Source organism: Arachis ipaensis, chromosome B8, assembly GCF_059453495.1.
Source record: "Arachis ipaensis isolate K30076 ecotype BB chromosome B8, ASM5945349v1, whole genome shotgun sequence".
Classification (NCBI taxonomy): Eukaryota; Viridiplantae; Streptophyta; class Magnoliopsida; order Fabales; family Fabaceae; genus Arachis; species Arachis ipaensis.
Window position 1 is genome coordinate 27,107,167 of NC_142443.1, and position 72,089 is coordinate 27,179,255.

Here is a 72,089-nt window from a genome sequence, read left to right on the forward strand (position 1 = left end):
TGTATCACATTTTGTACTGACCCCAATGGAAAGAGATCAGGCACATCATCATGTGCTAGTCAATTGCGAGGCCGTTGCTCCATTTATTGAGTAAGTATGCACATGTAATCATTAAGCACGATTATAACCAATTTCAAACACTCAGTCGTTGGACTAATTTCTTGTTATGTCATAAAGTACATTTAGGTTAGAAACCAAGCGAAAATTACGGGATCAAACAAGGTCGCAATCTAAGATAGACCGTGTTGTGCATGCAGAATTTTCTTGCCGGTTCAAGCGTGAGATTCGTAGAAATTTAACCTGACCAACTTATTTGTGCCCTAGAATTATAAATTATGAATTCCAATTTTTTATACAAACAAACTCTAATTTATGGTGCTAGGATCCAATGGATAGTACTGTACATTCGAAAGAAATGAAGTTGCTGGCATGTGGTCCCATACTTCAGGCAAGACGTTTTGGGGCATACAACGTCAATGGGTACAAGTTTAGAACTATCACAAAGAGACGGGCTGAAAACCCAAAATAATGGAGTTTATGTCTCATCCAATACAAGAAGTTATGCCAGCATGCGTGACAACAGAGTGGCTGTTGGTAGTGTTCCATATTATGGAAAAATTGTGGACATAATCGAACTAAACTACAGCTGTCATTTCACAGTGATTTTGTTCAAATATATTTGGGTTGATACAACTACGAGCAGAGGAATCAAACAAGACCATCTGGGCCTTACCAGCGTTAATTTCGCTCGTCCAATTCACACAGGTGATCGAGAAGAGGATGAACCGTACATATTGGCATCAGAAGCTCATCTCGTGTACTATGTACGTGATGAAGTAGATCAAGAATGGAGTGTAGTGGTTCATGTAAAACCACGAGACTTGTATGACATGGGAGGAGAGAATGAAGATGTTGAAGCTGCTTTTTCTCCTCAGCCCGGGTTGAACATGTCAGCAGCAGGTGACATCAGTGATTTACAGTTGACAAGGGATGATGATATAGAAGACCCAGTAGCAGATGTTTCTAATAACATCGATTATGTGGCATAGTGAAAATATGGCTAAACATGTACATCATTTTTAGAGTATCTGTGTGTGTTTGATAAGTTTAACAGTGTTTATGATATACGCAGTTTGCTGGTTACATTACTATCTGTGTTTTTGTTTTTGAATTAAGTTTTCATTTTAAGTTGATTTTCATGAATACCACCAGTTTCTCATTTTTCTCCAACGATTTTTGCTTTTAAAATTTAGTTTTCAAGGCTTTGTTGTTCTCATCATCATTGTTATTGTTCTTAACCTCCAATAAAGAAAATTATGATATCGAGTAAATTATCTTGAATTACGATATTATTATCATTGACAAATATATTTAATGCTAAAATGGTGTTGTAACAGGAGTAATGAAAATGGAAGATTTCTCATCATGCTGTGCAGGCACAACATTCGCTAACGAAATGGCTATGGCCTCTCCATTCTCTTCATTGGAACATGAAATTACGGTTGCCAGAGACATATGGTACCGTAAGTTGAATGTTAGGTCTTGGTTGGAGGCTATATCAGGACGATCTTGTTCTAATGAATACTTGGAAACGGCGAATGAAGCTACTGTGCAGGTCTGTTCATTAGCCGTACCATTAAACACTTGAGTTAAACATTATTTGATTAATAAGTATTTTACTCTGATATATGCGTACAACATTTAACCAATGATAGTTGTTACGTTCATGCTAAAATTTGTAGGAACTTCATGAATGGAGATTAAGGTACGAGGAGAAATTTGGCTATGTTTTTGTGACATTTGTAGCTGGTAGGACATTTGAAGACATACTTGCTGAATTAAAGGTTAGAAATAAATTTCTAGCATAGAAAGTGAATTACAGAAACACAATATGCTTTACAAAAAAGACCATCAACTATACATTTTATTATGGTGCAGATTCGCTTTAATAACTCACATGGTGTTGAGTTGGAGATTGTTTCAACAGAGGAATTGAAGTATATAGAACGTGCTATTAGAGAGCTTCTTTCCAAGAAATCTATCCAAACTACCGATGAAGGAGATGGTAATAGTTAATTTTGTATTTGTTAATTTTGAAAGTCCTCTTTCCATAATTCCGTAATTTTTTCCTTAATAACTGGGTAATGACCTGGAAGTTATCAGTATCTTTTAAGTATATTTATATGTTGTTGGTTGCATGTTCATATATTAAGTGTCAGCTGAATATTCAGGCAAAATAGTTGCTGACACTCTAGATGGAGCAGACACTAATTCAGAAGACGATTTAGATGCTATCTCCTCCGGTGGATATGACATCTCCAGGGATGTTGAGCTCAATAAGGTTCCAGAAGACAATGAAACTTTAAACACCCAACATAGAGAAGATGCCGTACGTGCTGCAAAAAGGGGTTTCGATCTGAACAAGTTGCCATGGTTTGGAGATGACTTATCAGATCCGTTATCACGTCACTGCAGCGAATTTCTGACAGAGTATTTCTGGCCAGGTCAATACGATGTTGATGAGAAATTATGACTCAAAACTTGTTTGTCTACTTTAGTAATTCTGATTTTTATGCTCTATTGAACTTTGTTTTGAGTTTATGAATTCGGACGTTCATTTGATTTTTATGTTACCATTGATGGTTGAATACAAACTCAAAATGGCTGATAGTCCAAGAGAAAATCTGATTCGTAAATTTATTTTTAGTTATTCATTTATAAATTTTTTTTAATTAATGAATTATTTTTTATGTAACACAAAAATGAAAATATATTTAATGCATTAAGTTGCAGTATTTGAAACATATTTTTTCAGTAAAAAAAAATAGCGAGGACTAGAATAGTTTGAAGAAGGCAATAATGTTTATACAAAAAAAATTTTCAGTTAAAAATAATATTGCAGCGGTTAGACAAAAACCGCTGCAAAACGAGGATCAATGTAGTCAACAACTTAACATTTTATGGCGGTTATAGAAAAACCGCAAATGAGATTATTTGGTAGCGTCCCCTAAAACCGCCACAAGAACCGTTGCAAAACGAGTACATTTCGCAGCGGTGACCGAAAAACCGCTACAAAATGAGATAATTTGGTAGCGTCTCCTAAAACCGATACAAGAACCGCTGGCAGATTTTATTTAGCAGCGGTTGAAAAAAATCGCTGCTAAATATCCGCCGCTATCTGCCGGTTTTCTTGTAGTGCACAATGGCAGTTACTTGACTTTGCCTTTGGTGAAAACAGTTATTTTTGGATTTTTCAAAAGTGACATTTGACAAAATACAATTGGTCGAATTGGTCTATAAAATAAGAAGGCTCGGAAGAATCAAAAGTTAAAATTCGTCTTCAGAAAATACTCTCGCACACTCCCATTTCAGCAAATTTCTGAGTCTATTAAATTTTTTTTTTGTAAGATTTCTTCTATATCTTTTTATTCATATCTTACTTTTATCTTTTTAAATTTCCGTTATTTCTTCTTTTATAAATTATTTTCTTTTTGCAAAATTGTTTTTTTTTTATTTTGCATTGTTAATTTTCATTTTAAAATCTTTTGATATGTTGAAGCCATTGTTATTTTCTTTAAATTAAAATTATTTACTTTGTTTTGTTATAATTTCAAATTCCAATAATTTAATTTTAATTTTACATTTTTGTTCTTTTGGTCTCCTTTATTTAGTTTAAAAGTAGGGTCTTTAGTGCATTTTTTCAAAACTGATATCCCAAAAAAAAAAAAACAAATTTTACTCTTAGATCATAAATATTAAACTAACCCAAATTTATTAAAAATGTTCATAACACCAACCATGCATGCATATATACAAGAAGCATGTGCTAATTATATTAGGGAGGAAAAAACCCAAAAAGCATGTGGTGGTCTGATGATACATTCAGTTCGTAATATCTATATGTCACAAGCCCGTTATTCTAACACATGATTAATCATACAAAATCCCATAATTTGGGAACATGTGTCGCCGCACCCACATAATAATTATCATCAACCTATGCATGCCTTAACACGTGTCACCCATATTAAACACCACATTTCTCCATTCTTCACACGCCCTTAGTTTTCCACCACGTGTCACATTCCCACAAGCACCACCTCTCTTTCATTTTTCACTTCTTTTGTGTTATAAAAGCCCTACTCCAGTTTCACATAAATCTAAATTCTGGTTCCTAAGAATTGGGCAGGTCCGATCCACATAGAGCAATTTTGTGACATTAAAAATGGCAAATAGGTTGTTACCCTCATCCTTTGTTGTGTCATCCAAAGAACTGGTCAAAAACCTCCAATTAAAAGCTGCTGTAATTAGAAGCAATCAAGTGTTCTTCTCATCAAATATTGCTCAAGTGCACTTCTTTCTTTATTATTCGTCTAGCCATTAATAATTATTCTTGTTTAATTTGTATATATGTATTTATATTTTGTATTTTATATATAAAATTGCTAAATATTTTCCACAATTATATGTATGTATAATCAAATAACATAGTTGTATTATTAAATAAAAATATTGTACAAGAGAATTTACATATTAAGTATTAAAAATGAGATTATGTTTTTATTATATATGAATAGAATGCTTACACTTTTTCATTTGCGAATTGTTTTACTAATATTTGTATGGATACGTTTATGTGAATTTTTAGGGTGATGGAGGAATTATTAATGAAGCAGTAGAGACGGTGGCGGAGAATGTTGAGTCGGTTAGTGAGACGGTGGAAACGAAGAAGACGGCAGAGGAAGTGGTAGAGACAACCACCGCCGAAGCTGACACCAACGTTTTGAACACTTGTGAGTATAGAAGTGCTCAAGATTTGCATGGCCAGCTTGGAGATGGTTGTGACCACAACATTGGGTTATAGTATTATTTAGTATTTAATTACATTCCTTTTTTGTCTTGCTTTTTTTTTTTTCCCTCGTCTTTTACTTTAAATCCAATACTTTTGTTTTTTTTTTTCTTTCCCTTTTCTAATACTTCGGTTTCAGTCCAATACTTATAAATCAATCCTTTCTGCATGAGGAATGTTACGAAGAATGTTAGGGCCAGTAATTTTTGTGATTTGTAGCTATCAAATAGCCATCAATAATAGTTTTAATGGTGTGAGATTGATGTGAGATTTCATCTAATGGTTCATTTTTCTTTGCTGGTTATATGCTGGACAGAATTTAACAAAGTTGTTGGCCTCTTAGGCTTTTCTCATATATAATTCTGCGTTTGGGTTGGTTATAATTCTGCGTTTGCATATATAATTCTTGTTTATTTAGCGACACTTTAAATAAAGACAACACTTTTATAAATATCAAAATTTAATTTTACAATCCATTGTTCAAAAGTCAAAATAGAATATATTCACATAAAGACAATTATAAAATCTTTATTGTAGTATCTATTTATATGAAATGTGTTATACCATTTATATCTTTAATGTCTTGAACATTGTTGCGACCAAGAGTTCAGGTGAAATATGCAAGAACATGTATAATGCTAGGTTCCTCTTGATATAAATATTATATTAAATGTTTCCATGTTATTTTGATGCTTTTTGGATTTTCTAGATTCAGCCTGGGAGATGGAAGGAGAGATTCAAAATTAGTTAAGTTGGTTATCAAGATTTCTGTTCTTTAGGCTTGTGTTAGGAGAACAGAGGATATATAAATAGCACTCATATCAGTAACTTGCATCAGTTGCATGCATGCAATCATAATACACAGTCACTTTCTTTCAATTATGTTGTTCTCTCAACCATACCACAAAACTCCATCAATCTAGTTAGTAAAATTCATATGTATTTACGCATATTCTGTTAAACCACTCATGTTTTTAATTGATGGTTTAATTTATTTCTTTCTGCTACTTTTGATTTATTTTCATGGTTCTGATCATTATTCAGATAAAAATATTTTCAGATAAAATAATCTTTTTATGGTTACTACTTAGTGGTATTGTACTTGTAATAATGAAAGTTTAAATAACAAAATTAATTTTTTATGGATTAAAATAATAATTAAAAAGTAATAAATAATAAATAAAACACTTCATTAGAACTTTCTCAAGTCCCAACTTATGTTTTTTCACGCAGAGGGAAAAGGAAAAGTCACATACAGGGAAAAGGAAAAGGATCGATTTCAAGAGTCGAACTAGGACGTGGTTATTCACCAGGCAATTCATTGCATCAAGTCTAGTATTGGAATTTTGATTTTAGAAAATAAAGTGTGATCTTTTATTTTTGAATAGTTTTTTTTTTATATTTATTATTGGTCTCATCTATAAAATCAATGGTGAGAGTTTATACTTTACTCTCCTAAATTCTTAGTATTATCCTTATTATTTGGAGTATATGTTAAATTTATAAATTAAAAAAATTATTAAAATATAAAAAATTAAAATTTTAATATATTTAATATTTATTAAATAAAAATATTTAAAATTTTTTGTTAATAATAAATTTATCATTTAATAGATATTAGCTAAATCTTTTGAAAAGACCTTAATTGACTATTAGTTAAGTTTCAGTTTTTTGTTTCTTAGGAATTACGTGTTTTGGACATTTTTCTTACATTTAGTCTTTTTTTTTTTAAGAAATGATGTCTTTTTTCTAGATAATTAGGATGGAATTTAGATTTTTTAAAGGAAGATATTAATAAAATAATAAAATAAAAAAATTAATTATTATTATATTTATAATTTTTATTATATATAAATTTATTAACTTAATTTAAAAATAATTAAATTTTTTATTTTATCACTTTAATCTATTAGAACGATGTCTAATTCTAAGGAAAATAATGTTTTGGGAGAGTATGTTAAGGGCCCAAGCCCAGCAAAGGGCACCATTTGGTGGTCTCCGTCTTCTTTCACCAACTTAGGTTGGTCGAGTGGTCAACTCACTCGTCCGTTTAAATAAATGTCGAGGGTTCGAATCATGTTTTATGTATCCAGCAACTCATTGGCCAGTAACAGACCCTTAAATAGAATTCAGATCCGTGATGAATTAGTCCTTAATCTGTCGGGTTGAGAGATACCGTAAAAAATCAAAAAAAAAAATATATCAGTTTTCAGCCTCTAATCATTTTCTCAAAAGATAAAGAATTCTCCAAAATTTTAAAATAGCTAACAGTTTTTTTATTAAATTAATCTCTATGACCAGTTGCGAATTGAGATATGGGTTTCACGCGGAAATAGTTCGTGAAAATAGAAATGAATAGACCCTTGAAGTAGGGACTAAACTAATAAACCTTTCCAAAATAATTAAAAATAAATTTCTCAAGATAATTAAAAATAAACCCATCCCAAATAATTTAAAAAAAAATAACACAGAGATAAATGAACAGTGAGTTCTCTCATGGCTTACAAACGGGTGGGTAAAGGTGGTTAGGTTTTGATTGTCAAATAAAATATTGACACATGGCATAAATATTCCAAAAGACTAAATCAATCTTGCATCAGAAGAGATATTAAGGTTAGATTTGGTAAAGTTTTTTGAAAAGGTGTTTGTATTTTTTAAAAGCTTAAGTTCTTTATTTTGTATTTGGTAAATAAAAAAGATCATATATTTGTGTTTGCAGTTTTTAAAAGATCAGGATACTTTTGAAAGCATCTAAGGTAGAATTTTTAAAGTTGGCTTGTGCTTTTCAAAATTTAAAAGTCTAATATAACTTCATATGTTAACTAATTTTCAAATTTAATACTTACATTTATGTCTATTATAGTATTTTTAAATTTTAAAAGCTATTTTACCAAACGCAATTGATGTTGCTTGTGTTTATTAAAAGCTATTTTTGATTTGATTTACCAAACATAAATGCTACAACTTTTAAAAAGCCATCTTTTAAAAGTTAACTTTTATAAGTTACTTTTGAAAAGTAAAAGTTTTACCAAACTAAGTCTAAGTGTGGTATCCAAAAGGCTAAACATGACTTATCCGCTAATGGAACACGAACTTCACCCCGTCGCTGGCAAAGATTCCGATACTGCTTTTCGTATCGCTTCGCTCCAGCACCAGGTACAATCTCTCCTACTTCTGTCATGTGAGGTCGCCTCAAACAACGTTGTCTTTTGCGGAAACCTTCTCAACAATTCCACTACCAGAAACGGCCATCGTAGATGGCCTTCGCCTACCTCCCATGATTGAAATGCCGAGTTTAAAATGAATCCTACTTTTCCAAAGTGCTTTGTTGTATTGTTCATTAAGTTCATATTGGTGGCAGAAGGTACTTCAACTGCTGGGAAGAGAAGCTGTTGACATCACTTGGGAGGAATTTTCAATTGAATTCTATAAGAAATATTTTTCTTGTGTTTCCGTACTACTAAGGAATTAGAGTTGCTTCAGTTGAGACAAAAAAATATGACAATCACTGAGTATACTCGCAAGTTTGAAGAGTTATGTTGATTCTCAAACGTTTGTCAAGGAGCACCAGCTGCATTCGAGAAATGGAAGTGCATCAAGTTCGAAGGAAGACTTAGGGAAGAACTGTTAGCTCATGTGGGCCCAATAAAAATTCAGAATTTTGTGGAATTAGTTAACTAGCCAAATGACAGAGGAATGTGTAAAGAAGCTGGTGGCAGCACAAACTAACCAAAGGAATCTTTCAACAAGGGATTTCAATCGTAACCTCACTCCTCAAGGAAGAAACTTCAAAGTAACTCCGTAGTCAAACCTAGGCAAACAACCGCAACCGACCCAACCAAAACTGACATGCACTGTGTGTGGAAGGAATCATGGAGGTAGGCCCTGTCGGTCGAAGTTTGGGGTTTGCTATAATTGCGGGAAGGCCAGACACATAGCCAAAGAATGCACATGACGAAGGGTTGAATTTGTTTCCCCTCGGTAGCAACAACCAGGAAGGATATTTGTTATGGATGCGAGAATTACTACCGAAACCGATCCCCTCACTCGAGGTAACGAAATTTTGAGGAAAATTTTTTTAGAGGGGTAGAATGTAAGAACCCGACCTTTCTACCCTGAAAATTTCATTCCTTTTAAAAAATATATATATATATAAAATAAATAAATAAATAAATAAATAAAAATAATAATAATAAAATTACCCTTCCGATTCAATTATTCTGTGGAATAATTACTTCTATAGGACTTTAATCATCTCTTTAGTTGTTCTTGAAAAGAGTCGATAAATAAATCATTGAACCACACTATCTTAATGAACCAAATTCTGAACCGGGGTGGTTTTTTTTCTTTTGGCCCAACCAATCATCTCCCACCCAATTAAACCCAACCATCATTACCTTCTCTCTTAGCACTGTTTAGAACTCTAGTTACACCTCCTCAGACATGCGCTGATGCTGTGTTGGAAGGAGGAGAAGACACGAAGCCTCTGCACCACCTCACTCCACTTCTTTTTCTTCTACCTAATGAATCTAATGCTGTTCATTCTCTTCAAATCAAAGACACGCACAAACAAAGGAAAAGAACAGAGAAAAGAACAAAGCGAAGCTGAAGAGGAAGGAAGGAGCTATCCGTAGCAAGAAGATAGGTGCACCACCTCTCATCACTCTGAATCTTTGAAGCATCCTTGCTGGGTGAGAACCAACAACTTTTCTTTTTCCTCTTCTTCAAATTCAAAGAAAGAAATCATGTTCTTCCCCTTGTTCCACCTCTGCCATTCTAATTTCAATTCTTGCTAGAATAGTGATAACCATAAGCAAGAACTCTTCTCTTGCTCAAGTTGAGGTCGGCCATTTGTCCTTGGAGGAGAGGCCGAAGCTTCAATTCCATGTGGCTAGGGTTTTAATTCAGGGAAGAAGCAGAAATAGAATTTTTAACTTCAAAAAGAGGTAAGAGTTAGGATTGTAGATTAGCTATGGGTGAATGTTAGATGTAATCCTTATTGATGATGATAAGCTAACATGATTGATGTTGCTAAAAATTCTGTTAATTGGTTGAATTATTGTTGTTGGATGTAGTGCAGATATTTAATGTTGTGAAAGCGTGACCATGTTATGTTTATTGTGTAAATTCTTTATCTATTTGGAACTGAGGCTCTTAGGAGGGGTTATGACATAATTCATATAGATATGGTAATGAGTTATGAGGATTATTGATTGGTATGAGTTAGAAACTTAGAGGATCAAATTTGCTTATGGAAAAAAATAGGGAGCCTTGCTGCAGAAATTCTAAAACAGATTAGACAGAAACTTAAAATAAATTCTGAGAGCAATCTGGCCAGTTTTTAAGAGCGAAATTATTTTTCTAATAAACTTCAAGAGGTCAAGATTTTTCCATAAAAAATTTCAAGAAATTTGACCAAGTGGTTTGGAATATGTGAATTTTTTAAATTTAGTGGTTGCTGTAGAATTTTTTGGTTTTCTAGTTCTGCAGTATCAACTTCCACCACTATAACTTTTGACGTATTTGGCATTTTCAGTTGCCTCTAAAGGTTTTGAAGATCTGAGAGTCTACTTTAATTGGGTATAAATTTCATGCCCATATCTATTTTGTAGAGTTAATTATGTCTCTTGGAAGTTGAGCTGTTCGCAGAAAATTCAAAACTAATTACTTAAAATAGGGTAATACTTCCAATTGACATTCAGTTAACCAAACGAAGTGCTATGAACCTGAAACTTATTCATCCTAAAACTTAGGGGTGTAAACTGTATCCTCACCAAAATCTGGAAGTAACGGATCAGAATTATATTTTTTATGATTTTTCAAAAATTGAGTTGCCTGCTGTATTTCCTGAGTCTTCTTAAGGCCAGCAGTAGATTTTTTATTAAGTTTGTTATCAAATCAAATTCTAATTCAAATACAGTAAAATTTTAATTTCGCTCCAAAGGGTATGTCCAGATTTGGCAACATACATAACCTTAGTTAAATGAAAAGGAAAGGGTAGACTATTCCCAAAAGAATTAATGTTAAATGGTGATGCGGAGGGTTGTGTAATTAAATGGTGATGCGGAGGTACATAAAATAAAGTGGTGATGCGGAGTTGAGTGTAGGTAATTAGTGATGAGGAGGTATAATGAAAAGAAAGAGAATGAGGAACCATGAATAAAAGAGACAAGTAAAATGGATAACAAATCATGAAAAGTGAAAGTTGAATGGGCCTTGCGCCAAATTGCTAATGCGAAAGTGGCCGCCTAACTGATAGCCTGAGATTGCTAATGTGAGAATGTTCACCTAACTGATAGCCTGTCTCTTACCGTGATGCCAAGATATCCTAACTGACATGGGTTCGCCCATGATGATAATTGTGCCTAACTGACACGGTAAAGAAAATATATTCGGGGTTCACCCCGAGTAACGTCGGGTTGCGGGTAGACAACCGACGCATGATCTCATGGCCTGCGCTAGGAATAGGCATGCATCATCTTGTTTGCGCATATGAACTTCCTGTGAATTGTTTATTGCCATTTCCTAATTGTTTATACCATTCACTTGTTGTATGTATATTTGTGCCCTGTGTTTCTGTGTTTGTTCTTTTTCTGTTTTACGATAACTTAGAGACAAAGACCGTAGGTTTTCTTTTTACCTTGCTGAGAACTTTAGGTTCTCACCCTTCTTTTCTTTCTTTTTCCCCTCCCCAGATGGGATCGGCAGAGAAGTTCTATGAGTTTTGTCTTATTCTGAGCTATGAGGGCCCGACGCGGGATAGAGTCTTCTTATGGAGCATGCTGTGGACCCGCCTCTACGTTTCACACGAGCCTGAGTTTTACGTTTCTGTACAGCACCCTCTCTTTAAATTTAGCATGTTGTACGCATTCACGTTATCCGAGTTACACCTAGTTGGAGATCAGACCCCCTCTTCTCACCCTTTTTTCTTGGTATAGGACCACTCCATGATATCCCTCACCCAGATTCTCCGCACACATATGAGACCGACTTGGACCTTGCACAGCACCTTTCTATTTTCACACCTCAGTCTGAGCCCATCGAGTCTGACGACCTTCTGGAGTTCGTGGTAGCGACCGTGGAGGCTGACCCTTTGGATGATTTTTCCGTCTGGAATGATGAGTTGGATGAGGACACAGAGTCCGACAAATAGCCGCATCCCGAGAGATTTTGGGCCGCTTTCCAGGAGGATGTTTAGAGGTCACTCTAGAGTTAGGCATGGCAGATCTTCTACTTCCTTTTGATGATTAGTAGTATTACTTTCTCCTCGCTTTTGTAGTACTTTTAGAGGGGTAGAATCTCTTAGAAATTCGGTTATAGTTTAGAAAACCCGTGTGAGGGTTGGGACTAACTTCCACTTTTGTATTTGTATATATAACTTGGTGTGATGCTCGACTTTTGATAGATGACATGTATCTCCAAGCTTAAGTCATGTGTATATTTGTATATATGTATATATGATATTTTTTGTTACCATGTATTTATCTATAATATGGCTTTAAGTATTAACCTTGCGAACAACTAAAAGATTTTTTTTCATGATAAGTAAGTTAATCACGCTGAACCAATAAAGGCTTATATTAACATTTTCTTATGAAATCTGAGTCTAGAGCCAAGTAGGTCCTTACAACAAGTAACACCTAAACATTTGACATTGGTCATAACGTGTTGAAAGTTGGGGTGTTACAAGTTGGTGTCAGAGCAATTTGTCCTTTGAGCCTTAGGATGGACTGACTATACTTCCACGCATACTCTGAATCTTTTTATGCCATGCAGTTAGGATATTTTTGTAATATATTCTGCATGAAGGTCTGTGAACATCCATTGTAGTAATATTAATACTTGATTTTGATCTATTAAGACTGATCACTTTAATATATATTATTGGATATTGATAGGGCTCAAATGGCTGTGAATAGGCGAGGACACCCTCGACTGGAGGGAACAAGTGAGGGAATTATCCTCGATAAAACGATTATTCTCAAATCTATAAATGCTATGGCTGTTGTTGTACGTGACTCAGTAGCTGCTACCAACCGAGTAGCTGAACGTCTTGATCGCCATAATGGAGTTGGAAGTAACTATGAGACTAGACATGGAAACGGAAATGGTGACGAAGGTGAAGATGGATTACCAATGATAACCGGCTAATGACTTCAGCCTCTTTCTTGAAAATTAATCAACCGCAGTTCATTGGAAATACTAGTGCTACGCGAGCTGACAACTGGTTTAAGGAAACAGGACGATCACTGTTAGCACAACAAGTCCCCGAAGCACAGCGTGTAGAGTTTGCTGCCTACATGCTGAGGAACGATACGCAATATTGGTGGCAGGGGTGCTTCAACTTCAGGGAAGAGAAGCTGTTGACATCACTTGGGAGAAATTTTTAACTGAATTCTATAAGAAATATTTTTCTCAATGTTTTCGTACTGCTAAGGAATTAGAGTTGCTTCAGTTGAGACAGAAAAACATGACAGTCACTGAGTATACTCGCAAGTATGAAGAGTTATGCCAATTCTCAAACGTTTTTCAAGGAGCACTAGATGTATTCGAGAAATAAAAGTGCATCAAGTTTGAAGAAGGACTTAGGGAAGAACTGTTAGCTCATGTGGGTCCAACGGAAATTCAGAATTTTGCGAAATTAGTTAACAAGAGCCAACTGACAGAAAAATGTATAAAGAAGCTGGTGGCAGCGCAAACTAACCAAAGAAATCTTACAACAAGGGATTTCAATCGTAACCTCGTTCCTCGAGGAAGAAACTTCAAAGTAACTCGGCAGCTAGACCTAGGCAAACAACCACAAATGACCTAACCAAAACTGACATGCACTGTGTGTGGAAGGAATCATGGAGGCAAGCCCTGTCTGTCGAAGTCTAGAGTATGCTATAATTGCGAGAATCCTGGACATGTAGCCAAAGAATGCACACGACGAAGGGCTGAATTTGTTTCCCCTGGGTAGCAACAACCAGGAAGGGTATTTGTTATGGATGTGGAAAATACTACCGAAACTGATCCTCTCACTCGAGGTAACGAAATTTTGAGGACAAAATTTTTTTCCAGAGGGGGTAGAATGTAAGAACCCGACCTTTCTACCCTGAAAATTTCATTCCTTTTAAATATATATATATATATATATATATATATATATATATATATATATATATATATATAAATAAATAAATAAATAAATAATAATAATAATAATAATAATAATAATAATAATAATAATAATAATAATAATAATAATAAAATTACCCTTCTGATTCAATTATTCTGTGGAATAATTACTTCTATAGGACTTTAATCATCTCTTTAGTTGTTCTTGAAAAGAGTCGATAAATGAATCATTGAACCACACTATCTTAATGAACCAAACCCTGAACCGGGGTGGTTTCTTTTCTTTTGGCCCAACCAAACCACCTCCCGCACAATTAAACCTAACCCTGATTACCTTCTCTCTCAGCACCGTTTGGAACTCTGGTTACACCTCTTCAGACGTGCGCTGATGCTGTGTTGGAAGGAGGAGAAGACACGAAGTCTTTGCACCACCTCACTCCACTTATTTTTCTTCCACCTAATGAATCTAATGCTCTTCATTCTCTTCAAATCAAAGACACGCACAAACAAAGGAAAAGAACAGAAAAAAGAACAAAACGAAGATGAAGAGGAAGGAAGGAGCTATCTGCAGCAAAAAGATAGGCACACCACCTCTCATCACTCTGAATCTTCGAAGCGTCTTTACTGAGTGAGAACCATCAACTTTCCTTTTTTTCTCTTCTTCAAATTCAAAGAAAGAAATCATGTTCTTCTCATTGTTCCACCTCTGCCATTCTAATTTCAATTCTTACTAGAACAGTGGTAACGATAAGCAAGAACTCTTCTCTTGCTCAAGCTGAAGTCGGCATTTGTCCTTGGAGGAGAGGCCGGAGCTTCAATTCCGTGTGGCTAGGGTTTTGATTCAAGGAAGAAGCAAAAATAGAATTTTTAACTTCAAAAAGAGGTAAGGGTTAGGATTGTTGATTATCTATGGGTGATTGTTAGATGTAATCTTGATTGATGATGTTGAGCTAACATGATTGATGTTGCTGAAAATTTTGTTAATTGGTTGAATTATTGTTGTTGGATGTAGTGCAGATTTTTAATGTTGTAAAAGCGTGATCATGTTATGTTTATATTGTAAATTCTTGATGTATATGGAACTGAGGCTCTTGGATAGAGTTATGCCATAATTCATATAGATATGGTAATGAGTAATGAGGATTATTGATTGGTATGAGTTAGAAACTTAGAGGATCAAATTTGGTTATGGAAAAAATTAGGAAGCCTTGCTGCAGAAATTCTGAAATAGATTGGACAGCAACTTAAAATAAATTTTGGGAGCAATCTGGCCAATTTTCATGAGTGAAATTATTTTTCTAATAAATTTAAAGAGGTCATGATTTCTTCATAAAAAATTCAAGGAATTTGGCCAAGTAGTTTGAAAGATGTGAATTTTTTTAAATTTAGTGGTTGCTGCAGAATTTTCTGGTTTTCTAGTTCTGCAGTATCAACTTCCACCACTATAACTTTTGACGTATTTGGCATTTTTAGTTGTTTCCAAAAAGATTTTGAATATCTGTGAGTCTACTTTAATTGAGTACAAATTTCATGCCCATAGCTATTTTTTAGAGTTAATTATGTCTCTTGGAAGTTGGGCTGTACGCAAGAAATTCATAACCAATTACTTGAAACAGGGTAGCACTTTCAATTGATATTTAGTTAACCAAATGAAGTGCTATGAACCTAAAACTTATTCGTCCTAAAACTTAGGAGTGTAGAGTGTATCCTCACCAAAATCTGGAAGTAACAGATTAGAATTGGATTTTTTATGAATTTTTCAAAAACCGAGTTGCCTGCTGTATTTTCTAAGATTTCTTAAGGGCAGCAACAGATTTTTTATTAAGTTTGTTATCAAATCCAATTCTAATCCAGATACGGTAAGACTTTGATTTCGCTCCAAAGGGTACGTTCAGATTTGGCAACATATATAACCTTAGTTAAATAAAAAGGAAATGATAGACTATTCCTAAAAGAATTAATGTTAAATAGTGATGCGGAGGGTTGTGTAATTAAATGGTGATGTCAAGGTACGTATATTTAAGTGGTGTGCAGAGATACGCATATGTAATTGGTGATGAGGAGGTATAATGAAAAGAAAGAGAATGAGGAACCATGAATAAAAGAGACAAGTAAAATGGATAACGAATCATGCAAAGTGAAAGTTGAATAGGCCTTGCGCCAAATTGCTAATGCAAAAGTGGCCGCCTAACTGATAGTCTGAGATTGCTAATGCGGTAATGTTTGCCTAACTAATAGCCTGTCTCTTACCGTGATGCCAAGATATCCTAACTGACATGGGTTCACACCCTTCTTTTCTTTCTTTTCCCCCTCCCCAGATGGGGTTGGCAGAGGAGTTCTATGAGTTTCATCTTATTCTGAGCTATGAGGATAGAGTCTTCATATGGAGCACGCTACGGACCCGCCTCTACATTTCACATTTCTGTACAGCGCCCTTTCTTTGACTTTGGCATGCCGTATGCGTTCACGCTATCTGAGTTACACCTAGTTGGAGATCAAACCCACTCTTCTCGCCCTCTTTCCTTGGTAGGACCACATCATGATATCCCTCACCCAGATTCTCCGCACACATATGAGACTGACTTGGACCTTGCGTAGCATCTTTCTATTTCCACACCTCAGCTTGAGCCCATCTAGTCCAATGACCTTCTGGAGTTCGTGGCAGCAACCGTGGAGGCCGACCCTTTGGATGATTTTCCCGTCTGGAATGATGAGTCAGAGGACGACATGAAGTCCGACGAAGAGCCGCCTCTCGAGGGATTTTTGGCCGCCTTCCAGGAGGATGTTTAGAGGTCACTCCAGAGTTAGGCATGGAGGATCTTCTACTTCCTTTTGATGATCAGTAGTATTGTTTTTCCTCGCTTTTGTAGTACTTTTAGAGGGGTCGGACCTCTTAGAAATTCAGTTCCAGTTTAGGAAACCCGTGTGAGGATTGGGACTGACTTTCTCTTTTATATTTGTATATATAACTTGGTGTGATACTCGATTTTTGATAGATGACATGTATCTCCAAGCTTAACTCATGTGTATATTTGTATATATGCATATATGATATTTTCTGTTACCATGTATTTATCTATAATATGGCCTTAAGTATTAACCTTGCGAACAACTAAAAGATTTTTCTTCATGATAAGTAAGTTAATCACGCTGAACCGATAAAGGCTTATATTAACATTTGCTTATGAAATCCGAGTCTAAAGTCAAGTAGGTCCTTACGACAAGTAACACCTAAATATTTGATATTGGTCATGACGTGTCAAAATTTGGGGTGTTACACCAGGCGTGTGCAAAGAGTTTATCAAGCAGAATCTTTGTAGATAGATTATTCTCAGTAGGTACAATGAAGGGAGCTATGCACACAATTTGGGGTAGACGGGGAGGTTTTAGAGTGGTAGAAACAGGTCAAAATCAATTTCAATTCCTGTTTGCAAATGAAATAGACATTTTGCAGATTGAATGCGATTCCCCTTGGCTATTCAAAATTATCTTCTGCATGTTAAACGCTGGGAGAATAAGGTTAATTCAGATGTTGGAATTATCTCTTCATTCCCTATTTGGGTTCAATTCTGGGGTTTTCCTAAAAATTTAAAACCTTAGATGTTGGACGTAAATTAGGGAACAAGCTGGGAGTTATTAGTGATATTGATTTCTTTAAGGTCAAAGGAAAAGAATCTCGTATCATCAAGGTTAAGGTGAAACTGGATGGAGAGAAAAAGGTGAGAGATAGCATGAAATTATGGGGCCAAATCAGCAGGTTGTTAAAATAGGGTTGAGATATGAACGCATCTGTATTTTCTGCACTTATTGTGCCTCTCTTGGACATAAAGCAAAGAATTGCCAAATGTTCTTAGAGGACACACCAAAAAATCAGATTAAGTAGGAAAGCATTGGCGACTAGGTTTAAGCAGATTAGGTTGGGAGGAGGGTTGTAAGGAAGGAAGGGGAGATGCAAAAAACTACAAGAATTGTATGTGTTCTTCCACAACGCAGCCAATGAAGAAACCTACACCTTTATGGCTTCTGAAGAATTTTGCAAGTTTGAGCATGGATGATAGAAAGCAATAGCCAGCCCCGAAACAACTTATGAATACCAGCATTAATAGTCCAAGATCTAAAATTGGACTAAGGGAGACTTTTTAGACAAATTCAGCTGATAATTCGATGAATGTTTTGAAGGAAATAATTGATTTGATGAACACTGAAGAAACAATTGTCATTTCAGAAGATAGTGCAGTCTTGAATCTAATAAAACTAAAGATTAAATAGTTGGCTAGACAAAGAAGCATGGTGATGACAACCTACGTGGATAAAAAGAGAGGTAGCGGCAGGAAGGAAAACATGGAAAGTTGGAAGAAGGTGTGCCTAGATAAAGAATTATCAGCTAAAAATAGGGTGGAGGTGCCAGCCATTAAGTGGCACCCAAAGCCCCATGAAGCTACTGAGCTAGAACTATCGGGGTTTGGGAAGACTTTTTGATAGTCCAGAGTCTTAAAGGGTTTTGTTAATCCCACTCTCCCAAGATTGTATTTATCTGTGAAACAAAAAACCAATCTCGAGTAGTGGAGAGAAAGTTAAGGAGCTGCAGATTTATGGAGTGGAAGATAACGGGGCCGATTAGGACAGCGGGAGGATTAGATCTTGCCTGTAAAGAAGAGATAGACTTGGAAGTGGTTACTGCTAGGGGTGTTTATTGTTTATCCAAATCCGATCCGAAAATTGCAGAATTGGATTGGATCGGATCTGATCCGCACACTAATAGGATCGGATTGCGGATTTTGTGTAGGTATCCGCATATCTGCGTATCCGCAAAAATAAAGAAATAAATAAGTAAATATTCTTTTTATGTTTTATTTCAACTAATAATTATCATATATGTTGTATTATTTTAATTTATTATTTAAGAAAAGTATGTTTAATATTATTTTAAGAGTAAACATATTTAAAAAAATAGAAAAAATAAATTTTATTAATATTTTTTAATAAAAATAAGTTCTTAAAAATATTTTTATATTTTGCGGATATATCCGATATTTGATCTGATACGATCCTCAAATGTGCGGATCGGATCCAAGCTTAAAAACTGCGAATATTGGATCCGATTCGATGATTTTATTGCGGATCGGATCAAAATTTTGGCCATATCCGATCCAATTTGATCCGCGTTCACCCCTAGTTCCTGCAGGGGGTATTATATAGCGACTAAATTTCATGATGTAACCAATAATGTTTTCTGGAAAATGATATATAGGTGTCCATATAAGCTATTCGGACAACAATAGAATCCTCCAATTTGAGAAAATTTCATCAATTATTTCAATAACTTTCGGAGAACGCAATAATCTTTAGTGAGTTTAAATGCCACTGTGAATCAAGAATAAAAGATAGGGGGAGAGCTCAAACCTTGGAATGTGATTTCAGAATTTACCAATTTTATTGATGGCAACGAGTTGATGGACCTAGGCATGGTGGAGAGTGTAACATCCTTACTATCAGAATGTCACGCTTCTGGCTGTGCCACTCTGATAGCGATAATATTACGACAACTTCTATATACTTAATAATAAAATAGGAGCTTTTAACTCAAAACTATCTCGCTGTTTTCTTTGAAAAACTGAAAGTTCTTTTTCTTTTTACAAACAGGCATATAAACAAATTCAATCACAATCTTCATATATATATATATATATATAACATGCAAGACTTCTTATACAAGTAATTTACAAATATACCAGACATACATTTCATTACAAATCACACTCCTATCCCTCTTACAAAAAAAATTTAAGACTTCTTATACAAGTAATTTACAAATATACTAGACATACATTTCATTACAAATCACACTCCTATCCCTCTTACAAAAAAATGTATAACAAAGCGAGGAAAAAACTATAACCAAGATATATACAACACAATCAGATGCGCAGAAGAAACTCCTTAAACTCTTCGTCCACCCTGTAAAGAGAAATCTGTAAGGGGTGAGAACCTAACCACACGGTCTCGCCAGAGAAGTTCAGAATTGTTATAAGAGGATATGTATAAAGAAGAGTATGGATTTCAACCACAACAATTATCGTTTGTCTTATGAATCTATTCAAACATCAACGTATAAATAACCCAAAAATCCAACTTCATATCTTTATTTATAAAAAGTTTCGATCCGATAAATCACATAACATTTCAACCCATACCAAGGATCAATCAATCCAAACTTACCAATCATGGCCTCTGACTCAAGCATAACCAATCACGGCCTCCAGCCTAACATATAATCAAATCTCAGCTTCCGGTCTAACATAACCAACCAACACTCGGTCTCAAAACAGAATCAATCACCGGCACAAACAATGCTAGCCAAACACAATTAAAGAGCAGTTACAACAAGTACCACAATTAACAGTTAGACAGAATTCATCAGATAGACAAATCAAAATACTTAAGCACACTCAAACAATAACAAACAAATACAGTATGATGCATACCTGTCCTGCTGGCTATGAGTTCACGTATCAGTTAAATTGCCAGAACTCGACCTAAATCCAATTGGCATTTTCCGAATTAGTCTCTCTGTCGTGCATCCCCAGAAGGAATAATTCCGTGGGAGAGTGCCCTACCACCTTCTACTAGAGGTATACTCAGGGAAAAATATTCCGTGAGAGAGTGCCCTACCACCTTCCTCTGGATGCCGTAAAATTCCGTGGAATAGTGCCCTACCACCTTGCAACCAGAGAGAGACGTGGGAGAAATAGTCCAAGGGAAAGTGCCATACCACCTTCTCCAGTTTCAGCATACACAATTAAAAGAGAATGTGGAGAATATTCTGTTAGAGAGTGCCCTACTACCTTCTCCATATCCGCACCACAAACACATCCTCAGGAAGAAAAATTCCGTGGGACTATGTGGGACAAAACCACTACCCTTGTATCTTACCCACGTGTTTCAAATCTAAAATCTCTTTAAAAAAAACAAAAGAGCAAATTAAATCCATCTTTCTTTTATAAAACTCATTTTCATCAAACTAAAAGTCCTAAATTAACTTCAATAATCCATTTCTTCAATTCTATTACTCTTAAATCACTTTCAATTTTAACCAAGTACCGAAAACTACTTTTAACTTCATTCCTAAGTTTAAAACATTCCGTTACACTAAATCAAATTCAAATACTTTAAATTCACTAAATACTTTTCAAAACATAACCCTTTACTTAAAAGTAATCCAATGAAACTTATTTTGTTTAACCAATTTTCTAAAACTAACTTTAACTTCACTTTAAATTTAAAAGCTCTTCCCAAAAAATTCAAAAAACTATTCTTACTTCCCAATCATAATCTCAATTGAAACATAATCACTTATTTTAGAACAATTACTTAAAAATTCATTAAAAACACCCCAAGAATACAATTCTTTCCATAGTTAATCAAAATCAAATTAAATAATTTTTCAATCTAAATTTTTCAAATAACACTTCAAACAAATTTAATTTTTTATGAAATTTCGACAATATCTCCCTTAAAACTCGAACTTTACCACCCTTACAGGTTCTCTCATTCTCATAAATTCTCAATTTATCTTGATCCAAAATAGTACTTAATCCAAAATTTACCAAATCAAGGAATTCAATGTAACAAAAAAAGTACGGCAACCCATCACGTTCAATAATTCAAGCAAAACCACTTCAACAACCACCAACTCAATCAAGAAGCCACTAACTAAACATTCTCAATTAGTTAATAAATCAATCAAGCAAACAATTACATCCATTCCACGCAACTCAGTTCAATCCATAAGATTTACGAAATTATAAAAGTATATTTTTCATATCAATATCGACTTATAACAATTCTTGAAAATAAAAAAATTTTAAGAAAAGCCTCTACCTTGAACGGGACTCAACTACACGACAAACTCCTTTTTTTTCCTTTTAGTTCACGGCAACGACAGCCGCAACGTCCACAGAAATTCCGCTGTAACGCTGCGATAGCAACAAACGCAGCATGCAACAACAGTAACTTAACTCTAAGACATTAACGTCGCAAAATCCTTAACAAACTATAACAGAATACTAATCGCGAGGGTTTCGGAAGAGAAATACTTACTGTACCAAAGAGAAATGAAGGAATGGAGCAACAGCAGCTCCGGTGGTTGCTTCTGGCGAGCAGAACGGCGACAGAGAGCTCCGGCAGCAAAGCTCCTTCAATGATGATTGCCGTCGCTCCGACGGTGATAGAACGGGATCCCCAATGACATCGTGCAACACACGCCGGTGACTGCAGCAGCGATGGCAGCGAAGCTTCCCTCTCCCTGGCCTTCGCGGTTCTCTCATCTTTGCGAGCTCCCTGCCACTACGAAGCCCTGGTCCACAGCCGCGACGACGACGCTTTCGACGGCGATAGACGCGATGGAGTTGGCAGCTTCTAGGCGCAACGGCGGCGACAGGATGCAGCAGCTCGACAGCGGGATTCTTCGGCCCCACGAGTGACGTTCTCCATCGATAGCAACGACAAAGACTCCCTCTAGTGGCGGCGACGTACACGTCAATGATGGTCTCGTCCTTTTCGATGCGGCTCCCAGCTCTGCCGGCGCCGTCCTCTTTTTCTCCTCCTTTCTTTCTTTCTTCTGTGGGTGAAGGGTATGTAGGAAAGGGGGTGGCAGCGCTGAGTTAGGATTTTAGGATGTGTGTTTGTGTTGAGTGTGTTGTGTTAGGGTTAGGACTATTGTAAGTATTTTTAATAAAATAAAAGAGTAGAGTAGTAATTAAAAACCAAATATAGTTCAATATAATTACTTTTGAGAATAATATTTATTTATCAACTCACAAATTATTTTCAAGAAGTACTCTAATTTTAAATTAGATAATCAAATTATTTTTTTAATTTATAAAATAAAGTTCAAAATCTCAATTAACTCATAATTTAATTTTCAAAAATTTGGAACCTTACAGAGAGACCATTTACATGGTCAAAAGAAGAAGAGGTGCTGACTATATTGCAAAGAGATTGGACAAAATCCTAGTGGCTGGGGCTGATTACATAATTACCCGTCTTCTACAGTGACTAAATTATCAGAAAATGGGTCAGATCATGCACCACTTCTCTTGGATACTAGTTCTCAACTAGAGAAATCCAAAAAAAGGTTTAAATTCCAAAAAAGATAGTGTAGTTTGGTGGAAATTGGATCATAGATGGTTTCTAGGGTTCTCGATTTGAAGGCTCAGCAATGTTTGTACTTACACAAAAATTAAAATTATACTGACACAAACTTGTTCAATGATAACAGTTGTCCAATTCTAATCCTAAAAAGGAGATTGATAATTTTCTTAATAGAATTGAAACTCTCAGAGAAACAGGTATAAATGAAGGATAGCAATTGAATGAATTAGAAAAGGAGCTTGAAGCAGTCTACTATAAAAAAGAATGTTATTAAAAGAAAAAGTCGAGGATCAAATAGTTGAAAGAGGGTGACAAAAACATCAAATTCTTTCGTCACTTGTTCCAATCCCGGATTCAATATAATAACATCTGAAAATTAGAAAAGAATGATGAAAAATTCACCACCTCTCAAATAATCAAACATGTCATTAAAATAATTAAATTTATTTTTATCAATATAATATAAAAGTTTTATGAGATGCTAGATGTATATTTTTATATGCAATAACTATAGCTAATTTTTTGTGTACATATAATAATATAATAGAAAGAAAATTAACATTTTTTTTTAAAAAATAAATACTAAAAAGTCATCAGAATTTATTATTTTTTGCTATCACTTAGCCATCAACTTAATTGTTTTAGTGTAATTCTTTTAGTCTAGTAATTCAATATCACACTTTATTTCATACTTTTAAATATTAATGACTAATTGATGACCAAAAACAAATTATGATAGCTTTCTAGTATTTCTCTATTATAAAAATAAAAAATCTAAATTTTATAAGAGATGCTTCATCAACCATATTATATATACATAAAAAATAAATTATTTATATACAATATATAATATATAATATATATATATATATATATATATATATATATATATATAGTGAGTTAACTTTTTAGTGTATATAGAGTATTTTGTTTTATATGTGTATGAAATTCATTATTTATGCATTTCTAATAAGATGGTAAATTTATTTTTATACAAAGAAGACCCCGTTTTTCAAAAGACAAAAAAAAAATACATCATCAAAATTTACGTTTAAATTTAAATATTGTGATCAATATAATTTTAGAAAAAAAATACTATGTAGATATAAAAAATTAGCTATCATATATTTGTGTATAAATTTATATTTTATTTAACTTATTTTTAATATATATTTATATTTTAATATATATTTTTATATGAATAATAATTAATACTTAATTTTAGCATACACGTAGCATATGATTAATTTTAGAAACACTTTTTTTTTCTTCATAGATAAAAAAAAAATCTTACCTTCAAAATTTACATGAAAATTTAAATAATTTAATGATAGAATAATTTCTATCAATTTAATAAGGTCACATCCCTGTTACGTAATGAATAATTGCTAATAGTTGAACTAATACTCATAGTTGTATGTATAGGTAGTATAAGCACAAGATGAAAAATACAGTTAGTAAGGTTAGAAGAGTTAGTTATCAGCTTGTGACTAATATTTATTCTTAGGTCTCTCTCCTCTCTCTCTCTCTCTCTCTCGCTACACCTAAATTTCACTTGTCATAACAAGCCACAATTAATTATTATGAATTTAACTAGTTCAAGTTAAGCAATCCAACATGAATCCGTAGGTTCACTTAATTATTAAAGGACATGATATAGTTTGACCCTAAAATATAAAATAAAAAAAAGAGAAAAAGAAAGTCAATAATGAAGGTTGTGCATAGTCTTGTATGTATCTGAAAAAACAAGAGAATCGGATACCTTTGTCTGTTTCTTACCCATAAATCATCGTATAAAGTTGTAGCAAAAGCGGCACATAGATGAAAATATATTCAAACGATCGAGTGTGCCGTGAAAACAAGACCTTGATTTTAATGTTGGGATGGACCAACAAAACAAACATAAAATTCGATGTTGCTACTACTTAGCTTTGTTGTGATGAATAATATATATGATGAGATGAATGAATGAATGAATGATGCCTTTTAATGCCTCTTATCTTATCAAACCAATCAATGCACGCAGCTGTCTAAATGCACCATCATATCTATCCCTTTCTTTTTACAAAGACATGCAATATATTTAAGAATTAAGAATGAAGAATGAAGAATTTCTTCTATCTATCTATCTACCACTATGCAAGATTTTCCTTACTTTTTTGTACATTCGTATACAATTCCTCACAACTGTCCTTCAACACAAAAAGGAGGAACCATCTTTTCAAATCGATATATTATATATTACATATATATCATCACTAATTAATTCATTTTTTAATTTTTATTTCTTCACCTTATTAGCTTGATCGTGTAATAATTAAGATCATTTTTCTAAATTTATTTTACACTTGATAATAAGAACATAAAAAAATTGAAATGTTTTATTTTAAGAAGAACAAAGTTAATTTTAAAAATTTTAGGTTAAGATATAAATAATGTTGGATCCGAAAAGTCATAGCAAAGATTTTTATTTTTGATATTGGGTTTGGTAGTGGTGTTTTTTTGGATTGTAAGTTGTTAAAGTGCAGAATTCGAATTCTAAGGTGTAAAAATTTTCTGTTTTAAAAAAATTAAAAAAAATTGAAATAAAGAAATTAAATCCTTCAATTTGGTTCTTTCTAGCGTTTTAAAAAAATACCAAAAATTATAGTATTAAATTATGGTATTAAATTATAATACTCATTTTATTTTCATAAAAAAAAATAGCTATGAATTTTTGTTTTGACATGCATAATGGCTTGACCAGCAAACGAAAATTACTGAGAGAAGAATAAAAAAGAAAGAGAGTGGGGGACCAAACCCAACTCAATATGAGAGTGATAGGCACAAGATTAAAGATTTTTCTTCTTCTTCTTTTTTATTTCTTTTGTGGTGAATTGTGATCTGTGTAGCGTGTGACACATTCTGATTCTCTCGTTGCCAGAGAAGGCAAAAGACGTAATATTCAGTTTGCTGTATTATACGAATGATTCCACATTTACGGCCAAACATCATTGGTACCAATGCCAAATTGATTTTTTATTTCCCATGTAATTTTTCACTACCATATAATATAATATATTATTAACATTCATCATACATAAACACAAAAATATTACACGAATTATTATGGCAGATATAAGTGACTTAATTTTCCTTTTAATGCAAATGTAAAAGCTTAAGCTTCTTTTTCCCTACTTTTTAATATAAAGTTTAGTCAATTAATTAAGAGAATATAATAAAGGTTAGCTATCCACCTTCACTATAAGATGTATAGAATGAAGTTAAGCTTTTATCATTTTTCATAGGATTTAGTGAAATAGTGCCCACTGGTTAAAGGTTTTTAACACAAGAAGTCTAAATTGAGAGTTGTGTACAACTGATAAATAGAACTTTTTATTTTTAATATGATGAAAGGAATGGTGTATACCTGAGTTATGGGGGTGTTTGGTGATTTACTGGCGTATGATGGTTGTCCAAGAGAAATCGGATCGTCCGATTAGAGGTACTGAAAACTCTGGGTCCGATTTGGCAGAAAACTTGGGTCCGATTTTAGAAAACTCTGGGTCCGATTTGTACCCCTCTCTCTGTGCAATGAAATTGGACCCTCCGATTTGTGTATTTTTCACAATTTTAAAAAACACCAAAAATTACAATATTAAAGTATATCACCACTTCTACTTTTATAACAAAAAAAATTAGCCATAAAAATACAATTTGTATCCGCAGATATCTAATTTGGTGGGAGTGAATTGACAACACAATATATATTCTATAAATTAAATTTTTGTAAGGGATCGGAGTAGTAGTTTTAATTAATAAAGTGTATTTTATATTACATTTTGTATTAAAATAATCTAAATAATTAATATTAAGTTAAAAATAAATACTTATCAATTTTTTTAAGAATCCATTTGATATTTTAAAACAAACATCTAAATGGTTTTGGTGTAAACAAATAAAAAAATAACTAATTTTTATCCAAAACAACATAATTTTAAATTAATTTGACATCATTTGAACAAGTGTACTTTGTACGTTTAAATCTATTTTTATGTAAATTTTTTTCTTTTCTGTGTTCAGTAAAGCATTCTGCTTAATAAAACCCTTTTAATTTAGTATAACGTTAGTTGCTAATATGCCTCTTAATCATCATGAAATAAAAATGGATTAAGCCATGTCTAAACATGGTGAATATCAAGATTATCAGAATAGCAATTGATTTAGCGATCAATTTTATTCTGATCCTAGAAAAATCATATCGATCACCAAATTGATTTAGGCATTTAGTAATGCTAAAATCAATCGTTATTCCAATCATTTCTTGTAGTGTATGCATCTCCGTAGTATAAATATTTTTAATTAATGTAAAAAAGAAGATGATATTTTTAATGAGATGGGGAATAATAATCCCTGAAGCTTTGAAAACAGTGATTAAGTGGTGAAGTGAAGAGCATATGTTTTTGTCCGCTATATGAGCGGTTAGAAGTAGATAGCATAGCCCATGATGATGATGATCATCCATGGTGAAAAACTAGCATCAAGTACCGAGTACGATAGCATCTTGCATGCTGTCTTTCTTGTGAAGGAAAAACCATGGTGGCCATGGTGCTATTGGCGTGCCAAGTCACGTCAGCACCACATGCTTCTTGTGTAGCCATTGTTCGTACTGTTTTACTACCCCTTCTTCCATGCCCATCACATCATCTCTTTTACCATTTTCATATTCTTCTTACATTTCTAACTAACTAACCCTTTTCCTTATTATTATTATATCAAATACAATCCATATAAACAAGTTTAATTACATATAACTGTAATTTTAACAACATTTGCCATGTAAATAGTCATTAGAAAGCAAAGTTTTCAAAAATCGAATTGTTAATAAATTGTTGGAATTAGATGTTCAATAGTTAAAAGATTAAACAAAGTTCAATTAAAATTGAACTAGAGATATAATAAAATAATATATTTATTGATAAAATATATAGTTGGTAAAGAAAATATATAGTTTATATAAAAAAAATTTTTTATTATTTTAAACTGGTTAACTATTAAAAGTCGAATTAATTTAACCGATTTATCAATTTTAATCGGTTCGTTGACAATCATTTTTATTCTGAAACGAATTAGTCTAGTTAAACCGTTTGAACCAACTAATTTTCTTTTTGATTCTTAGAATCATATTAAAAAAAATGAAATGTAATTAAATGACTGTAAAAAAAATATTACAAATATAGTATTTGTTACGGTTAAGTAGAGATGTAAGCGAGTATGAATAACCCAATTACCCGATTAAACCTAATCTGATCCGATTTTTATAGATACTATATATGATTACTATAGGGGTGTAAAATGTAAGGAAAATGATAAGGGGACAATGACTTTGTTGAACAATATGAATAATCACCAATCAAATAAAAACACACTACATCTTTAAATAATTAACCCTCTAAATTTTAATATTAAAATAACCATATGTACACTAGTAAAATGAACATCCAATTATCTATTGTTTACATTGTTTAATATTTTCATTGTTTATCTATATTTTTTCAAAATGTAATTACATCCAACTTTAATTGGTTGAGTATTAGATCTGAGGATACGAAATCCCTATCCGATTACTCAAAATATTATATTTAAAAAAATATAATATATATATTAAAAATTAACAATATGGTAATATAATTTTTATCAATTTAAATTTTTTTCTTAATTTTTTTACAAATTTAATTTTGATCAGGTATCTAATTAAGTAATTATTCGGACCGATCTAACTTGTATTTAAACGGTTCAGTTTTGATACGGTTCATGAAAAAAAACTCTAACTCGATCTGATCCAAACCGATCTATTTTGATCAAATCTAATATGATTACACCTTCCTAAGTTCTCTATTGGCAGTTCTGAACCTTCTATATACCATATCCAATTGTGTTTGAAGTATTTTTACATTAGTAAAAAAAATAATTCTGTCAAATAAAGGATTTACATTTACTTGGTTTGTGTGATCATGATCTTGGAGTAAATTATTGATACATAATTTATATATTAGAACGCAAGAAAGTTTTGAAGACTAAGGAAAGAACAAGGGAACAGTTTGGCACTGCACAATTAAAGGAATAAATTTCCTTTTGTTCGTTCTAGCTAGTCCTTTAAGGCTTCCATGGAAAACATGACATGTCTCTCTCAACCCTCTCTACCCTCTCTACCCTACCCTCTCCCAATCCTATGAATGCTTTACAGGCTTTACATTTAAAAATCTAGTGACTCATTATCATAAAAAGCTCAATACCTATCCTCTTATGCTGTTATGCATTATTTCATTGATTGAATTGAAGTGACTAAAACTAACTAAAACAGAAGGACACCAAACTTAGCTAAATCCAATGTTTAATTCTGTTACTTACTCCAATGCATCATGTAGCTGAAATATTTGCAGCAAACCACATAACTTGTTATCATAGTTATAACCAATTAAATAGTATATCGCGTAACAATTCATCTGCGTACTTAAATGTCATAGATATATTTTTTATATAAAATATTTTACATATAGCGTATTGAATGTATTGCATTCTGTGTAACTATACCCGTTATTATTTTTATGATGTAATTATATATATAGTGTAGTTGAAAGCATGGATTGTCCTATGCACTATGCATGTGATATGGGGTCCCTTGTTCAACTCCGTATCAGAAATCACATCAACAAACAAGAACAAACAAAAGGAAGAGAGAAAGAATCCTCCTCTTTCCATTTTGTAGTTCCTTGAGGACCAATAGTTGAGCATTTACCATGAACGCGCTCTAGAGTCATCTGAGAGAACTGTCTCTTTCAAACTAAACCATTCATGCAAAATCCATCCCCCACTTCCCACTTACTCCAACAATTTAGATTTAAATTTTCTCTTATTAGCTTTTCATTACACACAAAAACCTTCTCTATGCATTGCATTGGTTCCCCCCATTCTACTACTAATACAAGATAATTGCTTACGAGAGTTGGCACATGTGGTAAACACTCGAAATATATATTCGGGCTGTTCCTGATGGGCGATTTATAAGTACTTATGTAACTAAATTTTGTTGTAAGTAAGAACAAGAATTAAGAACATAATTAACTTAAAAGGTGGTTGTGGTCCACACTGCTTCCACCTTCCTTGTCTACCTTTTTGCCCCCTATAAACCCCCCTACACTCCTCTTCTTCCACTCCCATTTCTTCCCAAAGAGGAGGTTCAAAAAGGCTATTTTCTTCTTCCTCTTCATTGTTGTCATTGTCACAATGGAGGCCAGGATGAGGAGAACAACAGTTGAGAAGATGAGGAAGGATAGCACAGTTGATGAGGTAGAAGAGGAGTTAGAAGAGGAAGATGAGAGTGGTGTTGGTGATGGTGTCCTTGCAGAAGAAGAGAAGAAGAAAAGTGCTGTTGGAAGTGGGAGAAGAGGATCAAATGGGGCAGGAGGAGTTTCTCCACCTTCCTGCCAGGCTGAGAGGTGTGGCGCCGACTTGACCGAGGCAAAAAGATACCACCGCCGCCATAAGGTGTGTGAGTTTCATTCCAAGGCACCTGTGGTGGTGGTTGCAGGGATGAGGCAGAGGTTTTGCCAGCAATGTAGCAGGTGTTCAATTCACAGCATTTTTCTCTTGGTGTGAATATTGTTTTGTTTTTCTCCTTTTTTCCTTAAGCGGTTTACTTAGAAACTAAGCATAGTACTAATTCTGAGGTAAATCTTGAAACTATTAACATGCATCTTAAATGATTTTGTTAATACATTAAGAAATTGAATCTTCACAAAGATCATTATTGTTGGGTATAGTTCAAAGTACTAGTTCCATGTGTCTTACCTTGTAGAAATATCTCTGATGAGTCTGTGTAGGTTCCATGACCTGGCAGAATTTGATGAAGCCAAAAGAAGCTGCCGCAGGCGCTTGGCCGGACACAACGAGAGACGCCGGAAGAGCAACATAGAGCCTTGCAACGAGGGAAGCGGCCGAGGCGGCAAAGGGCAACCCCCTAAGGAAAGCCACTGCAGAAACACCGACGATCGGGGAAGAACTCAGATGAACATTTCAGGGAGCTCTGGCTACAAGTCCTTCCATATCAGATGAAGTGAATCTGTGCTCAGCAGGCTCCCTCTCTTCTGTCACCCTATGGTTCCTTGCATTCCAAGGCATATAATAAGAAAAAGAAAAATCCCCTTTTTTCTATGTTAGAATAATAAGAATGTAATCAAGAGAAAACTATCAATATCTAAAGGGGTGTGTCATTTGAGATGTAAACTAGTTTGTTTTCATGCAGCTTTATGCTTTGTTTTACCTACTCAGTTACTTTATTGTGTTTTTGTGTGCCTTAGTATATAATAATTATCCTGTTATATAAGTCTTTGAATGGTGTACTTTCACTCCACATGATTAGAATAAAATCTCTGTTGCTTCTTGTGGGTAAATTCTCACACCTCAGTTTATGCTATACTAATAAAATGTGTGCTAGATACTGATTCTGTTTGAGACTGGAAACACATTATTTTATTGATTTGGTTTCATTTTGAAGATGCATTTTTTCCCAATATGGCATCAAATGTCTACACAAAATATTTGTAACCTCTATTCCTTTGATGAAGGGTCATTCCCAGCTTCATTTTTAAAAGCGGTTATTATAAAGAAATTCTAAGTCTATGCTTAGTAAGTGTTTTAGAACAAAAAATAGAGAGACAGAGACAATGAAGAGAAAGGCAAGATTAAAGAATTATGTCTTTGTTTCTTTTCTTACAGTTTCCAACTTTTGGGTAGACACAAAGTTAGTCAAATTGTCTTGGGACAAAAACATTTTACTTAATTATGTATCTGTCTCTTTTTCCAAACAAAATTATATCTCTCAAATCTTTAAAAATTATGACACTAACCAAACTTATTTGCATATAAACAGATTAGGCTGCAGTTTGGTCTTACACAATCAGGAACTAAATCTGTCCCACATTGTTACTTAAAATAATGGGTTCTCACAGTTGGTTTTTATCAAGGAAGTTAAAAGATCACACCCTGAAATGTGGTTTCTTACAATGAAACCACATGATGAAGCTCTGTCCATATATTGAAATATGTTACACTTGAAAGTTTCTGAAACATCATATATTATCTTTTTTGTTCACTGAAATTTCACAACAATGCAGGATATATCATCTGTGCTTTTCCTGTTAAGTGCTTCTTCAGTAAGGCGTTTCGCCGAAGACCGAGCATCCTTTATGTCTTTGATGGTATTAACTGCTTCTTGATTTGTCATTACCTGGAATGAAATGAACGAACATATTTGAACACTATGTGTACATGTATGAGAAGATCCATAATGTGCATGGAATGATATTCATTTATCAAAATTAACCTTCCATAATCCATCACTTGCTAATATGAGGAATTCTACATCATCTTGTACAAGCTCCACTGTCACATGTGGTTCTGAACTCAAGTGTTTCTTCAGACTTTTGTCACCAAATGCCCTTGATACTGCCAACCGGCCATCAACCCTTGGAACGTCGCCTGAATTGATGACAAAGGATTCATTCTTAGCACCGGAATGAATTTGAGTGGTCAACAAAATTAGATCAGGGAAACAAATATAAGCTCCCTGAGCTTACAAACCATGACTGGACAACCTAGTTCAACACTAATAAGATCATAGATTAATAAAATGCCATACCTGGAAATTTTGACACAAAACCACCTCTATTTTTTATATCTTCACTTTCTATGTGTGGCTCATGATCCTCCGATAGTTGTTTGGCAAGGCCTTTCTTGCATAAGACGGCCCGAGAATCACCAATATTAGCTATGACTAACTTCTGACAATTCATCAATATTGCAGTAACAGCAGTTGAACCCCCTCTACCCAGTTCACCTGATTTCTCCAAAATGCTAGAATCGGTTATACTATAGGCTCTCCTGACAGCATTTTCAGGATCTTTCCAGAAGTCAGGCTACATGTGATGAAGACAAAAAGGAATGATTACACTTCCGTAACACATTGCAATCATATTCATTCAAATTGAATTGGCACTATGATGCTACTTTCCAATTTGGCCTTGAGGATGTGGGAATCTGACTTAAACAAAAACCAACCCATAGATTTAGTACTAACCATAAAAGGCAAGGATTCGACCTTACCTCTTTTAAGATGTTTTCAAACAAGTGAGACCGCAAGTAATTAGGCACATTGTGACCGGCATGGCCATCGAATATCGCAAACAAGCCTAGTTCATTGCTATCAACTTGCTTAAATTCAGCAACAACAAAATCCTCCATGGCATGGTATGATCTTCCCTTTACTAAGTGAAATCCATGAGTTACACGCCTTGAAATCTTGCTCTTTCCTTTCCCTGAGTCAGGTTCCGATGAACGCAGCCCAACTTTTTCCTGCATGCAATATTATGCTCATGTCAGAATGGAGCAATTCCACAATTGCAACATTCATAAGGGCAAGACAAATAAGCAAACAGATAGTGTGCATTGAAGAAAGCAATCCAATATCTTTTATAATAGCTTTTGCAAACTACTTGAAAAACCACAGGTCCATGTAAAGGAACAGGTGGATCTGGATGGTAAAGCATGCTTTGTTCTTTGATAAAAAGATGATTACAAAAAGGGTAAAGAAAGTGAGAAGTAAACTGTAGAAAACAGTGCCAATTGCCAAGAGGAAGAGCAAGCTGGTATTTTCACAATTCACATTCATGATTACCAGAAACAAAGATACAATTACAGATTACAATCATGAATTCTAGTAATTTATCTTTTTCTTCGTATACAGATCAAAGCAAGTTGAAAGATTGAACTTTTCCCCAATTCAGAAAAATAATTTATGACACTGTCAGAAGTCAAAGTCAATGATTGTAGAGATAAGTGCATTCATGAGTTAGGACAATGACAACCACAAATAAAAAATGAATAATCAATGGAGTTCATAGTAATTGAGCAATAGAAGCAATCCAATTGAACTAGCTGATGAGTATTAACATAAAAAATTAAAGATCTATATGCATAATTTCACCATAAAAGAAAAGCAAGAGAAAAAAAAGTTTCCTTTTTGTTTTTCTGATGCAATCATTAAAGCAATAAGTCCAATAAAAACAAGTGAGAATGAAGAATACCTTCATCTTATGGAGGATTTCTCTTGCAGCCATAGCTGAGTGGAGAGGAAGGTTGTGTGTTGTGCGTGGTGATGAGAGTAGAAGAAGAAACAAAAAACAAGTAAGTGGTGTTTAGAGATTCCCTTCACGTTTTTAAGAGACAAGACCACTGTGACTAACTTTAGTTTGTTTTGCTAACTAATAAAACTGCTATTTAACTCTTCTTACTTTCTTTCCCTTCTTTTGTTTTTTTTTTTTTTGGGGGGGGTAAAATAAAATCTATCTACTGATTATATATCATTAAAGTTAGATTTCTTCAATATTAATCAAATTTATTATGTCCAATCAACTTAAATAAAATTAATTAAATAAATTAAAGATAAGAAATTTTTATTTTTTCATATATCACTTTTATTTTTATAAAAGTTAATACATGTTTATATTAATCTTATTTATTTTTATTTTTTAATGATTTTTATTCAAATTTTTATTTTAAAAAAGGTCCACCTTTCCTGAAGATGGAATCATGTTCGAAGTTTTATAATAAATAGTTAAAACAACGTATATTTTTTGACAAAATTGGATTTTTTAAGTATAATGTAAATATTTTATTTGATAAATTGTATAATATTATCAAGGAGTAATTGTTCTATTTTAAAGAATATATAATTTTTCTCATTATTTTTTATATTTTAATATTAAAAATAGTAAAATTTTGAATTTAATCATTATTTTGTAAAATTTTGTAGTAACAATACTTTATATGTTTTGTTTAAAAGAAAAAATACTTCATATATTTTTATATATTATCCTCTGTAATAAACATAATATTGGTGTTATGAGGGTTGAATATATAATTTCAAACTAAAATAAGTTGTTTAGTCACCCAAAAAAAACTAAAATAAGTTGTTTAAAAATAAACCATTAAATTATACACAAGCACAACGATCATATAACAACCACTATATAAAATGATTATTAGAAAAAACGTGTTGATAAAATTAGAAATTATTTTAATTGTAGATATATTTTAGTATGTGATGTGCTCTTATGTTTTTTTTTTTTTTACGATATTTAAGAGAAAAAATCATGTGAAATTAGGCGTCCATTTTGTTTGGAGATGAGTAGTTCACGGTTTACATTGCAAAAAAATTTTTTATATATATAATTTTTTTTATCAAAGACAGAGAGATTCAAATTCGCAACTTCTTAAAGTGAGTATAAAGAGACTTGCTATTTGAGTTATAATTTATTAACTCTATATATATAATATTATTGAAAAAACAAAATATCGTAAATTTATTTTCTTAAGCCAAATGACAGCTAAGTGATCACATTTTTATACTTGAAATTTGACTGATGTTTCTAACCAAATTTGTTTGGAAAGAAATATATTTTTTAATTGAAAAGTTGACTCATGTACTTGTAAATGTGTATTTATCAAACTAGAGTTTTGATCCGTCCGTTAGCTATAATTCAGCTCAGGTAAAACTATAAATCGGAATTTGATTAAAACTAAATACACACGTGGAGAGTATATGTTTTGCTCTCCTAACGGACTTATTCTATAAAATCAAATAAAATCAAATAACTATGTGTCAACTCAGATGGGCACAGCAATCTCTTCGCAAATCTCTCTAAACAAGCTTACTAAAGAGCAGTTGTCACATAATTAGACCCACTAAATAACAGCTCCGCAATATTAGACCCACTAAGTAAGTAGCACAACAATTCTATAAATACATATTCATTCCTGACATGAAAGAGGTACGTTATTCATTTTGAATAACTCATATTTATCTTCTACTCTTACTAACTTGAGCGTTGGAGTGCCTTTGCAGGTGCCCACCGCCACCGTTCTTCGAGAAAACCGATGTATCATCCTTCTTGTCCAAGGAGAAGCGAGTCCGATCATCAGGAAAACGAGCTATACCTTGAAGTCGGCCACTCACACAAGAATATTTGGCGCCCACCGTGGGCTGAAATTAAATAACCCCACGATAACCTTTTGTTATTATTTTTGTAGGTCAATGCCTGATGATGTTCCCCCACCTACTCATGGTGAACTGGTGGCAATGAACATCACTCTCGGAGACAAAGAAAATGGCCGTTGTTCTGACTCATAGACCAACGGGAGCAAAAACGAGAGAAACAAGAAAGGGACCGAATAAACTAATTGGAATTATATTCGAGTTTTTTAACCAAATTTAACTTCACATATTACTCGTGAATGAGTATTCGCTTTATTTTTTATTTTACATTGCTTTGCTCTAATCAAAATATTTATTATTATGCCGAATTGCTCTTTTTTTCTTTTATGTTGCCGACAATAAAAAATTTAAGCAACTTACAATGATAACGATACTTTCTCATTGATTACTGTCTCATTGATTTTTAGCAAAGTAACATAATACATAACTACTTTTTACTTTCTCATTGATTTTTAGCAAAGTAGCATAATACATAACTACTTTTTGCTATTTTAGGATTTGAACCCAAGACTTCTTGGTTAAACTGAAAGATATTTACCAATTTGACTAATGTCACATTTCTGATAGATGAAATTGTCATTATCATTCATAGTGTCATGAAATTGGGACTTATCTAATTCAAATCTACAAAAATAAAGGTCTCACTGTAATGTTGCTCTACATCTTTTTTTATTTGTTACTTCCTTTTTTTTAGACCTCAATCATATCTCATGAGCAAATTTCATCTTCTCCTCCAGCAATTCAGAGAGTTATAACTTATGAACCTATAAGTCTTGACAATTCTACTTCGGTAAAATCATGTATATGCATGATCTAATTTGCTCTACTACTTTATATATTCGAATTGCTTCGCATTATGTATGTATTTTATCATTTCATGTATCAAAATCAATCAATCAATCCAAAAATAAAATTGGCTATTAATCAATCCGAAAAAAATGATTTTTTACCAATCAAAAAGCAAACTCAATTAGCAATTATCTCAATTTATTTTTCTATTTTACCATAATTTATGCATGTTTACTTTCAATCCATTTTATTTGTGTTACAAATCTTTATTATTCATTCAACATTCAATAATTAATTGCTTTGGTCAAGAAATTTGTCGATAAGTTGCTGTAGGTTGAAAAAATTCTCAAGACAATTGATCATTACATTCTCGGATCATACAATCGATTCGGTCAACGAATACATATTTTTGAACTTTTCAGTTCGCGTCAATAAAATACTATATGACATCCATGAAAAATTGTTCTCTCAAGCAGAAAAGTATCCCACACAATTATATTGATCGAACAACTCTTATCATTCAATTGGTTTTGAATAAATATTGACTAACTGACTAAGTTTGGGGGCTACCACTCATTGAATAGCCATAACTATCTCACTTTCTAATCTTTTTTATTCATCTTTATTTATTTGTTTATCTATTTCATCTGTTCGATCGTTTACAATCTTTCAATATAACTTTTTTACTACTAATTTTTTTTATTTTTCTCTCTTTTCAATCTAGCAAGTTGAGCTTGGGGGCTGCCATAATCACAATTCCGATTTATAGGTTAGAAGCTCAACCTGTTTAATTGAAAACTTTCACATGTCAAACTTGGGGGCTATGATCCGTCCGTTGGCTATAATTCGGCTCAGGTAAAACTATAAATCGGAATCTGGTTAAAACTAAATACACACGTGGAGAGTATGTGTTTTCCTCTCCTAACAGACTTATCCTATAAAATCAAATAACTGTGTGCCAACCTAGATGGGCACGGGAATCTCTTCGCAAATCTCTCTAAACAAGCTCACTAAAGAGCAGTTATCACATAATTAGACCCACTAAGTAACAGCTCCACAATATTAGACCCACTAAGTAACCGCCTATAGCAGAACAATTCTATAAATACATCCTGACATGAAAAAGGTATGTTATTCATTCTGAATAACTCATATTTATCTTTTACTCTTACTAACTTGAGCGTTGGAGTGCCTTTGCAAGTGCCCACCGCCGCCGTTCTTCGAGGAAACCGATGTATCATCCTTCTTGTCCAAGGAGAAGCGAGCTCAATCATAGGAAAACGAGCTATACCTTGAAGTTGGCCACTCACGCAAGAACAAGTTTAAATGAACGTGATTTTATAGAATTCATTTTGGGTAGAAGTGAGTTTGTACCAACATAATTTATGTTTGATAATTTTATATCAAAATTAATTTTGATAAAATGAATATTGTTTGGATAATATTACTTAAAATCACTTTTAAATAAATAATTACTAAAAAATACATGACATTAAATTAAATAATTATCTTTTTGTAGTGCGATTTGGATCAATTTTAAAAGAAAAATCAATCCAATTTAAAGCATATAATTTGTTACGGTTTTGATTAGATATGTTTGATTTTAGTTTTTAAATTCGATCCAATACGATTCAAATTTTTGCGATTTGGATTGCTTTGGTTTATTCAATTTTTTAAAAAATAAAATTTTAACATTTATTATTAAAAATAAAAATAACTTTATGTTAGTAAACAAATAAATAAATAAATCTCATTTTATATTAAAAAAATACTTACTAAATAATAATAATATATCTAACAAATTCAATATTAATTTAAAATTTAAATTTAATAATAAAATAGTAATATTAAATTATATTTTGCGGTTGTATTAGATTAGTTTAGTTCGATTTTAAAGAGTGAATATAAAATCTGACCCAATCTATATAATTTATCAAAATAAAATCCGATCTAATCCAAATTAATATGATTTTGATCGATTTTTTATTTTAGATTGGATAGTGTTTTTGGTTGGATTGGATTGGATTTAACACCTCTACTTACAATTAATGATAAATTTATATTCAACTTTATTTCATATATTTAATGTTTTAAATTTGAAGTCTTAAAATGTATTCCGCATCCATTTTGTTTAATTTGTTGATACTATAAAATATATTCAAATAACTTTTAGCTACTATGATTTAGTGCTATATGCATAATAAAACTCTATTATTGTTGTCCACTTTTTTAGAAAAATATTTTATATCTATATGTAATTATCTCATAAATAACCGGTATTTCTTTAAATGCTAGAAATTATTACTAGCGACTTCTCTTAAATATTTAAAGAAAATGTATGAATTTTCAAAATATAAGGATACAAAAGTAATGCTCCATGCTAGTTATATTGATGTATGCTTCACTCTTTAATTGATACAAGAGGATAAGAAATTTAATGATATGTCAGAAAGTTGTTTGTTATTCGACTACCTTTTAACAATATTTTAAGACCAAAATATGTATAGAATAGATATTTTCATGAACTCTCAATGATATTTTATATCAATGAAGAATATTATTAACCATGAAGGATGGGTTTTATTAACTGCAGTGTAATATTTTAAATTTTTTTAATGGGATAAGTACTATTTTGGTATCTAAAGTTTGAGGTCGAAATTGAAATCGTCCTTAACGTTTTTTTGATTTAAAATGGTCTCCTAACATTATATTTAATATTAAAATCATCCATTTTAACATAATAATTTTTTAAATAACATAAATACCCCTTTATCACCACTCTTATACCACTGTGGTCATCTCTATATTTCATCTCAATAGTCACAAGTTACTACAACCTCATCTCTATGCTTCATCTCAATGGTCACAAGTTACCATAACCAACAATATCACACTTTAAATTCTTCAAATTCAATAACAACAATAATAACAAATTTTTCTTTCAAATTCAACCACAATAACAACAAAAGATAAAAAGAATCTAACTTCAAAAATCATTGAACGTAATTTGAAATCATTGAAGATCTTAATAATTTAAAATATTTGAACCCTAACTTCAGAAAATTAGGAACCAAACCTCAACTTGCCAAATTAGGAACATTGGACGACGGTCACTCACTCACCTCCTCACGCATTGTCACACTCCCTGACTCATACTGTCGTCTCACGTATAGCACCGCAGCAACGTCGTCAACGTCTCCAACAGTGACGTCATCTCCAGTCGTCCAACGTCCGTCGTCCTTTCTCGCGTGGGTCATCTCAAACCCTAATTAACCATAATCTTGGAGGTTCTTTCTTTTTTACCTTCACTTTCACCATCGTGTTTGCATGGGAGAGAGAGGGAGAGGGAGAGGGGGGAGTGACAACGCAACAGAAAATCGAAGCATAAGGAAAAGGAGAGGAAGATGTTTGTGCTTGCTCCTATTGCGAGGCCCCTTACTAGCAAGAAGCTCTGCAAGCGAACCTTGCGACCGTTATTTGGGAAGGAGGTGGAGAAAAGGATGGCGGTAGCTGAAGGATTACTATGTGTTCATAACACGCAACAGAAGAAAAAAAATAATATTAAAGATCTATTTTGTACTTAAATTTTATTCTAGTAACATATAAATCAAATCTAAATACCTGAATACACTATTAAAAATAATTTTCTCCTTTTATGGTACGAAGACACTATACGTATTCACATCGATGCCAACTTTTGCTGTCAATTCTTTGACCAATAGATATTTGATCTAAATTGAAAACACTTCTTTGTAACTCTTTGCTCACCATAAAATTCTTTATGCTCACATATATTTGTATATGTAGATATAAAGGAATCAAACTCTTGTGTTGGTTAGTCTGTGTCCTCTACTCTTGTCATACATATATATAGTATGAGATTTGTTATTGATTTTAAATTTGAATCTCAATCCAAATTTAAATCATATCTTATTTCAAACCTGAATCTTATCTTATCTTATTTCAAATTAAAATCTTATGAATCATATCATATCACAATTTAATTTGAAACAGAATCAGTTAGGGTCTTATCCAAACTTAGAATTCAAATTTAGAAATAGAATAATTAATTATTCTTAATTAATTCTCACTTAATATTCTCAAATACTATATTATTATATTCTTGGTGCTATCAAAAAATATAATAATATTCTATTTGAATTAATATAATTATTTATTTTGATCAAACCAAAATAATAATTAAATAATTCTTTAACAAAGATCAGAACACTCGTTAGTGTGTGACCCCATAAGTTAAATACTAAGCGGGTAGTAAATTAGTCATACTAAATTTACTAATCAAGGTTGGCGTCTAGCAACACTCCTTAATAACCCGATACTATGAAGTAATATATTTTTCCTAAGAACTTGAGAAGAACAAAATATAATTTCTTCCATCATTCCACCTCTTGGTTAACCTTTGTTACTATTATTATAATGAACTGTGAATGACCTAAAAAAATTTATTTCTTCATTCATTCATTTTTCTTGGCCAAGATTTTATTCAACTCAGTCATTTTAATCATAGAGGTCAGACTCTTTACCGAAAGTTGATAGATTTTTTATTGACTAATCATTGATTCTACAAATATTTAAATTATACCCAATATCCATTCAACTAGCACCCTAGGATATTAGGTTCCGAAATCAAAGTATAATAAATACATTATTAATTATTATGACAGTCGCAGGTTAAAGGAAATTCTATTACCATGTTCATCTTGAGAATATTCTATTGACAAATTTGCGATAATTATAATTATTAGGAATTCTCAAAATGAGTCAGTTCAACGGTTTTATATATATATATATATATATATATATATTGATCTTTTCGGATTATTAATGTCCTTTTAATAATCCTATTACCAAGAACAATTTAGATTAAATTATAAAAGATTTATCTCTCAATGTTATGATTACTATCACAATGATAAATCTCTAAATTTAATTAAAGACTTTATTATATTAACTATTTAATTAAATAATACATATAAATTATTTGACACATGATTAATTAGATTGTGGTTATACTACTTATTTTCAACAGCAGTAGTGAAAAGGAGGTTGTAAGTAGATGATGGAGGATGATGGTTGAGGATGATGCTCTCTAATGAAAGATGATGAGAGAAACAGGGAAGAGTGTATTTTTTATATAAAGGATAGCAGTAGTGAAAAGGAGGTTGTAAGTAGATGATGGAGGATGATGGTTGAGGATGATGCTCTCTGATGACAGATGATGAGAGAAAGAGGGAAGAGTGTATTTTTTATATAAAAGATAAATCTATTAAAAGGATGATTTTAATACTAAATATAATATTGGGAATCATTTTGAACCAAAAAAAAGGTTAAAGATAATTTTGATTTTGATGCCAAATTATAAGTACTAAAATAGTACTTATCTTTTTTTTTTTTAATTATTGATCATTTTAAGTTGATTAAATTTTAACACTATTATTATGAGCTTGTTTGGGCACCATTCTTGCAAAAGATTTTTTTTTAAATGATATTTTTTTAAGATCTTTTATAAAAGTAAAAGTGATTTTATATTTAGATATCTCATGTAAAAAGATCTTTTTATCTATCAATTATGTTTGGGTAAAATAGGATAAAAGTACTTTTATGTTCATTTATGATGTGAAAAACATCTTTTTTTTTTTTTAAGAAAAAAGAGATCTTTTAAAAAAAAGATGCAAATTGTAACTTCTCAAAAAAGATATTTTTTTATTTTACTAATACTTTTACTTTTACTATTAGAAATTTGCTAAACACACTAAAAAATTAAAAAAAAAACATTTTTCATTGAAAAAGATTTTTTTTTATCGATTTAATGACCCCCAAATAACTACTATGTATTATGTGTAGAATTAACCATGTGAAATAATGAGATTAAGCAGTTATGCTTATTTGATTTAGATAAATTTTTACAATTTTATAACAAAATCCTAAATATACTATCTTCTAATGTCTTTAGCAACTGGAGTAGATAGTTCTTTGTTTGCTAAAAGAATAGTTATAGGATAGAGAAATGAGTTAAAACAAATAACTTTGACCACGTTAGCCTTTATAACACATCTAAGAAAAAAATTATACAATATCTTTAGAGTTGTAACCTCCCATAATATATAAACTATTAATATATTTTTTCTCAAAGTAAGTTCGCCTGAAATTGTAGTAGTACCATCTACTAAAATTTGACTTTTTTTTTTTCATGCATTTACCACCTTGAGCTTGAGATTTTTTATGCATGCAAGTATTTTAAAGTACGTATTGATATATCAATTCAATAAATAATAATAATAGATATATCATATGTTTCTGTCAGTTAATTAAAGTAAATTTGATAAAGTTATTATGGTTGTTTATCCTAAAGTATTTTTGTCTTTAGTTATGGTTATGGAGTACGACAACAATATTTTTTTGGAGCTTGATTTCGGTTGAAATTTACTTAAATAGTAAATTACACTGGATTTTAACTCAGGTAACATTGAATCTTTATTCCTTTATAATAAAAAATGATAGTACACTTAAAATTTAAAATACTACTAAATATAATGAAAATTTCATATTTAAGATCTAATTCGGTTATCCTCAAACAATGATGGACCAAAAAAAAATTTAGTGATGGAAATATAAATATATTAAAATAAATTTTATTTAACATCCATATATTTATAATTTGAAATTACAATGATGTATAAATAGACTTGTTTTATATATATATTTAGAATAATTATGTATAAGAGTTAAAATAAAGAATAACCATTAAAATTTAATTAAAAAGTTTTTTTTAGTTAATATTAGTTAACTTTTTTAAAATAATTTTATTTATTTTAAATTTTAAATTCTAAACTTTTTAAAAATGAAATTTTTAAAATTAAAACAAACATTGGTTAATGTAGTTCCTTAATTATATTTTTTTGTTAATTAATAGATATATAATATATTTTTATCTCAACCAATTTAAAAAAAATACTAATAATTTTATTTATATTTAGAAAACTAAATTTCAGTTTGGCCATTAACTAATTGGCTAGTTTAAAAAAGATAAAAACTTACATGTAATTGTCTTTATGTGAAGTAAATATATAAGAATCATTAGAAGATTTGACAAGTTTAGCTAAATTATCATTTAACAATTCTTAACTATTAATTTTACATAAAAACAATTATATATAAGTCATTACTTTTAAAAAGTATATTATCACTACTTATTAATTTTTTTTTTTAATTTTGATATTAAATCAAATTTAACAAGACAAATATTACTGCATGTTTTAATTTTTTTTTTTATATATATCTCTTGCTTCTTTGGGACGCTCTGCTAGGGTTTCACTGCGCCGCCTCCATGGTTACACCTTTCTTTATCTTTTCTTCGTCAAATTCTTTCCATCTTCTTCTATTTTCTTTTCTTAATTTCTTTTCCACTTAACTCCCTAATTTTGTTTTCTCTCCCAATTCATTCCTCTTTTAATTCATTCCGTTTTGTATGTATGTATTATTATTATGTGTGGTCCAGCATTGGAAACATATAAAACACACACATAACACGATGTGATTAGATCATCATTGGTTCCGGTTAGTTTATGTCTGTTGTCTGGGAGTACCTAAGGAGTACCTAATTAACAAGAAAGCATGAGGGAGCAATCAAGCATAGCGAAAGACCCCTGGAATCGGGAGGAGTACGTTCGGCTTGAACGAGATTCATTCAGTATTTTCGTGGACAGTTTACCAGCGGATATCTCGAAACGCGAGTTGTTTGGGTTATTCTCTTGGACGGGACGGATCAACGACATATACCTCTCAAGAAAGACGAGAAATGGGAAGATCTACCTATTTGCCTTCATACGATATACTACGAAGGGAGGAGCGTTGAAGGCTATTGCTAAAATGAATCACATGCTGTTAAGGGGAAAAAGCTTTAAGTATAGGAGGGATGCTTGAAGAGTGGCAGAGGTGGTGGCGGAGGGAAGGCCACACCACCGCCAGGCTGAGGTTAATAACGCGGTAAGGGAGCATACAGTTGGGATCCAGCCATCTCCAAACATGGTGCAGGGAGCACGGCCGAGTGCTCTAGATATTGCAACACATGCCATAGAGGAGGATTCCAAGAAAATGGGGGCAATGTTGCTGAAAGCCTCTGTTGCCAAGACCAATCTCGAATGGCTGCAAAGGAGTGTGATTGGGAGTACTGTGATACCAATTGACTTCAGACTATTGAATGAACTCAGCAGGAAGGCTTGGCCTCACGTTGTTAAAATCTGTGAGCTGGGGAGGTATAAGGCCTTGCTGATATTTGAGAGTACAAAGAGTGCGGAGGAGGCGTTGGAGGGTTGTGAGGATGGCCGCTGGCAGTTTTTCCATAGTATGTGCCGTTGGAATGATCATGAACGGAGTGTGAGGAGAAGAGTGTGGATTGAGTGTTCTGGCGTTCCACTATATGCCTGGTCCGAGGATACTTTTCGTGCGATTGGTAGCCAGTGGGGTGAGGTTGTGGCTTGTGCTAACGTTACAGCACCAAGTTTGTCGCTCCGGGCTGGTCGTATGCTGATCGATACCTGGAGGGTGACATCTATCTCGGAAAGGTTTTATTTAACTGTAGGGTCGACGGAGTTTGAGGTAATTGCTGAGGAACTTGGCAGTGATGAACATGGCTCTTTGGAGGGGGTGGTGGTGACTGATGTGATGCCAGGGGTTGCTGGGAGCATGGAGGTCATTAGCGGTACTTGAAATCCGATGAAGAGGGGGTGGCCGGGTCCGGCGGCTGAGGAGGTAGCCTTGCCGCATAGGATGGAAGGGGATCCGGAGGGCAGAAGCGTAATTATGGCCGATATTTTGGATGAATGGAGCAACAGTTTCTTGAATTCAAATTCTGTAACGGCCAAGAATATGGTTGCTGAGCTCAGGGGAGGAAGTGCTGAGATTGAAGAAAATGCGTCAGAGAGGACTCAGTCGTGGGACTTTGATGCGGACCGGGTGGTTGCTGTGGGAGAAATCACAAGCCAAATTTGTTTGGGCTCTAATAGCTCTAAGGCCCAGCTTGTTTACTCTAAGCCAAAGGGGGCAATGTTGGGCTTGACTTCCCGAGGCCCATCTACTCCTCATGCTGGTTCCGTGAAGGGGATGCAGATTGGGCCTGTTGCGAAGCGGGTTGTGGGTAATGCGGAGGGAGGATCTCAATCGGGTAGGTATGGGAGTGGTGATCCGTTTACATTGGGCGATGAAGCTGGGGAAGGAGACCACGGCGGCGTGGTCAGGTGTGATGCGGGGAGGAGAAGAGACGCAGATCGGGGCTTCGCCTTGGTGAGTACGACGCTGACTGTGGAGGCGGATGCTCACCCTGGGTCGCCGCACATGATGATGGGGATGGGTGGCGTGTGCAAGGCTGTTGACGTCGCGGGTGAAGTTGTTGAGGCGAGTCTGGGGGCACGGGGGTTGAGCGGGGCACTGGTGAAGGAGGTAGGCAGTGCTCTCGCGGGAGGGATGGTGCTGATGATGCCGCGGCTGATGGAGGGAGGAGGGCAGTGGATCTCGTTGGGAGGAATCCAGGTCGTGCAGGGGATGGCACTGGTTCTTTTGAGGTCAGCGGCAAGGGAGTGTCGTGCTCTCCGTTGGAAGGGGATGGGGCTAGCTTGGGAGATGAGTTGGCAGAGGGCAGGGACAGTGGCTGTCAGGGAGAGTTAGATACTAGTGTTCAGGGGAGAGTTTCAGCGGGTGTGCAAGGGGCCCCTTCTGATGCAGTGAGCGAAGCTGAGACGGAAACATCAGAGAACAAATGGACAGCTGATATGCAAGAAAACCAGGAAGCCTGGAAGCTTGCAGTAGAATCTGGAGCGGTACAGTATGATGAGGAAGATGACATCATGGCCATTCTACAGGCACAGAATGAGTTAATTGCGCAGAAGAAAAAACAGGCTAAGCGAAAGGAGAAAGCACGGAGGAGTCGGCCGAAGAATCGGAAAAAGGTGTGTATAAATGCTATACGATGATTTTTAGTTCTTGGAATATTAGGGGGTTGAAGGGGGTTGGTAAACTAAGTATGATTAAGAATTTTCGGAGAAAGTTTAATGTGCATATGCTAGGCTTGATAGAGACTAAGACAGAGATGGTGACAAATTTTGATATAGCGCAACTGTGGGGAAATGGCGCAGTTAAATGGGAGTTAGTTGGTTCGGTTGGTGCTGCGAGGGGACTGGTATTAATGTGGGACGACATGGTGTTTCGGATGAACAACTGTTATAAAGGGGCTCGCTGGATATGCTTGGAAGGTGTGCTGCTAAAAACTAACTTTCCCTGTGCTTTCTGTCTAGTTTATGGGCCACATGAAAGGGCGGAAAAACTCATTATGTGGGAAGAGTTGAGCTTCCTATCTGGGTTATGCCAAGTACCGTTCTGTTATATGGGGGATTTTAACGAGGTAACTCATGTAGAAGAGAGAAAGGGTGCTACCTCTTTAACAGTGTCCGCAGAAGAGTTTAAATTGTGGATACAGGATATGGAGTTAGTGGACTTGGCAATAACTGATCGCTTATTCACCTGGTTTAGAGGGCAATCATGTAGCCGCATTGATAGGGAACTGGTTAGTTTAGAGTGGCTAGAAGAGTTTCCTGATACAAGACTGAGAGGGGGACCTAGAGGGTTATCAGACCATTGCCCAATGATCTTGGAGGCTACCTGGATTAGCGGGGGACCAAGACCATTTCGGAGCTTGGATTCGTGGTTTACCCATGATGGGTTCTTGAGAATGGTGAAGGAGGAGTGGAGGAACTTGGGGGAGGGACAGTTCATTGATAAACTAAAGGCTCTGATGACTCCACTGAGCAGATGGCATAGAGCCAATTTTGGGAATATAGACCAAAGGATTACACAGCTGGAGGATGAAATTAAGAAAGTAGATGACATGGTAAGTACTGGCACGGCTGATGGGACTATTGAAGCAAGAAGGAGAGCGTTGGTAAGCTTCTGTAGAAAATGGTATATCAGGAAGGAGCTTCATTGGAAGCAAATGTCCAGATCGCGGCACGTGAAGGAAATGGATAAAAATACCCGCTACTTCCACAATCTAGCCTCAGCACGAAGAAGGTCGAATATGATTGATTCCTTAATGGTTAATGGGAGGTTGATAAGGAACCAAGCGAGGATCAAGACGGCTATTCGAGACTTCTATAAGGGGTTGTACCACCAGGAGACATCGCCAGTGATTGGGTTCAGGGACGGGCTTGTAAAGCAGATCAATGAGGAAGAGGCACTGGAGCTAAAGATGCTGCCAACTATTGAAGAAATAAAGGAGGAAGTGTGGGATTGTGAGTCAACAAAGGCGCCAGGTAGTGATGGGTACAACATGAACTTCATAAAAAAATGCTGGGATGACTTAGGAAGGGAGTTCACTGATGCGGTGCTAGGCTTCTTCCTTTCGGCTACACTTCCTAGAGACTCGAATGTTACGTGGGTTACGCTGGTGCCAAAGTTTACTGGAGCCAGAGAAATAAAGGACCTCATGCCGATTAGTATGGTGGGGTGTGTCTATAAGGTCATATCCAAGGTGTTGGTTAGGAGGATGCGAAAGGTAATGCCGGGGTTGGTAGGAGAGACTCAGAGCGCCTTCGTTAAGGACAGGAAAATCCATGATGGGGCCCTGATCGCCTGTGAAACAGTGCACTGGCTAAAAACACGAAAAAAGAGCGCCGCAATAATAAAGCTGGACTTCCAAAAGGCTTATGATAGAGTCAAGTGGGGCTTTGTGGATATTGTCTTGCAGAAGATGGGGTTTGGCCAGAGGTGGAGAGGTTGGATAAAGGAGTGTGTCACCACTGCATCTATGTCATTGCTTGTCAATGGATCACCTTCGAAGCCTTTCAAAATGGAACGGGGTCTACGGCAAGGTGACCCGTTGTCCCCATTTCTGTTCGTGTTAGTTGTGGATGTTTTGCATCGAATGATTGGAGAGGCGGTGAGGAATGGCCGTATAACTCCGTTACTGCTTGGTAGAGATAATATTGAGTTGTCTCACTTACAGTTTGCAGATGATACTATTCTTTTCTGTCCGCCTGATGAGGGGACCATAAGGAAATATCATCGGCTACTCAGATGCTTTGAGCTCATGTCGGGATTGGCCATTAATTTTGAAAAGTCCAGCCTTATACCGGTCAGCTGTGAGAGGATGTGGGTCCGGAGGATGTGTCGGTTACTGGGTTGTAAAGAGGCTTCATTACCAGTCAGATATCTGGGCATTCCCCTGGGAGCAAATCCGAGACTGGTTAAGACATGGAAACAGGTGATTGATAAGGTGGAAGACAAACTGAGTTTGTGGAAAGCAAAAACTCTTAACAAAGCAGGTAAGCTGGTCCTAATTAAGGCGGTTCTTAGTAGCTTGCCGATTTACTACCTCAGTTTATATAAGATGCCAAAGACAGTGGCAGAGAAGCTAATTTCTCTGCAACGACAGTTCCTGTGGAGTACTGAGGATGGGAGATACGGGGTACCGCTCATGAAGTGGGAAGTGGTTATGGCTCCAAAGAAGGCAGGTGGGTTGGGAGTTGGGGATGCGGTGATTCGAAATACTGCATTGCTGTTTAAGTGGTGGTGGAGGTTCTCGAAAGAAGACTGTCCCTTATGGAAGAAAGTGGTGTGCTCTTGTAATAATATGCATCCTGCAAGAATGGTGGGAGGACAGCCTACTCCCACGCGAGGGGGTCCTTGGAAGGATATATGCCAGCTACAAGTTAGTAAGCCGGGGCTGAGAGATCAGATGATCAGTGGGTTGTCGATGGAGTTAGGGAATGGCAGAACAATCCGATTCTGGGAGGATAGATGGCTACCGGCTGGAGTATTGAAAGATATGTTTCCTAGGCTTTTCTCGGTCTCAACTCTTCATGAATCTGTGATAGCAGACTGTGGCTTTTGGGATGGGCTAGTGTGGATTTGGAGTTTCCAGTGGAGGAGAGAGTTGTTCCAGTGGGAGTTGGACTTAGTACACCAGCTTCATGAGATCTTACAGTCATTCAAGCTTACAAATGGGAGGGAAGATAGTGTGGTATGGAAATTTGATAAAACAGGTGACTACTCAACAAAATCCTTTGTGCGAGTGATGCAGGAGGAAGTCCTACCGGAGGAGGTTACCAGCTATAGCTTCACTAGTGCTGTTTGGAAAGGATTTGTCCCCCCGAGGGTTGAACTCCTTTCTTGGTTTGCGTTAGTCGGAAGGGTCAACACAAAGGATCGACTGTGCAGATTACGGGTTATTGACCAGCGGGACAATAGGTGTCTTCTCTGTGGTAAGCCTGTAGAAACCGCGTATCATTTGTTTCTTAGTTGTGAGATTACATGGCAGGTGTGGTGTGCTTGGCTAATGGCCTTTCAACAAAGGTGGAGCTTTCCGGGTACTTTGAAGGAACATTTTGAGAGTTGGACGAGCTTTACAAGAAGGAAGGTAGAAAGGAAGAGATGGTTCACTGGATTCTTTGCTGTTATCTGGAAAATTTGGCTAGAAAGGAATGACAGGCTCTTTCGAAATAAGAGTTCAAGAGTAGGGGACATTATTAACAGATCGTTTACGTTCTACGAAGAATGGAGTGGTGCTGAGCCCTTTGGGTGTTGATGGCCGGGTCACAATGTCTAGGAGTTGTATGTTATCTTGTTTTATTCTTACTATAGCTTTGCTATCTGCTCCACTCTGCTGTGTTGAGCTCCCTTTGATTCAAAAAAAAACTGCATGTTAAATTTAATAAAATAAATATTTTAACATAAACCTCAAAAAAAATCATTTATAATTTATCGTAGAGGCAAAGAAAACAAAACAAAGAGGGCAACTATATATATTTATATATAATTATTATTATTATTATTATTTTACAGCTGCAGTGGGGCAATTGCCCCCTCCAGCGAACATGGATCCGTCCCTCCTCTCAAGTAATGTTACTAGTAAGAACTAAATTCAAAATTTGAAAAAAAAAATCTTTATTAATAAGTACTATTATGAAGTACTTTATGATAAATTCTTGAGTGATATCTTAATTTTTTTTATGATACATAATAAGGATTTGCCTTTTAAAACAAAACTAGTTATATTGGACGAGCAAATCGATTTCGATTCTTAAATAATCAATATCATTTTTATTTCTATTGTAATAAAAATATTTTTTGTAAAAAAAGACATTTACCAATAATTATTATTTTATGTATGGACAATTCAAGATTTCAAACACAATTTTTTTCTATAATTTCATATTAGTTAATATAAAATATTGTGTATTCATCTTATCTTTAACAGTTTTAGTAAGTGTTTAAATAAACTAACAAAAAAGTATGAAACAGTTTTAGTTAGATTTTAACAAAAATAGTTCTTCATAATACTTTCTTAATGACAACAACAACAACACTAACAACGAAGCCTTGTCCCACTAGGTAGGGTCGGCTACATGGATCAAACGACGCCATTAAGCTCTATCATGTATCATGTCTACAGAGAGACTGTTTACATGTAGATCTCGTTTGACCACCTCATGAATGGTCTTTCTAGGTCTTCCTCTGTCTTTTACCCCTTGTCCATTTTCCATCTCATCCACATCCTGACTGGGTGCTCTGTCGGTCTTCTTCTCACATGTCTAAATCACTTGAGACACAATGCTACCATCTTTTTCACAATAGGTGCTACTCCAACTCTCTCGCATATATCTTCGTTTCTTATTCTATCCAATCGCATATGACTACTCATTTATCTCAACATCTTTATCTCTGCCGCGCCTAACTTATGTTTGTGCTCTCCTTTTGTAAAATCTGCAAGATTAGTAAATAATTAACTAATAATTAATTATTATTTAAAAAAATTAGAAATATGAATTTTATAAATTAATAAGATAGAGCTAATTAAAATAAGAATTTTGACACTAATTTTAAAGAATTTGGCCCAAGATTGGACTAAACGAGCCGAACCAATCGAACCAGGCCCAAAATGGGCCCACTGCCCAACATATATATTGACCCAACATAAGTAATCAGCCACTCAACCCTTCTCTTTTGGTGAAACACACTGAGCTTCAATGGAGGAACACCAAACCCTAACTTAATTTCACTTCCAACTTCAAATCCTTGTAACTTTTGATCCGGAGCTCCGATTTCCACATGTTTGCAGCCACACGACCGCAGCGTCGAGCTCTACAAAGCCCAATATGTTGTAAGGTAAGAAAGTCACATTTTCTTCCTCAATTTCTTTCTTTCCAATTTCAAAATTTATGAACAAAGATGTTGAAAATTGTTTAATTCCGGTGTTTAGGTTTGAATTAGCTTGAGGAAAACGCTTAATCTTATTTCATTGGTGCTTGAGTAAGGTGAGAATCCTAGAACCCTAGCTGATTCATTGATTTTAGTGTGTTGGGTATTGAATTTTGGATATGTATATATGATTATGTGTATTAGATGCGTAATATATAAATTGGAAGCTTGGTTTGGATCTTGGTTGCGGAATTTTGGTGTTGAAGGCTTGCAATTTTGTCCAAGTGGGTTTTCTTGGGTTGCACGAGAAAATCGGTCAAGGTATGGTTTTGGTTTCTCGTATTTAATATATAATATCTTGTGAAAACTTAGGCTAGATGACCATAGGTTAGGTGTGAATGCATGAGGATGTTACATGCTTAGTACCCTTGATAATAATTGATAATTATTGAAATATGTTGAGTATTGGCTTGGTGTTTGGTGTTGACAATGGAAATAGAATGCTAGATGATGGTTTAATGATGATTGTCAAAGTGATAATAATGAATATGTATAGGTAATGGAATGTTGATGAACTTATTAATATAATTGCGAAATTCATATATGAGAAATGTTTAAAATTGGAGTATAATGCATGATGAATGGGTGTAGAGTTATGTTGCTGTGATTTTGTATCTGTTGGTGCCAATTTTGAGTGTATGAAGCTGATTTTGAATGGTGGATTGATGAAAAATAGAGGTTGGAGAATTTTGTGAAAATCTGAATTTTTATCAAATTTCAGTGAGCCATAACTCAGCTTTCGGATCTTCAAATTCTTTCAAACTTATTTTATATAAAAATTGGATTCGTGAAGTTTTTGTCATTCGAAGAACCGATGAAAAATGTTTTAAAACAAAAAAGTTATGCGCGTCGAAAGTTTGGTGTGTAAAGCTGAAATTCTACAGCACTCACAATTTTTATTAACTTTGCATAACTCACTTATGCAAGCCTCCCACGCGGCACGGGCATTTGTTTTAGGTTGGCTATCCCGCGTATGCGAGAGGTTGCGTGCGTACACAAGTAGGGAAAAATGCATCCACGCGTACGCGTGACTCCTGTTTTCAGCAAAGTAGATTTTATGTTTTAAAACCTAATTTCGAACCTCTAAACCTCTATTTTTACTCTTTTAACCCCTAGACCTTAGTGGTATACCTAGTAATGAGGTGAAGTTAGGAAGGGATGGTAACTTGAAGGTGAAAGAAGGTTTGTAAAAGGTGAATTGTGATAAAAGAAAGGGGTACTTGAATTGATGAGATAATGAAAGTAATGAATTATGATCTAGGAGCGCGGAGATGGTGATGGCATTATGAATTACAACAAAGTGATAATTATTAATGAATAATGAATGAATGTAAAGGAATAATAATAACGAATTTGAGAAGTAATGAACATAATGATGATATTGATGTGTTGGATGTGGGGAAGGTGGTAGGGCGCTAATCCATCGATTCTTTCCCTTGCATTCCTTGTGATTGTGTTTGGTGGGATATGAGGAAGGTGGTAGGACACTAATCTTCCGATGTATTCCCTCATATTCTCTTTCTGTCTCTGTCTGCAAGATGGTACGGCACTAATCTCCCGACCGGTATAGCACAGCCTCACTAGGGGAAGGTGGTAGGGCATTAATCCCCCAATTTATTTTCCCCTAGTGTATGACTCCAGGAGAAGGTGGTAGGCCACTAATTCCCCGAATTCATGCCTCCTGGAGATGCGCAGTCGAGAGACGGTATCCGGGTAAGCTACTGAGTGTATTAGGTTTTGGCAGTTAACCGACACGTAAGCTCATGGCCACTAGGAAAGGCATGCATCATATGCATTTGTCTGTTTGCTTTGGTTTGCTTTCTTGGGATTGGCTACTTGTTATTTTATACTTAACTGCTATATGTTCTGTTTGCTGTATCTATATTCTACTTGTGTCTGCTTTGTTTGTCTGTGTGGTTCCATCGGAGTTGAGAGGACTAGAGGAAGGTGAAGGATTAAGGATTTTAGCTAGAGTTTGGTTAAGATTAAGGACCTTAGAGAACCACCCCTATTTATGATTTCCGTTTTCATTCTTTAAGTCTTATAATCTAAGTGTCGAAGTTCTAGGATTGCCTCTGGCTTTCTCGGGACCTTATATCTTATGTATGCGGCACCACTACCATGCTGAAAACCTCTGATTCTAATTCCATACTGATATTTGTGTTTTTCAGATGTAGGTCACGAGACTCTTCGTTAGGCGTCTGGAGCTCTTGCAGCGAAGGGGGTCTTTTGGGATATTATCGTTTGCTTCTATTTAGATATATGCTCCTGTATATAACTCTTCTACTTGCTTTATTTTATACATCATAGAGGTTTACGGAGCACTAGAAACTCTTTTGTGTATTTTGGGATTTGGACTTAATATGTATGTATGAAAATACTCTCTGGCCAGCCTTAACTTCGCAGGCTGAGCTTGGAGCTTGATTACTATGTATCATTGATCCTCTACTCCTTTTGTATATAAGTATTTATTTACGCTTAAACTTTCTTCATACGCAAGCAACGTTACTTCTGAGGGGTGCGCTTTTAATTTTGCGATTTTGCTTTAACTATCTTTCAAGACTCCTCGAATATTACATTCTTTCAATTATTATATATATATATAATTTTTAGAGGTCGTAATACCACACCACCTCTGTTTTATGACTTAAGCATAAAGCTCTGTGTGGTAGCGTGTTACACCTTTGTCCGCCCAACATTATGTACCATAAAGTATAGCCGGTCTGATAACAGTGCGACAAAATTTACCTTTAAGTTTTAAATGTACTTTTTTTGTCACATATAAAACTAGACGCACTCTGCCATTTTGACCAACCAGCTTGGATCCTATGATTTATATCATGTTCAATATCTCCATTATCTTGTATGATGCACTCAAGATACTTAAAATATTTAACTTTTCGTATGATGTTTTCTCCAATCTTCACCTCTATATTCAGGTTTTTCCTTCAACGCCCGAACTTACATTCCATATATTCCGTCTTGCTACGACTTATGCGCAAACCATACACTTCTAAAGCTTCTCTCCATAAATTCAACTTCTTATTTAGGTCTTTCCTTGACTCTCCCATAAGGACGATATCATTGGCAAAAAACATGCACCATGGTACAGGCTCTTTGGATATGCTATGTAAGTATTTTTAAAACTAATGTGAAAAGGTATGAACTTAAAGATGATCCATAGTGTAATCCTATACCAATAGAAAATTCTTCTGTCACACCACCTTAAGTTTTCACACTAGTTATAATCCCATCATACATGTTTTTAATTGCACGAATATATGCAATCCTTAGTCTCTTCCTTTTCAAAACCTTCCATAAGACCTCTCTTGGCACCCTATCATACGCTTTTTCCAAATCAATAAACACCATATGTAGATTCTTTTTATTATTACGATATCTCTCCATCATCCTTCTTAACATGTATGTAGTTTTAATAGTGGATATGTCTGGCATAAAATCAAATTGGTTCTCTGTTACTTGTGTCTCTTGTCTCAACCACCGTTCTATCACTCTTTTCCATAACTTCATAGTATGGGTCATGATCTTGATCTCTCTATAGTTTTTGCAACTCTATATATCCCTTTATTCTTATAGATAGGTAGCAAGTTAGTCTTTCTCCACTCATCTGTCATCTTCTTTGACCTTAAAATCTAATAAAAAAGCTTGGTTAACCAATTGATGCCTTTCTCTCTAAGGCCCTTCCAAACTTCAATCGGAATACTATCGGGTCCTACTGCCTTGCCATTTTTCATCCACTTTAGAGCCTCTTTTATCTTAAAGTTATAAGTCCTTCAATAGTAGTCGAGGTTTTGATCTTCTTCCCTCGTGCATAACCGACCAAGGCTCGGAAGAGTCTTATGTCTTTCGTTAAATAACTCGTAAAAGTAGCTCTTCCACCTTTTATTGATCTTCTCATCTTGAGCCAAAACCTCTTCGTCTTTATTCTTTATACACTTAACCTGATCCAAGTCTCTCATTCTTCTTTCATGACTCTTTACGATTCTATATATACCTTTTTTCTCCTTACTTCGTGCCTAAAGACTGGTAGAAACCCTCATATGCTCTTGATCTTGCTTCACTTACAGCCACTTTTGTCTCTTTCTTAACCGCCTTATATATTTTCCAATTATTTGCATTGCGGCACAAAAACCACTCTTTAAAACTCTCTCTTTTTGCCTTTATCTTTTCTTGTACACTCGCATTCCACCACTAGGACTCCTTGTCTCTTGGTCCTATCCCTCTAGATTCACCAAAATTTTCTTTTGCTGTTCCTCTAATAACTTCTGCCATCTCCTTCGCGCTTCCCTCTCCTTCCCACTTTGCCTCTTCTCCTATATGTCTTAAGAAGCTTCTTTATTCCTCACCTTTCATCCGCCATCACGTCATCCTTGGATTCTTCATTTGATGTCTTTTTCTCAACTTTTGCTCAACACGAAAATCTATGACGAGCATTCTATGTTGTGTTGTTAAACTCTCTCTTAGAATAATTTTACAATTAATGCAAAATTTTCGGTCGACTCTCTTCAATAAAAAGAAGTCGATTTGAGAGCTTGTCATGCCACTCTTATAGGTTATAAGATGTTCGTCTCTCTTTTTAAAACATATTTTGCAATGAGAAGGTCAAAGATTGAGGAAAAGTCCAATCTTATCTTTCGAAGGTATGTCTTGGACCAAACTTTCTAAATCCTCCCAAAACTTTATCTTGTGTTACTCGTCCGAACCCATTTGCGGTGCATAAGTACTAATCACATGAAGAGTACTGCCTTCCACTACAAGTTTGATAGAGATGACCTGATCACCCACTCTCTTGACATCCATTACGTCATTTTTCTACTGCTTATCCATGATAATACCTATCACATTCATATTCTTCACCTTTCTTGTATACCCTTGAACCTGAAGGTATCCAACTCCCTAACTTTCGCGCTGACCCATTTTGTTTCTTGTAGGCACATGATGTTAATCTTCCTCCTTGTTGAATAAAGTGGCAAATATATCCTAACGATTTACATTTCGAACAGATTAATCCCTAAAAAAATAGTACCAATAAAGTCCTATAGGATAACAAATATGGACAAATCAGATCAAATTAAGACCTTCTGTCTTAATCATGGGAACTAATTTAAAGGTAGTGTATCCATATCTACTATCCTAGAAAAATTTATTGGAACTTTTTTTTTAGGGACTAATCTGTTCGAAGTATAAGTCTTTAGGAGTTTATTTGTCACTTTACTCTAGTTTCTTTTGCTATAATAATAAGTAAAATAATTTAAAAACAAATTTTATCTCATATTAGATTGTACTTGTTCAAATAGATTTTAATAAAAAAAATAAAAAAATTTAAAAATTTTAATCATAAATTATAAAAAATTATCTACAAATTCAACTACTAATATTATTTAAAAAAAATCTTTAAAAAAATAGAATTCTAATATATACATTTTAATTTAATCATAAACGGTATATTATTATTAATAGATAATTGTTATACTTTAAAGTTTAACTATTTTTAATATTAAAAATAATATAAATTTTAAATTTAATTAACTTAATAAAATTTTTACAACAAAAATTATTATCCGTGTTTTCATTTAAAAAATTAAAAATATATTTTATATATTTTTATATATTATTTTATATAAAACACAAATACATATATTAATTTTGTCCAATTATATTTAATTTTTTAATAATTATTTATATAATTAATATAAAAATAATATTTTTATTGATACAACTTTACATAAGTAGATATATATGTAAAATTGTTTTAGACTTAAATTTGTAAATACAATTCTTTGAGCGAAATTAGGCAATAAAGTGGCCAATGAAATGAATGATTGGCTAAAATTACTGTTTTTTAAAATTCGCAGCAAAAGTATACCATAATGGGACTGAGTCAAACTGAAATGATGTCTTTTCAATTTGCAAGTGTCAAGTAGCCATATTCGTATTAATGAACACGTGAAATATATTTATTATTGGTCCGATAAGTATCTATATTTTATGGGTCAACGATATATATAAAAGTTGTTGGTCAGTGGTGGGGATTGGATGAGTTGTTACATGTGATATTATTATGGGTCCATCTAGTATACAGATGTATTTTGGTACAGATTTATAGATTTTTGTTTTTATTTGATTTAAAAGCGTATCACTAAAAATGTGGCTTAAAGAGAAAGTATTACCCTTAATCGTTAACTTGGCTCTGATACCAATTTTACTCTTCATATTTTACTTCGAATAAGTTTATAATTTATATAATTTGCAAAATTTTACTCTTCATATTTTACTTCGATTAAGTTTATAATTTGTATAATTTGCAAATTCATAAAAAATGTTGACCATTTCTACTAGTATTTATAATTCTGATTTCATTTGTATAGTTTTTCAATCTTGTTTTAGTTTATAATATTCTTTTTTGCAAGGATTATTGTATATAAAATCTTTTATCTGTTTGTCTTTTTCTTTAATATAATTTCTCAAATCTTCAAAAACTTCTTTTATTTCTACACTTTCTGTTGTTTCTAAATATCTTTTTAATTTTTCAACCTCATTCTCCAATTTTTCTTTCAACAGCTTTAATTCTTTTAAGTCATAATATGGTTTTTCAGGCATTTATAAATTTTTTAAGTTTAACTCCAACTTGTTTATATTTATTCTTATTTCTATCCTTTTTATTTTAAGGTCATCAATTTCGATCTGAAGATTATTTAATTCCCTTTTATACTCCTTTATTTTACTTTTTAATTTTTTTGCTCTTTTTATTTTTATTTTATTTTCTGGTCTTTCAATCTTTGTATGCTTCATTATTTATTTTAGAATTTCTCCAAATTCTATCATCGCTTCATCACTATTTTCTAGAGATTCTATTAATTTTTCTAGCTCTTCAACTTCTCTTTTTAACTTGTCATAGATTATTTTTAGAGCTTCAAATGCTCTTTGATTTATTTCAGAAAACTGCAAATAATTCAAACGATTTTCTCTTTCAAAGAGCTCTTGTTTCTTATCTTGATAAGTTACATATATTTCTTCTTTATTTATTGTCATAATTTAGTATTTAGGGTTTCATTTAATTTTTTGACCTTTTTTGTTAATTATTTTATTTCAGAATTTTCTTCTTTAATCTTTAACTTAGATAAACTTAAAGGGCTATTAATTTTAGATTCTCTTATTTGAAAATTTGATGAAACCAATTTTTCTGATGGTTCTTTTAATAATAGAACTGACTTTTCAATAGCTTTATATTTTGGTATTTCTGTTTTTACAATTTTCTGAAATAGTTCATCGACATAAATTCTTTCTCTGTTTTTAAATATTATACTATGATGGCTATTTGTTAAAGCATAATTTATTGTATATGTTATTGAAAATGGTTCATCATCTTGTTCCATTAGATTCTTTCTATGAAATTTATAAGCCAAATTTATAGATCTTCCAAGATTTTCAGTTGATAAAGGTATAGCATATCCAAGATGGGCATTAAATTTAACATTTACGTTTGCCAAATTTCCATGAACAATTCCAATTATTTGATCTATCGGGTCGTCAGTAATTCTTTTGTCACAGATTGCTAAACTTATTGGTGAATTAATTCCTTTCATATATGTAGATTTGATTAAGACTTGTATAGTACTAATATGAATCCATCCAATTTTAGATCTTTTTTGTTGATCCTTAATTTTCTCAATCTGTTTACTTAATTCTTCATTATTTATCAAAGCTATTTCAAGTTCTCCATTGGCAGATTTTATCTTTATAGGAGCTTCAAGTTGAATTTTTCCATAGTATATTATATTTTTTCTATTAAAAACTTCTTTTAAAAGATTTTGTTTATTAAAATTTTCATTTGATTTGAGATTTAATTCTGTTTTTAGAACAGCCTATTTTTCATTATCTAATAAAGCAGTTAATCTATAATAATCAGATTCTTCTGTTAATTCTAAACTTTCTAAATAATTCATAATTAAAAGACTAGGATGAAGATGTACCTTTCTGGAGAAAAACTTCCTTTATTTAGTATATTTTACATAATGTGTTTTTATCTCCAGAGGGGAGATTGTAGATGCTAACTCCAGAGGGGAGTTTAGAATTATTTTTCCTTAAGGGAATTCTTCCTCAAACTATAGAATCGCCTTGACAGCTTCCTCCTTGCTCTCCTAGCATATGAGTACTCTTAGCCTCCTGCTTTCTGTTGTCTGATGCTTCTACAATTGCCTAGGCAACCTATTTATAATAGTTGGGTTTGATGGACAATTCCCATCCTTACCCTTCTTATGACGTCATTGCTTACGTCATTGTTTGTTCTTTTACACCAGCTACATTGTTGGTACTCTATGACCTAAGCGCTTACGTCATTATGCAATAATGTTGAGAGATGCTTCAGATGCACTGTCCTCCTCTTTTATCATGTGACCCTCAGATGCATTATCTCCTTCTTTCATCATGTGAGTTGATTCCGTTTCATTATTGCTTTCTTCAGATATCTCTGAGGCACATAGCTGGCACTTGTGGTCTTCTCTGTCTTTTATCAAATAGCAGAGATTCCTCTTTATCCCTTCAGGGAGCTTTTCTAAAAGTCCAGATAAGTTGTAGAATGCTGATTCAAATTCCACCAAGAGTCTCATCTCTCTTTCTTTAATTTCATTTCTTTTACTGGACACAAGCAGAGTATTTCTACTTTTATAATTAATCCTTGTGTGAGATTTCTTCGTTATTTTTTGAGTTCTTTCAAAGACCCTTGCTAATGTGCTGGCTAACCTTCCTTCATGACTGTAAATCGTTAAATCTTGAATCTGATCAATTGGTTGAAAATTTCCTGGGAAGACGAACATGAATATTACTTGGTGTGCTGGAACCAAGCATTCTTCTTCTTCATTAAAAATAGGTTGACTGTTTGTAAATTTTAGGGATATATCCCTTGGATTTACATTGTCAATCATATTTTTAAATCTCTTTACTGCATCAACGAATCCTGCAGGAAACTCACTAATAATTTTTAGATCATTAAAAATTAAAATTGTATCAATTAATCCATATTGGAAAAACTGATAGGTGTCAGATGGGGAAGCATCTGGGAATATAACCAGCTTTGTTAGCTGTTCTTTGGCAATAGGATAATATCCCAAAATTGCCCTTTTTTCTTCAGTCCAATTCAGGACTATGTTAAGGGTTTCTCTGAGATTTGATCTACAGACCCTTTTCTTTTCCTTGATTTTAGCCCTTGTAGGAATGTTTCTTATTATCCCTGTTCTCTGGGTTTGAATTGGAGCTTTATCTGCTCTTTTTAAGGTTTGCTCTGGATGGAGAGCTTCATATTCCCTGAAGGATTCATTTGCCTCTTCCAGTGTTAGAAACCCTCCTTTATGAATTATCCTTGATTGATGTGTGAATGGTGCTGCTTTTTCCCAGGCATCATATACTCCTTTCATGGGGCCATTATAAATTACATAATCTTTTTTATCTTGGGTGGATTTTTTAATGATTTCAGCAATTGTTTTATTTTTTGAAATTTTTTCTTCACCTGATTTGTCCACCACGCTTAGCTGGCTGAACTCTGATGGTTTTGCTTGTTGTGTTGACTTCATTGTTTCGATGGCCTTCTTGAGAGATTGGATCTGTGTCCTTATTTGCTGACAATGCTTGCATTTTTCGAGTTCTTGCTCATATTTTTGAATTTCTTGATCTAATGCGTTGTAGACGAACTCCATTCTCTTGTTAATGTATCTGCAATAACATTTTTATCACCCTTAATATATTTAATTTTTATTGGATATTGTAACAAAAATAATTGCCATCTTACCAATCGTCCATGATTATAATCAACTTTTAAATTATATCGTATGAAACCTGTTAGGTAACTTGAATCTGTCCTTAATGTAAATTCTCTGGGTAGTAAATCAATTTTCCATTTCTTAAGAGATTTAGTTGCTGCTAGAGTTTCCTTTTCATGAGTGGTATATCTCTGTTCTGTTGGAGTAAAACTCCCTGAAATATACCTGCAAAGTAATTCCTTTGGGGAATCTTTAGAATCTAGTGATTCTTTTTCTTGTTCCAAACTTTTTATAGCTTTCTTAGCTTTTAGACATCCTGACCAGGTTATGTCTGAAGCATCTGTTTCTATTATTAAGTAGTCATTTTCTTCTGGAATATAGAGTTCTGGATGTTTTTCACATAATTCTTTAATCTTTTGAATTTGCAGACTATCTTTTTCATCCTATTTCCATTCTTTTTTAGTACTTATTTTTGGAAATAAGCTTTTAGTGTATTCTGTTATATTCTTTAAAAACCCTTGATCAGAAATATAATTTATACACCCTAAAAATCTTTGTAATTGTTTTCTATCTTCTATTTTACTAGGAAATAAATTTACCTTTTCTAGGACATTTGGCTGAAGTTTTAGCTTTCCTTGAGTGGATAGAATTAATCCAAGAAACTCTATTTCTTGTTTTGCTATTCTTGCTTTCTTTTTGCTAAGAACTAATCCTTTTTCTTTACATCTTTCTAAAACTATTAATAATTTTTGAAGATGATCTTCTCTATCCTGTTTTGTAAAAATTAGTATATCATCAATGTACACTAAAACAAATTCATTTAACTCTTTTAGATTTTCTTCCATAAATCTTTGATAAATACCCGGGGCTTGTTTTAATCCGAATGGCAATACATTCCATTCATAGAGCAACACACTTGTTGATTCTTTTGTTGGGTAAGTAAAAGCAGTTAATTTCTTTGTTTCTTCGTCTAAACGAAGTTGCCAATATCCTGATTTTGCATCAAGAGATGAAAACCAAGTTGCTCCTTTGATTTTTTCTAAAATAGAATCTTTTCTTGGAAGTTTATGAGCATCACCAATAGTTGCTTCATTCATCTTCTTATAGTTAATAACCATTCTTCGTTTTCCCCTTTTAATTTCATTATTGTTTTCGACATAAAAGGCTGGAGCCGCATGAGGACTTTTACTTAATCTTATAATTCCTTTTTCCAAAAGATCTCTACATTCTAGTGAAAACTCTTCTCTATCTCTTGCGGAATAAGGAATTTTATTTGGAACATTTATCTCTTTTGTAGGATCTTTTAATTTAATACTTACTAATTCGTTATTTGTATTTTTAATATCTAAAGGATTTTCAGCACAAATTTCATCTAAAAGTTCTTCTATCTTTATTTCAAGATTATTTTTTGGTATATTTATCTGAAAGTATAAATTTAAATAACATGTCTCTAATATAGAAAATATTTTAAATTTTAAGATCTTATCTATAGTAGTAGTCGGTATTTTTATACGTTTTGATTTTTGATTTATTGAAGAATCGTGTGGAGCTTTTAAAACTATATATGTTAATTCTTGAATGAATGGATGATATAGCTTTAAAAAATTATTTCCTATGATAAAATCCATTCTAGAATCTAACATATATATAGATGGAACAATGAACCTATAATTTTGAATAAAAATTTCAACCATCTCTGCTTTTTGGTCAATTTTATGTATTGATTTGTCAGCTATTCTAACTCTTAATGGTTTCTTTAATTTTTTCCAATCAAGTTTTATATTTGAACTAGCAAAGCATTGTGTTGCTCCAGAATCTATGAAAGCATTTATAAACTTTTCTGTTATTTTTATAGTAATAAATGTAGCATTATTACTCAGTCTCTGAGTCTGTTTCCGAGACATATTCAAAAATATAGTCTAAGTTATCATCAGATTCCTCTAAAGGTTCCATGAAACAAGACTTAGCAATTTCTATTTGTTTAGTAAGATCCTTTTTATCCTTCTTTTTCGGACATTCATTTGCATAGTGTCCTTCTTCTTGGCAATACCAACATTTACAATTTTCTTTTTTATTCGGGCAATAGTTATTTCTTTGTCTTTTGTTTTTATTATTTTTCTTTCTAAAATATCTCTTTTTTCTCCAGTTTGGATAGTATTTTCTTTTCTTAAATTGATATTTTCTTTTTCTTTAAAAATTTTTATTAAGACCATATTTTTGAGGTATCTCTTCATTATCTTGACAGCAAATTCTAATTATATTTGCAAATCTTTTTTGAGTTGCTTCTTGCATACAACGTTCTTTTATTTCCTCTCTTATTACAGAGGTTGCTCCACCAAAGTTATTTTCAATTGTTCCTCTATTTATTTCTCTTATAAATCTTCCCATTATAAATTCATTAGCAGGATATGGAAGTTTTGTTATATACATACTAAGATAATGATTTTTATCTTCTTCTTTTAATTTGTAATAATGCATTCTATATTCACATATATAAGACTCCACATTACATAGATCATATATCTGAATATTAGCTAGATGGTTTTTTGCTTCTTGATATTCTTTATTATAAACTTCTTGTCTATGATCTATAATATTTTTTTCAAAAAATTCTTTATATAGAATCATCATTATATATAATATCTTATCATAAGCTGTAGTTTTTGTTGCTAATTCTTCTATTATTTGGTTTTCTATTGATGTCATATAATCTCTTATAGTTCCTTTAGTATGAAACCCTATGTAATTCCAAATATCTCTTCCAGACAATTCACTAAGTTTTGGATTAGTAAAGGCTTCTAATAAAAAGGAATTCAACCAATTTTCGAAAATTTCTTTTTCGTTCTTTTTACAGTCTAAATCGAGCATTCTTTCTCCTTCCATTTCCTGGGTTTTAGGAACATATTTTGATGGTATTTTTGTATATTTTGAATCTTTATTTGTAAACCCTTTTTTAAAAGCATAATTATCAAAACCTGTTTCCCATTTAAATTGAGATTGATTATCCTTAGATGTTCCAGCTTCATTTTTTACTTGTATTGGAATTGCTGGTTCCTCGTCACTTGAATAATCTAGGATGTGTTCTTCATTTTCTATATTTTCAGAATTTACTAATTCTTCTTCTATTTGAAATTCTTGTTCCATAATATTATTTTCTTGAGCCATTTTTAATTGTTTAAAAAGCATTGTAACTTCTTCTAATTTTTCTTCAATATTCATAATTTTAGTGGTGGTTTTACTTTTAAATCTGTTATTTTGATTATATTTTGAAAATTTTCTTCTTTGGGATTCTCTTTTTCCTTATTTCTTTGAAATTTTATGGATACTAATATTTCTTCAAGCATATCTACTATAGAATTTAATTGTGGGTTAAAAGTATGATAAAGATGTGGGGAATCATTTCCATGGTAACATTTTTTAGAAATTCTGTTTGAAAAATAAGTTTTTTTCAGGTTTTTGAAGTCCTTCAATAAAACTTATAGTAAAATAAAGATTTTGAGAAAAATCATTTTGTATTGATTTTAAGAATTCGGTGTCATTACAGTTAACATTAGTTAAAATCATTAATTTTTGATCTATTAATTTTGATAACTTAATTATTTCTTCTCTTAAATCTTCTAATTTACTTTTTTCCATTAGGTGACGCTTTTCTTTGTGAAGAGCTACGGTTTTAAGTGAAAAGTGTGGCTTTAGAAAGTGTGGTTTAAGTAAGCAAATCTTTAAATCTGTACAGATTTAGATCTGTACCATATAATTTTCTTATTATTATTTAGACCAAACTACTAATCTCTTACTCTAGTCTCTACATTTCTAACAACAAGCTAATATTCCCACTGTTATATCAAAAAATAATATTTTAATAAAAATGTTATTGAATTTTTTGACAAGTTAATGTTCGATAAGTTTAGACTTTTATTATTGTCAAAGTGTTAAAATAATATTTCGATTAACTTCTAAATACATGTTACAATTAATTTTGGATTGAAGCCAATTGCATACTCTGTTATATACTCTCTATTAATCGATTGATACAAATACAAAAATCGAAGTGGCAGATTCGAGGTCAGCAATGCAATTTGTTAGTAAAAAAAATAATAAGTTGTGAACTTCGAGGTGGAGTCATCGAGGATGGTCAATCGATGAAGGAGAGAATGTTGATCGACTAGGACTCAGAGAGAGAATGAAGCAATAGAAGGAAGTGAATAGGTAAAGATAGTTGGTGGCTGTTACAGATAGCACTCAAAGAGTGAGAACGGTTACTCATGGATTAATGTACGTGGAAGTTACATTTCAATCGGATTGGTTGAAGAGTCTTATAAATAGGAGAAGACTCGAAGGAACAAAGGTTGGAATCTTTTCAGAGAAAACGCTCACATCCCAGCGACTTTCTGAGTCAGTCAAGAGTCTTTTTCTTTGAAGGGTTCCTTCCATGTCTTTATTTTCATTTAAATTCCTTACAACTTTCTTTTCATACAATTTATCTTCCTTGCAATATCCTTTCCTTTCCTTTAAATTCAGCAACTTTTACCCTTTTCAGTCTTTACCTTTTAATTTGCTATTTATTTTTCCAAACACTTTTTCTTTCTGTAATTTGATTTTCCTTTTATTCAAGCCATTTAAGTTTTATTGTTCATTTTGAATTTCTGCAAAACTTGGTTCTTTCTTCTTCGTCATTGTCAAAGGCATAGATTTTGATGCAAATAAAACTGGTACCCGCAAAAGAGGAGTAGGTTTCACTCCCAAACCACTCAATATGAACCACTCTCGATTTTGCTAAAAATCGACAAAACAAATTGTCACGCCTAGTAGGGCAGTTTTAAAATTTAATTGTGTCAAAATTTGTTGCTTTCAACTGCTGTATTGTGCATGCAATGTTGATATTTGGTGCATGTGATTAAGAAGTGATAGAATTGTTACCATGACTGACGAAGTTTCAAATGGTAATGCAAAAACAAGTAATAATGCCCCAATAACTGCTACACAAATTTCTGCAAATTTAATTTCACATGCAGAGTATAATTCTAGGGAGAATATTGCAATTATTGATACAAGTGTTGGTGGTAGTGGGCGAAATTCACGCCCTAGAATCACCCCAGTGCAGAATCAACCGCAAGTAATCGTAGGTTGGCTTCCATTTGGCCTTCCTTCTGGCTATACGCCTCCTATGGGCAGTTACACATTTCCAATCAGATTTGGAAACGTGCCAGGTACGGTTTCTAACCAACTTTCTTTCTCATATCCCAACGTTTATCGAGATTACCAAGTGGGCTCCTCGTCGAATAATTCAGGATCGATGGCTGCGTTTCGACAATATATTGACAAAAGCCATCATGATTTAGTCAACCTGTTGACTCACCAAATGATTACTATTCTAAATCCTATCCTGGTTGACAATGAGTCAAAATATGATCGACTGGTTAAACAAGTCGAGAGAATTGCTCGAATTGTCGATTATGATGAGGGACAGCCTATTCTCTAAGATTTGGTAGTAGACCAGGAGAACGTAGGATATAATGTGGAGAATGTATTTATCAATCCTGAAAGGGAAGAAAATGTCCCTTATCTCATTCGACAAGATCAAAATACTGATGAAGTTTTGAATAGACTTCACACACAGCGTGGATATCATTACCAGGTGACAAGGATTGTCGAGGATGTCCTCAATAGAATGGGTATCAATGTGGTTCTCATGTATCGACCATATTTTGTTTTTACTTTTTTTTCTGCAGTGCAAATAACAGAAGTGTCAATGGGTGTAAAAAATCCCAAAATAATTACAAAATTTGTAGGAGAGGCTGGAGAGTCAACTGTCGAGCATATAGCTCGCTATATGGTCGAATTAGAAAATTTGGCAGATAATAAAACTTGAGAATGAAGTTTTTTCCTGTTTCATTAACAAAAAATACTTTCACTTGGTTTTCAAATCTAAGACCAAGTTCGATTTTAACGTGGGCACAATTGAAAAATGCTTTTCATGCTCAATTTTATAGAGCAGAATTGAATGTCTCGTTGACAGATTTGCTTGCAATAGAACGAGATGATGGAGAATTGATAGATGACTATATAATTCGATTCAAAAATGCTCGCAATCGATGTTATGTGTCGGTCCCTGAGAGCGAGATCATCAAAATAGCCATCAAAGGTCTTGGCTTGTATATGCGTCGAAAATTACTCAATATGCATATTCCTGATTTAGCCTATTTAGCTTAGAGAGTTCGACAAGTTGAAAAAATAAAAGAAGAAAAGAAAAAAGAAAGAGAAATGGTTGAATATAAGTTTGTCAAAAATAATATTCAATGATGATAAGTATTTTTGCTTTTGTCCATCTAGCAAACAAAAAATCAACAAAAATAATATTTTCGACAAGATATTGTTGAATTCTTCGACAAGCCAATGTTCGACAAATTCGAACTTTATCAAGTTACAGGTGCATATTGGAAAACTTTGAAAGGAGTTGCGTACTCTATTAAGGTATGTACAAGTATGTTTGTAAAAAGAAGTTCTTGAGAAGCGGTTATTGGCAGTTGTTAGATATAACTGTGGAAAAGAGAAAAATCTTTATTCAACTTTGAAACTCTATAAAATTGATCAAATTTCAGATAAGAAAAAGCTTCTCTGTTCACTTTGAAAATTGTGAAGTTGGAAATTTGAAAAAAGAATTTCTTGATTATGATATTTTCGAATCATCAAATATGACAACTCTGACCACAATAATCCGAGAAGAAAAAGAAAAATTACCATGATTTGGATAATATGTTGTCATAAAAAATTCAATGAGGCATCAAAAATGAATACAGCTGAAAATATTCAACAAAATATCGAAGATCCAATAGTTTGACAAACAGCCACTTTGCCTCAAGAGTTTGAAAACAAATACTTGGGGGCATTTCTTATATCGAAGATAATTTTTCTTCGATAAATTGAAAAAAAAAATTATCCTTGGCTCTTCAAGAATGGCATGATGCTTCACTAATATTTTGTCATAGACTATGAGAAAATATTTGTGAAAATTTGTACAATATATGAAATTGATTAAATAATTATTTGGAGTCAGTTTCAAATTGATCAAGCCATTGAAGATCAATTTTGACAAAGAAGAGCTATTGGGGTTGGATGGATCAAGAATTGGCAAGAGTTTGGTGATTGAGAAATATGTTGATGAGAAATATTTTGAGGAAGAAGATGAAAAAATGGCTGGTATCGTCGTCAAAAATATTGAATAATAGTAAGTACTTATATTTTCTTTCTTTTAGTCGAAAACATAAATACTTAGGGGCATTTGTTATATCGAAAAATAATATTTTCGATAAAAATGTTATTGAATTCTTTGACAAGCCAATATTCGACAAGTTTAGACTTCGATCGACCTCCAAATACATGTTACAATTAACTTTGGAATGAAGCCAATTACATACTCTGTTATGTACTCTTTATTAATCGATTGATACAAATATGGAAGTCGAAGTGGTAGATTCAATTGTGGTCAACTGTGTCGAAGAAGAGGTCAGCAATGCAATTTGTTAGTCAAAAAAATAACAAGTTGTGAACTTCGAGGTGGAGTCATCGAGGATGGTCAATCGATGAAGGAGAGAATGTTGATCGACTAAGACCTCATAGAAAGAGAATGAAGCAATCGAAGGAAGTGAATAGGTGAAGATAGTTGGTGGTAGTTACAGACAGCACTCAAAGAGCAAGAACAGTTACTCATGTATTAATGTACGTGGAAGTTACATTTCAATCGGATTGGTTGAAGAGTCTTATAAATAGGAGAAGACTCGAAAGAACAAAGGTTGGAATCTTTTCAAAGAAAACACTCACACTCACTCACATCCCCAGCGACTTTCTGAGTCAGTCAAGAGTCTTTTTCTTTGAAGGGTTCCTTCCATGTCTTTACTTTTCATTTAAATTCCCTACAACTTTTTTTTCCATGCAATTTATCTTCCTTGCAATATCCTTTCCTTTCCTATAAATTCAACAACTTTTACCCTTTCCAGTCTTTACCTTTTAATTTGCCATTTATTTTTCCAAACACTTTTTCTTTCTGTAATTTGATTTTCCTTTTATTCAAGTCATTTAAGTTTTATTGTTCATTTTAAATTTCTGCAAAGTTTGGTTCTTTTTCTTCGTCATTGTCAAAGGCATAGATTTTGATGCAAAGAAAACTGGTACCCACAAAAGATGAGTAGGTTTCGCTTCCAGACCACCAGATATGAACCACTCTCGATTTTGCTAAAAATCGACAAAACACCCACAAAAGAATCAACATAATATTATTAACAAATTTGTTACACATTTAAAGAATATTGTTATCCAAATCTAATTAAATAGATTCAATACTAACAAAAACTACTCTTATTAAAAAAAAGCGTGATTACACACGCATACCAAGTTATTTACGTTCACGCACTACATTATTGTCGTCGTCGTCTTCTTCTTTGCGTTCCTCCTCCTCCTTCTCCTCCTTCTCCTTCTCCTTTTCCTCCTTCTCCTTCTCCTTCTTCACGTATTTTCTCCTCATCGTCGTTATTCTGTTGCTGCTGTTATTGCTGTTATTGCAGTAGAAAGTGAAGAGAAAGAGTTTTAAATTGTGCAGGATAACGAGTCTAAATGCACCTTAATTCACTCATAAATGAACCGACATTATATAATGATTGCGATACAATTAACTCAGAAATGAACTGAAATTACATAATTGATTGTGACACACTTAACTTAGAAATGAACTGAAATTGCATAATGATTGCAACACATAAACTCAGTTCGAAACAAGCACACAAACAAGATTGAATCATGAACAAAAATACATCAAAAATTAATTTTGGATCAGACAACGTCATTAACATGTTTCTTCGTCTTTTTTGTTTGATATTTTCTTCTCTTTTTCTTGGTTTTATTCCTCTCAAAAGAATAAATTAAAATAGAATTTTAAGAAAATAAAATAAGAAGGTGAAGATAAAAAAGAAAAAGATTAAAAAGAAGAAGTAGTAGAAGATGAGGAGAAAAAGTTTTGAATTATGCAGGACAACGAGTCCAAATGCACCTTCATTCACTCAGAAATGAAGCGAAATTACATAACAATTGTAATATAATTAACTCAGAAATGAACTGAAATTACATAATGATTGCGACACATAAACTCAGTTCGAAAACAAGCACACAAACAAGACTGAATCATGAACAAAAACACATACAAAATCAATTTTGGATCAGACAATGTCATTAAGATATTTGTTCTTCTTTTTTGTTTGATATTTTCTTCTCTTTTTCTTGATTTTATTCCTCTCAAGAGAGTAAATAAAAAAGAATTTTGAGAAAATAAAATAAGAAAGTGAAGATGAAGAAGAAAAAGATGAAAAAGAAGAAGAAGAAGCAGTAGAAGATGAGGAGAAAGAGGAAAAAGAGTTTTGAATTGTGCAAGACAATGAGTCCAGATGCACTTTAATTCACTTAAAAATGAACCGAAATTATATAATGATCGCGACACAATTAACTCATAAATGAACCAAAATTACATAATGGACTGCGATATAATTAACTCAGAAATGAAACGAAATTACATAACAATTGCGACACAATTAACTTAGAAATAAACCGAAATTACATAATAATTGCGACACATAAACTCAGTTCGAAAATAAGCACACAAACAAGATTGAATCGTGAATAGAAACACATCCAAAATCAATTTTGGATCAAACAGCATCATCAACATGGCAAAAATTCAACAATAATAATAACAACGATAACGATAACAACGATATATTTAAGAAGAAGACGACAATGACGATAACGATGATGATCACGATGATGATGATAGATGAGAAAGATAAAAAGGAAGGAGGAGAAAAAATTCCAATGAGAAAAGAAGAAGAAAGAGGAGGAGAAGGAGGTGGTGGTGTTGGTGACGACGGTAACGAAGAAGAAGAAAAAGACGTAGTATCAGAGGTGTTCGGGCTTGTTTGGGCACCATTTTCAGCTCGAAAAAAATCTTTTTTTAATGATATTTTTTAAAAGATCTTTTACAAAAGTAAAAGTGATTCTA

The 72,089-nt window shown here is 33.4% G+C and overlaps 3 protein-coding genes and 1 pseudogene across 4 annotated transcripts; 3 read left to right on the forward strand and 1 right to left on the reverse strand.

Annotated features, from left to right (window-relative positions):
* Positions 1–4,181: 4,181 nt before the first annotated feature.
* On the forward strand, positions 4,182–5,825 carry LOC107612353 (uncharacterized). Of its 2 annotated transcripts, XM_088497318.1 has the most exons (3): positions 4,182–4,348; positions 4,649–4,793; positions 5,559–5,825. In XM_088497318.1, the coding sequence occupies exons 1-3, from the start codon at positions 4,226–4,228 to the stop codon at positions 5,594–5,596; spliced, it is 306 nt and encodes a 101-aa protein (XP_088353444.1). In that variant the 5' UTR covers positions 4,182–4,225; the 3' UTR covers positions 5,597–5,825. The 2 variants fall into 2 exon arrangements, with proteins under 2 accessions (XP_088353444.1, XP_016169587.1); XM_016314101.3 differs by lacking the exon at positions 5,559–5,825 and having other exon boundaries at positions 4,649–5,535.
* Positions 5,826–12,754: 6,929 nt separating this feature from the next.
* On the forward strand, positions 12,755–13,925 carry LOC148547510 (uncharacterized; annotated as a pseudogene).
* Positions 13,926–30,029: 16,104 nt separating this feature from the next.
* Positions 30,030–31,551, forward strand: LOC107611993 (squamosa promoter-binding protein 1). Its single transcript, XM_016313846.3, has 2 exons — positions 30,030–30,723; positions 30,982–31,551. Exons 1-2 carry the CDS (start codon positions 30,386–30,388, stop codon positions 31,211–31,213), a joined length of 570 nt encoding a protein of 189 aa, XP_016169332.1. The 5' UTR covers positions 30,030–30,385; the 3' UTR covers positions 31,214–31,551.
* A 491-nt stretch (positions 31,552–32,042) lies between these two features.
* Positions 32,043–34,404, reverse strand: LOC107613935 (putative protein phosphatase 2C 39). The gene is made up of 5 exons (XM_016316135.3): positions 34,243–34,404; positions 33,263–33,511; positions 32,799–33,075; positions 32,484–32,638; positions 32,043–32,387 (listed from the first exon to the last, which is right to left on the reverse strand). Exons 1-5 carry the CDS (start codon positions 34,273–34,275, stop codon positions 32,250–32,252), a joined length of 852 nt encoding a protein of 283 aa, XP_016171621.1. The 5' UTR covers positions 34,276–34,404; the 3' UTR covers positions 32,043–32,249.
* Between the last annotated feature and the right edge of the window lie 37,685 nt (positions 34,405–72,089).

Excerpts from the sequence above, each read along its gene's own strand:
- LOC107612353 (XM_016314101.3), top strand. The coding sequence starts at position 4,226 with ATGGCAAATAGGTTGTTACCCTCATCCTTTGTTGTGTCATCCAAAGAA. Across the intron at positions 4,349-4,648 it reads TCTCATCAAATATTGCTCAA|GGTGATGGAGGAATTATTAA; the intron begins GTGCACTTCTTT and ends GTGAATTTTTAG.
- LOC107611993 (XM_016313846.3), top strand. The coding sequence starts at position 30,386 with ATGGAGGCCAGGATGAGGAGAACAACAGTTGAGAAGATGAGGAAGGAT. Across the intron at positions 30,724-30,981 it reads TTTTGCCAGCAATGTAGCAG|GTTCCATGACCTGGCAGAAT; the intron begins GTGTTCAATTCA and ends GAGTCTGTGTAG.
- LOC107613935 (XM_016316135.3), bottom strand. The coding sequence starts at position 34,275 with ATGGCTGCAAGAGAAATCCTCCATAAGATGAAG. Across the intron at positions 33,076-33,262 it reads TTGAAAACATCTTAAAAGAG|CCTGACTTCTGGAAAGATCC; the intron begins GTAAGGTCGAAT and ends CATCACATGTAG. Across the intron at positions 32,388-32,483 it reads CAAGTGATGGATTATGGAAG|GTAATGACAAATCAAGAAGC; the intron begins GTTAATTTTGAT and ends ATTTCATTCCAG.